The 71,782-nt window shown below is 45.6% G+C and overlaps 1 protein-coding gene and 1 pseudogene across 1 annotated transcript; one reads left to right on the forward strand and one right to left on the reverse strand.

Annotated features, from left to right (window-relative positions):
* Nucleotides 1–18,944: 18,944 nt before the first annotated feature.
* On the forward strand, nucleotides 18,945–31,226 carry Nek2 (NIMA related kinase 2). Its single transcript, XM_020172838.2, has 8 exons — nucleotides 18,945–19,221; nucleotides 20,224–20,441; nucleotides 20,730–20,970; nucleotides 23,129–23,211; nucleotides 23,961–24,087; nucleotides 25,055–25,274; nucleotides 26,754–26,879; nucleotides 30,261–31,226. Exons 1-8 carry the CDS (start codon nucleotides 19,126–19,128, stop codon nucleotides 30,485–30,487), a joined length of 1,338 nt encoding a protein of 445 aa, XP_020028427.2. The 5' UTR covers nucleotides 18,945–19,125; the 3' UTR covers nucleotides 30,488–31,226.
* Nucleotides 31,227–51,503: 20,277 nt separating this feature from the next.
* LOC109692307 (putative ribosomal protein uL10-like) lies at nucleotides 51,504–53,019 on the reverse strand (annotated as a pseudogene).
* Between the last annotated feature and the right edge of the window lie 18,763 nt (nucleotides 53,020–71,782).

The raw sequence follows: 71,782 nt of genomic DNA on the forward strand, positions 1-71,782 counted from the left end.
TTTAAAATGTTACATTGTAGCTGAAGTGTACTAGGCACTTAGGCCTGCAATGGCTGTGTCTGTAAGGGAACTTGTACAGACATTTTTCCCTCTCATTCCCTACAAAACACAGTCTAACAACTGTTTCTATACCACTTACTCCGTAGTAGGTGTCGTAGGTCACTAGGGATGACTTACATACAGGAGACTGTATGTGGGTTTCATGCAAATATTCTGCCACCTTATATAAGGCACTTGAGTGTCCTCAGGCTTTGGTATGGCAGGGGTCCCGGAACCAGCCTCCCAGATGACTGTGCTGCACCTCTGAACAGAAGTTACACAGATGTGGATTCTGAGGCCTCGAGTCCTTCCAGGACATTCCATAGGTGTCCGATGGCAGTAGATCCAGGTTTAGGGGTTCATTGCTGACAGGAATTGGGAGCCTGGGCAGGGCTTTCAGTGGAAGAGAGTGTTGGATCCAATAGGATGTGAGCTGGGGTGTAGCTCAGCCCCTGCCTTGCGTGTAGAAGAACTTGGCTTCTATCCTAGTACTGGGAAGGAAAAAAGGAGGGAGGGACTACTTGTGAAGCGATGGTGGTGGGTCCTGAACCTCCCACCAGCAGGATGTTGGGGAGTTCGGGTCAGATAAAGGAGAAAGACCGGAGAAGAAGCTGCAGCATGCATGGAGAGTTGAGAACCCAGTGGCCTGAGGGCCACCGAGGGGCCTCAGACTGGGATGTGCTGGGAAAGTGAGACGTTCAGAAGCTTATGTGACGTGGTGTGCCAAGGGCCGTGTTTAACGAGGGGGCCACCAGGAGGAGGGCACCCACATTCTTTCCCTCTGTGGGGCTCCCTGAGGAGCAAAATAACTGTCCCCCAAGTGGCACCTGACACTCTTTCTGTGGCAGGGACAAGGAGAAGGGAGAAGAAGAAGAATGAAACCTATTCCTAGAAGCTAAATGACACAATGGTTAACTTACTGCAGACCCCTGACCCCACACCTTCTCATGTGCCTTAGGCATGAATAAACCCCGACTTGAGGGACAATTTCCTTCCCAAAATCATACTTCATCCCCTTCTGAGATAAGGAATAGACTACCATTAAAAAAAAAAAAGCCTTTTTCATAAATCATTTTAGGTGAATCTCAAAAATCCAAATAATAAAAAAGAGATATATAAATAATAAAAACAAAAATTCAAGTTCTACAGGAATATAGGTCTTTCTTCCCCACTTGTTTGGCACATTTTTTGCTGGGGTGTTAGCTCTCGCACTCCATTTTGTGAGCTCCAGTGAGGAAGCGAGGAACGCACTCCAGGGACTGTGTTGGAACCCTTGCTGATTATTTGTGCAACGGTGGGACAGGATGGGGGAAGAGACCAGAGCCCAGTGAAGAGGAAACCTGTGTAGCGCAGACAAGGTAGGTGTCATCTGGTACACACAGGTCCAGGTAAGGCCACCACACCTCAGCCTGTCCAGGTCCTCATCCCAGCAGGCAAGGGCCTCAAATTGGCCCCATCTCTCCCTCTGGGAAAGAATGACTCTGACATGTTCATCCAGTGACTCTACTATCCACAAGAGATTCTTGGAAAGAGGAGAGGAAAACCAGTTCCTCTGATGTGGCTGTACCTGGCCCTCTGTGTAGGAGGAGGTAGCAGCCTGTGTGTCTAGTCTGTTTCCTATGCAGCTGGCCCTGGAGTCTTCATGACATGGGAGGCCCTGCAACTATCACCCTGTCGAAAGTTCCTGGCAGAGGAGTGGGGCAAGATGGGAAATGAGCTCATGTGTGTTAGCAAATCTCAGCTGGGCTGTCTGACCTGCCAAGGGGCAACTGTCCCAAGCAGTGCCTGAGCTGATTGAAACTTACAGCATTATTATGGTTTAGAATAACCTTCTATTTGGATAGACGACTTGGGTGCTTAAAGGGACAGATAGTCAAAGAGGCAACAGGAACCCTAAAATTGCCCTCTAGCTCTTCTGGGTATCCCAGAGCAACTCTGGAAAATTATGGAACCCTTCCTTTCACACACCCTATTCATCATCTCACCCTTCAGTGCCCTCTTCTTCCCCCAAAGCCAACACCCTTGTTTAGATAATGCAGGAGGCACTAATGCCACACTGTCTGGTATCTGATGACATTTGTATATGTAACCTGATCTGTAAGCTGCAGTTCCTGGAGAAGATTAAGCCTGGATTCCTGACAACCTTTGTCCCATAAACACTCAGGTCCAGGAGGCTCTGAGCCAGCCAGCATGGAAGGCCTCCCCAGTTCTGCTCTGTGGCGAGAGAACAGGGCCAGTCAGCCAGCCAGTTCCAGTGAGGTCTCTGATTACAGGAAGGCTCTTTGGCTCCCTCTTAGCACTCCAATGCTTTGAGTAGGTTGGTCTACTCTCCCTAAGAACAGAAGAGAATATGCACTATGATAAAACAATAACTAGCTCACATTTCTGGAACTTGTGCCAGGTCCCTGGCACTTGATATGTTTCCTAATCTAATCTCTGCAACTTTAGAAGTTGATAATGGAAGTTGGTAATAGAAGTTAGGTGCTATTTTTACCACCCTATTAAAGATAGGAGAGCTAAGCCCCAATAATCTGAAGGGCAAAGGCCAATTCTCAGACAAAAGTCTGTTTGTTCCCAAAACGATGCTTGTGGTTGGCACCCATGTTTGTAGGCTTCCAGGGATGGCAGCCTTTAGCGCCAGCACCCTCTAGGGGTGCCGAACCCTGCTCCTGACTGTGTAGGTCTGGATGGGGCTGGAGGCTGCATTTCTCAAAAGCTGCCCTATAGGACTGCCGGTCCTGGACCCCCGCTGTGAGTAGTGCTGCTCTGTACAGCACATGGACCCCACACCTGGGTCTCTCACACTCCCCTAATGTTGTGATCTCTTGGTCTTTATCCTGGAACTCCAGCCACTAGGGTGCCATGCCTCCCTGTCAACTTGGCCAGAGAGCCCCTTGGTCTCCTGCCAAGAACAGGGCTTTAGAGGAGGCAGACAGTGACACCCACAGCTGTACTTAAGGGACACAACTTTCATGAAGGCAAAACATTTAACAGCATGGTAAGGCTGTCCTGTGCATAACTTGAGCCGTCCTGGCCTCACATGGAAGTGCAGGCTTCCAAACAGGCCAAGGTCAGGGTTAACTGGGAGATAAGACTCTCAGTGAATGGTTCTTGGTGCCCAGTTCTGCCATGGCAGCCCTTATGCTGCTGTCAGCTTTGTTTAATAAATGAATGACTTCTCAACCTATGTAAGGAATGCTCCCTGAGGAGGAGGTACTTTCTTGTCTGTCTTGGCCCCCACCTAGAACAACAACAGGATAGGGGCAAGAAAAAGTGTTGAGTGAACAAAAACAAAACAAAAAAACAAATGGACAGGTGAATAGATGGACAAACAGACAAAAGAATGAACAACTGAAGAGACAAGCATGACTTGTTGAGAGGAACTGGAATAACTTGGCTGGATAGAGAAACCAAGAGAAGGACTGGGGGCATAGAGTGCCTGCCTAGCAAGCTCAAGGCCCTGAGTTCAGTCTCCAGAGAAAGAGAGAGAGAGAGAGAGAGAGAGAGGGAGAGTGAGGGAGAGAGAGGGGCGAGGGAGAGAGAGGGGGAAAGAGAGAGAGACACACACACACACTCTTAAGGGAACTTGGCCTCCCATTCTCTCTTTCTGAAAGACACCCCCTCTGCACAGGTACGATAGGTATGACCTGTGTGTCTGCCCACACAGTAATCTGGACAGAGGAGTGTTCACTCTCCAGGGCTGCTCTAATAAAGAACCACAAACTGAGTGGCACAGATACAGAAATTTACGGCCTTACAGTCTGGAGGTTAAAAGTCTGAGGTCAAGGTGTAGGCAGGGTTGATGAGGGCTGTGAGGCAGAATTTGCCCCAGGCGTCTCCCCAGCTTGTGGTGCTTTGCAGGCCATCCTCAGTCTTCCTTGGCTTGTGGATACATTGCTCCATCTCTGCCTCCCTCTTCACAGGGCATTCTCCTTGTGTGGATGACTGACTCCAAATTTCCTCCTTTCATAAGGACACTCGCCATATTGGATTAGGACCCAACAAAGTGATCTTATTCTAATTACATTTGCAAATAAGGTCACATTTTGAGGTTACTAGAATTAGGACCTCAACATATCTCTTTTTTGGGGGTAGGCACAATTCAAGCCATAATGGATAGTGAGCAGTTGGGCTTCCTGGTACAATTTGCAAAAGTAGGTCCTTTCCATGACTTTCCAGAGGTCATCTGTGGACAGGACTTTCAAGTCTATGAGGAAAACTAGTTGGAAGCCATGTGAAGGAAAGATAAGGAGACCAGTTGGGAAGGTGGTTAAATGACCTTCCTTGTTTCCTGTACCATAGGAAAGAGGAAGCAAGGAAGGAAGCAAGGAAGGGGAAGTGACTGTTGTAATCTGCACGCACGGTGGGAAACTCTGCAAAGGGAAATCTGAAGTTGGAACACGAGCCCATTCTCTGGCAACTTTGCTACTTCCAGGGTGCAGAGGGTAGGTAGGACCCACTGAGGTAGCCTCGTGGGAGGATGGCTGGTTCTGAACCTGTGGATCCTGGCCATCGGGCTTCACCCAGCACCTCAGGCCCTCAACTGTTCTCAATCAGACCCACAGAGCAACTCATTTTGGGGCACCAAACCACAGGGGCCAGGCTGGATAGCTGCACTTCTGGTGCTTCCATCCTCCCTCATGCCTCAGGTGCACTCATTTCAAGCCCCTTCGCCACCCTAAGGCCTCAGAAGGAATCCCTGGATGTGGCACAAATTCACTGCCTGGGGCATAGCTGAGCACTGTGGTGCACATCTGTAATCCCAGTTACTTGGGAGATGGAGATAAGAGGATCTAGGTCTGGGGCAAAAAGCTTGAGATGCTATCTTAAAAACAACTTAAATCAGAAAAAGGGCTAGGGTATGGCTCAAGTGGTAGAGCACCTGCCTATCAAGCATAAGGTCCTGAGTTCAAAACCCAGCACCTCCAAAAAAAAAGAGGCAATTACATAAATTGGTTAAGATTAAAACTACTGCCATGGCAGTGGGCTTCATTACGCACTTGCTGTGTGCCCCTGGGCAAGCATCTTAACCTTTCTGAATTTAAGTTGCCTAATGTGTAATGAGAATAAGTGGTGATGGGGAGTTAGAATATATGCTGACAGTGTTCCCATTTCCTATTGACCCTCCCATCTCTGCCTCTCAAGTAGCTGGGATTACAGGCATGCACCATGGTGCCGGGTCCTGATAAGAGAACAAGTTCAGTCCACTCCTCTCTGTCTCTTGCACTAGCTTGTCCTTTTGCCTCTAGATGACATGGCACAAAGCCCCTCTGCAGACATGGCTCCCTTGATCATGGGCTTCCCAGCCTCCAGAACTGTGAGCCAAATGAACATCTGTTGCTTATAATTTATAAAGCCTCCAATGTTCTGTTACAGCAGCAGAAAATGGACTAAGATGCCTGTTTTTAATTAAATACAGAGGAAAAACCCTGAATCACACACTTTGGCAGACCGGTACAGTCGATAGTTTAAGCTGACATTAATTCTTCCAAAACTGATACAAAGCCAAATGGGATGGATGCTACTTCCGTGAGGTGGTGGAAAGATAGAATGAGACCAGTGTGCCAAGAGTTTGCACAGAGCCAGGCGCGTGAGGGACACTGGTCAGTGAGAGTCTCATCCCAGCACCTGGACCATTGCTGGGGCCAGAGACACCGGCACCCCCAGCAGGGAACAAGGCAAAGAGATTTTCCCACCGGCTCCCTCAGAACTAATCTCCTGAGGGGGGTCTTTGCAAGAGTGTGCCCTGCATATGATCTGCTGTGCACTTGGTGGACAGGAGCTCTTGTCACATTACAAGCACTCACAGAATTGTGGCTCTGTAAGTCTGAGTTCATTGCAGAGACGACTGGACCAAGCCACATCACACAGAGGAGAACCGAGGCTAGAGAGGGAAGGGAAGGCTGATGGCTGTAACTCTCAACCTCTGGGCAAATCTGGGTAGAGGGCCAGCCTCCTGTTTCCTGTCAGTGGAAATCACCATCTCCCTGAGCTGCCCAGCCTGCCCCTCAGTTATATGGTAAAGAGCTGCCAAATAATTTGCAACTGGCCTAAAGGGAAGAGGTGTGGGAGTCACCACCGGCCCCTTAGAGCACCTCAGGAAGCCCCAGAGGACACAGTGAAGTAGGCTGTGTTTGCAAAGGCTGCATGAAGGAACTTTCATGGCACGTAAACAGAAAGAGTCCTGCAGCCATGGCCTGTACCTTCACTTCCCTGGGTTCTTCTCCCTGGGGGCAGGAGTGGGAGTGACAGGGAGGTTTGGAAGTGAAGAGAAAGAAGGGCTCATAACAAAGTACTCTCAGGTTGGGTGAACATCCTCAGGCCCCTTCAGGAACATCTCTGACCATGAAAAGCAGCAAAATGCTATTACTGTTGCAGTAATGGGGTCAGCGTTTCTATATTCAGACACCATGCAGTCCTCAAGGCTCCCAAGGGTTTTCAATTCTCTAGAGTCCAGTCGCTCATAGTCCATACCCCCACCTAACACACGCACGTGCACACACACACACACACACACACACACACACACACACACACACAGTGTGCTAGTCCCCAGGGTTGTCCCTGTTCTCTTTTGGTGCCAGGAGAACAAGGGCGCCCCCATCTGGAGACAAGCAGAACGACAGAGAGGGCAGGGCTGATCAGGGTCTTCTACTGATGGTTTTGACCTTGGATACCCATTAGATTTACCTGAGGGGCTTCCCCAATTTACAGAAGCCCAGGCCCTCACCAGAGACCCTGAATGAGGAGGTCCTGGTGAGATCCCAGCATTAAAAACAGAAAACACGAGCTCCATAAGGCTTCTGATCAACATCCAGGTTGAAAGCAACAGGGCATTAGATGGGAGGTGAGGTGTCACGAATAACTTCTTGCTAATAATATCTGAGGCGCTGACGCTTGTGAGTCACGTGCTATTTTTAAGCTACAAATTAGAACAGATTGGAGGTCGTTCCCCTAACTCTCCCTTTCCTTTGTATTCTCAGAGAGCAAAGGCTGGCATGGCGGCTCTGCCAGGTGCCCTGAAAACCTGCACCCTCCTGAGCCTTCCCTGAGATCATCACTGCATTTGTTCACGTGAGCACGGATTCCAACAGCACCGGTGCTTTGCTGGCCTCCCAAAAGCTTTGGGCCAAGTTGAAGTGTGGGACTCCCTTGGAAGTGTGTCTCCAAAGCAGATGGTGTCCACACTGTATTTCAGAGCAGGATGTCACCACTGTAGAGCAGCTGAGACGCAGAGGAATCCCCCAGGGAGGTGACAACAAGCAGGTCTGATTCAGGAGGGCAGGGTGTGGATCTGAGACCCTGCATTTCTGGCAAGTGTCTGGGAATGCTGGTGAGTGAAGGAGTTAAGGACGATCCACCCTAAAACATGCCAAACTGGTGTATTATTTCTAACTGAAAGCACTTGAGAAACTAGAGTTACAGGGAGGGCTAGCTGGCTTGTCCTTTAAAAATCCCTGGGAGAGGCCAGATGCCGGTGGCTCACGCCTGTAATCCCAGCTACTCGGTAGGCAGAAATCAGGAGGATTGAAGTTTGAAGCCAGCTCGGGGAAATAGTTCATGAAACCCTACCTTAAAAATACCTAACACAAAAAAAAGTAGAATGGTTCAAGTTGGTAGAGTGCCTCCTTAGCAAGTGTGAGGCTCTAAGTTCAAGCCCTAATACTGCCAACCCCCCAAAAAAAAAAATCTCTGGGAGAAAGCTCGTTACTAGGGACTGGGAATTGATACTGCAATAGGTATGTGCAAATAAACTTACTAAAATCACCCTCACCTTCCACCGCTTTATACTCCTCCATTGATTTTCTAGTGACTCCTCTGGAATTTACTGAACCTGTCCCAGACCCTTCGGTCTTGTCATTTCTTCTCAAAATGTATCATTCTTTCCTAAAAATGCATAAAGGTTTCCTGTTTGGGCCATTTATTTGGAACTTCGCTTACTTGTGAGGATCCCCATGTGTATGTATTTCTCTTGTTAATCTTTCTTGTGTCAGTTTGGTTCCTAGACTCAGCTGAAGATCCCAATTAAGAACTGTATTGCCAGGCTCACTGGTGCATCCCTGTAATTCCAGCTACTTGGGTGTCTGAGGCATGAGGATTGCAGTTTGAGGTCAGCTTGGACAAAATAACAAGACTGTGTCAAACAAAACAAAGATGTATTGATCTGTTTTCTGTGGCTGGTAAAAATGCCACAGACTGGATGAGTTTTAAAGCAAAGAGGTTTATTTTGGCTCACAGTTCTGGTCCAAGATCAAGTAGATGCATTTGGTGATGGTCTTCTTACTGGCAGAATCCCAAAGCAGTGCAGGGGAGAGTCCCTTCTGGTCTCTCTCCCTCTTCTTTCGAAGCCACCAGGATTCAATCATAGGGGGCTTCACCTGATGACCTTACCAAATGTGAGTCACCTCCCAAAGGTCCCAACTCTAAACACCATAGTCAGATTAAGTCCCATGCTCTTAATACTTTGCAGCAGGATTACTGTACACTCAACATGAGTTTTGGAGAGGAAGAACCATACTGAAACCATAGTAAGGACAGAGATGGGTAGAGGTGGTGTTTAGCCTTCCCCACCCTGCTCTCCAAGGACCATAAGTAAGGGCCTGCCCACACCAGTCACTAACAACTAACTCTGCTCAATTTCTGACCAGGTTCAGGTGCTTCAAAGAGAAGGCTCCATGGCTAAGATGACCAGCTGTCCTAGTGTGTGTGGGTCCAGGGGTTTTCAAGTATGCAAACTTTCAGTATAAAATGTGGGATAGTCCAGGAAAACCATATGCTTGGTCACTCTGTGCACAGCCACGAGACAGTAGAATTGGTTGAAGTCTTGAGAAAGGCTCAAGGATGCTTACAAAAGAACAAACATGGTGTTACAAGTTTTCCTAGTGTGGGAAAAGTGCTTTCAAAACACTGAAAGCAGGTGGATTATACTCCTGGCTCCAGCTTGCTGAACTTGAGTAAGATAGGAAGGAAAAGGGATCAGAGAATGATCTAAAGCCAGGATGAGAGGAAGAGCTCCCATTTCTACGCAAATCAGCTTTGGTTAGCATTGATTCCATGCAAAGCAATTCATTCTGAGTTGTCAGAACTCACCACACCATTAAAATCATGTTCAAGTGTGTGCTGGTATATTTATGTTACATAATCTTCTTTTAGACAACTTTCTTCTACTTTTTTTTTGCGGTGCTGAGGATCAAACCCAAACTAGGCAGTTGCTGTACCACTGAGCCACACCCCCAGCCCTGTAGGCCACTTCATTTCCTCTCACGCCCACGGCAATTGACCTGGGCCTGCACATAGGTTTCCCTGGCCTCCCTGGCCAGGTGGCTTTTAGAGAATGTCACACAATGCAGTGGTGTAATGGCCTCACCTGATGACCACAGCCCTGATCTGAATTTGGTTCTGTCTCCACTGTGTCATGTGCTATGTGATCTGGGAATGGGAGTTGTGCCTATCCATCCACGTTTGTCTTTGGTCCCTTACCAGGATGACTGGGGTTCGAAGCTCTACTGGGGACACTCAGGAAGTCCCCAATATTTAACAGTTTTGGAGAATGTTCCGGCTGCTTCACAAATGGCACACAGTATTTTTTGGAACACAGCCATACTCTGGTGTCCTCTGGTTTGATTCTGAGAACTTGGGTTTCCTCTATACGTAAGATCTTGAGAAGTGGTAACAGACCATACTCTCTGGGTTGGGGCACAGGAGTCTTCCTGATTATAAAATGTATTACAATAAGTGTAGCATTATTTTTCCTAGTGATGGCGAGGATTTGAGCTTTGGAGTCAGGCAGAGCCCAGTGCTACCATTTTCTAGTGATCTTTGCAACTTTCCTCATCTGTGAAGTAGAGACAGCAATGACACCTTGTCATTGCATCGTTGCGCCGTGGCTGGCCTGCAGTTCATGCCCCAGTCCAGTGGCCATGTTGGCATCACTGTCCCATCTCTCAGATTTCAGGGGAAGGTGCCCTAGCAGGAGCCCTGGCTTTAAGGAACCACTCGTCATGAACACATGGCTAGCAATTGGAAGCTCCAGGATGTCAAACTACATCAAAGATGGGTTTCATATCCACATTTGGTAAAGAACAAAATTCTCAGTTCACAAAGCTCAGAAGACAGTTGATCCTTCCCCTATCTCTTTGGGGTTTTAATGAATTATTTACTTATTTAAATAAGTTTGATCCCTGGGGATCAAACCCAGGGTTTCACACATGCTAAGCATGTGCTCTACCACTGAGTTACCGCCTCCCCCCAGTACCAAATGTTTTATTTTTAAAAGGTTTTGTAGACTTACTTAAAACTTGTGAAGAGAGCACAGAGAGTTTCTGTTTCTTCTGGGGCAACCCACACTGGCTTCAGGCTGGGGCAGAGCTTGCTGTGGTCCATTTGATCAGTTTTGTCTGATTTCTCTTTTTAGTATGTTCATGTGTGTGTGTGTGTGTGTTGAGCATCTAACTCACAAGCCAGGCTATGAGGAGACTGAAACTTTTTTGTTAATCAAAATGAACCACGTTCCCACTGTACCCTTTCCTCTGTGTACACAAACACATGTGTACACACAGGCCCATCCACAGCGTAAGGAGTACATCATGAGCCAGTCTCAGGACCCCTAGCTTGTTCCCCTCTCAGGTTCTCTGACTGGCCTGGCTGTGGGGATGGGGAATGGTTGGGAGGGAGCTTTCTCAAACATTATGGAGCCAGACCTGTGACACATTTGTGTCTGTTTCACATAAGAAGGAATATGGGGGCCTGAGGCTGAAGCTTAACCACTATGAGCCTTGATTTTCTTTCCTGGAAAATGGGATAAACCAATGCTCCAATCATGGGATGTGGTGAAGAGTGAAGAAGAGCGAGCAGCACAGGGCTTGGTAGGATGAGCAGGTACTGTTATCATCTCTGTAGGCCACACCAGCCACACCAGGCTTATCTGTGGGCTCAGCTCACTGGATCCTACAGTCCTACAGGGATGCCCAGGGTAAAGGCTAGTTCTGCACAATGCCACAAGCCAGCAGGAACAGGAACAGTTGTGTTTGACAGCCACCAAGACCTCCTCAAATTAGGTCTTCTCTACCACAAATTCCTCCAGAGGGGGAAAAAAGTGCAAAGAATATCTTTCTATTTGAAACATGTTTTAAAGGCAGTCTGAAAGACTGGTATTTAATTAATAGCAAATACTTTCACAAAATGATGAGTGGTTTGTGTCACAAATAATCCTCTTCTCCAAATTACTCTGTGTAGTGAATTCTTATTTCTTTGTGCTTTGGGTTCAAGCTATATCTTTGCAAGATACACACATCTTTCTCATAATGTCCAACAAACAAGGAATTTGGGGAGAATGGGCAGGGATCTAAAGTTCACTGAAGGCCAAACTTTCCCAAGGAGTTTCTAGATATTTCCAGATGTTTCCTGAAAAGGAAGAGAGGAAGACAGAGCTCTCTGTATGGTGTCAGACCTGAGTGAGTCCAGTTCTGAAACTTGAGGCCAGCAGGGAGAGCGAATTAGGTCTGCAGGCCCACAGGGCTGAGTTTCCTCTCTCCCCAGCTGCCCTTCAACTGCCTGTCTGACCTGCACGAGTGGCTGGGGGGTGGAGGGGGTGTTGGTGACAGGAGGGTGGTGGGCATGTGGGGGCAGTTTGTACCTGTTCCTCAGTGGGGAACTAGATTTCAACCCCCTGAGAACACCCATGCCTCGGCCTCACTCCCCTTGTTTTGTTGAGCTCACGGGAGATCTGCACACTTCAATGCCCTTGAATGCAGAGATGCCATGGGGACAGGCAAAGCAGAAGCTGGTGATGAGCCAGGCCAGCTGGGAGAGTGTTTGTCCTAAGAAATGCTGGGCAGTGCGGGTTGGCTGAAGGTGTTTCAAGTGTCCCTCATGAAGCCTTGCAAAACTCTGAAGGTCTGGGGCATTGTATTTTCCCCTGTAAGAGAATTACAGTAAAAACTGTTGTGCCCAGGACATCTAAGCAGGTCAGACCTTATTTCACTCAGACCTCCATGGAACATTAGTGAAACAGACATAATTTCCCTAAGTCCACAGAAGAGCATCCGGGACTTGGGGGCAGCTGCCTGTGGTCTCACCTGGCTTGTGTGAGCCGGGCTGAGTGGCAACCTCAGGTCTGTCCAGAGCAGAAGCTCAAATTCCTGTGCCCCCCACTGAGCTTTCATGGTGCCACACTATTGCAGCTGGCCCAGACAAGATGATGACAACTGGTCAGAAGGCACAAACCTGGCCTCATTGCACAGCTGGTTACAGGAGACCCACACTGGAAACTGGGTTCTTGCTAGTGTTTTTTGTTGTTGTTGGTTTATTTGTTTTTTTTAATCCCTCCCACTATAAAGTGAACTACACAAGCCACGTAAACCAGCTTTCAAGATCTCAGATCTCACATATCTTGCACTCTCTGCCCTGTGCCAATTACTGATGTCTTCTGGGCCTCCAGGTGCTCACTAGTGATTCCCAGGCTGCTGAAACATTGAATGACTTGATGTCTACCCAGTCCCTGACCTCTGAGAACTGGAGGGACGGGCTGTAGCTTCAGGCTTTCCTTTCTGCCTTTGCCCTGGAATGTTCTCCCTGTCCAAAGGCAACAGCACTGAGGTTGCAGTCCTGCTGGTCTGTATCAAAGGATCAGGGCTGGCTGAGCAGCAACAGAAAGGGGCGCGGGAACTCTTCCTTCTGGCCTGAATCTACATGCAGTGCTGCTGCTGGGAGGCAGTGGGGAGCTCACAGCATGCTCTGCCATGGATCAGGCCCATGCTGGTGCCAAAGCCTTTTGGTTCTGTCCCCTTAAAGTCAAGACAAAAGTTTCTGCTCTGACTTCCTTCTGAGCCTTTCGCACAGTGTGCAAGTATTCATCACACCTCCTATACCCTTTCCCCACAAGCCTTGACTGGGCTGGGCTGCATTAGATCCATGGTGGTCACTGCCTTAAGCATGGCACAGTTCAATGGGGACCTGTTGACAGCTGATAGCATGGAGGTGTATGCAGCCCCATGGGGTGACACATATAAGTGTGTAACATGACATCAGCAGCAGGTTGATGCTGAGTGGTGCCAATGAAGGCAGGAAGCCTGGGCTGGCAGGGGGAGGGAGGCACAAGAACAAAGTGCCAACAGGCAGGAAGGCAGGGACTGTGGCTGCCCTGGAAGGTTGCCTGGGGCTTGTCTGCACACACACACTCCATTAACCCTCCCACACCATCTGATCCCGCCACAACCCCTGTGGGCTGGCTGCTGCCCCACTCGACTTGAAAATGCTCTTACAGAGCACTATACTCTCTGGATGACAAATCCAGTGTTCATCTCCTTGCTTTTACCTTATTTGCTCTTGCTGCAATGCTGGTATATAGGTCACTCCCACAATCCTTGATACCCTCTCCCGGGCTACACTTTACTTCCATGTGCTCTCTGACCCTCTGGTCACCTTTCCTGGTCTCCTTCACTGACTTTTCTTCCTTTTCCTATCCAGAACAACCTCCAACCTCCCTTCCCAGTCCCCTGCTCACTCTACCATTAGTGGGTCTATTCATCTGCACACCTGGCTCCTAGTGCCCAAGGACATGCCCCCAAATGAGCTACTTCCTCTCTCGAGGCCTCACCTCTTTAAGTTTCTAGAACTTCCCAAAATAGCACCACTGGCTGGAGACCAGGACTTCAACAATTATCCTGTGGGGGACATTTCAGATTCAAATCATAATAGCATCACCCACCTATCCCTACTCCTCCCAGATCCCTCCCACACTGAAGGACACCACTGACTGGTCACTTACGCTAGGACTTGTCCTCCCTACGTACCCTGCATACAGTTGGTCACCATGTCTCATCTAATCTGCCTCCCAAACATGTCTGGACTTCTCCCTTCTTCATTCTGCCAGCCGTTCTTTAGTCTGTTTCACTTCCTCTGAGCTACTGCCACGCTGCATTCTTACACTCACATTCTTCTTTTTTTTTTTTTCAGTACTAGGGTTTGAACTCAAGGCTTTCACCTTGCACCACCAGCCCTATTTTTGTGAATGGTTTTTCTAGATAGGGTCTCTCGGAACTATTTGCCTGGGACTGGCTTCAAACTGTGATCCTCCTGATCTCTGCCTCCTGAGTAGCTAGGACTACAGACATGAGCCACTAGCCCCCGGCCCCACATTCATTCTTAATCAGAGTGATCTTTCTAGAACACACATCCGGTGATGCTCAAAGCTTTTCCTGAGAATCCATCACCTTCAGAAGATTATCTCAGTTCTTGGGTCTTCCTACTCGCTATGCAACACATGTCTCACAAGTAACAATGCACCTTTTGGTCAATCCACCCAATCGGCAGACCCCTGCAGACCCCTGCAGATCTCCATGCTTCTACCCACAGTTCTCCTAATTCCAGACCCTCCTTCAGGTGTAGATCAAGTGTCTCCTTCGTAGGAACATTTGCCCTGACCTACATACCTGCCGTCCTTATTAGCGTCTGGTTCCTTCCTGCTGGGTCTCCTGAACATTTTAAGCAAAGGTCTGTCAGGCCAACTATCACACTGTACAGATACATAGAGAGACAAAGCTCACTTACACCTGTCTCACCTTCCCCGTGAGATCCCTGGGAAGTAAACATTGATGATATCAGTAAAGAATGAAGAGAACAAGATATGGAAATGCAGATCAAGGGCTAAACCAGTGTTCTAGCTCTGATGGCAATTTTGGTGAATTAAAGCTGGAGGGGTCACTTAAGGTCATCTAACCTAATGCCTTTACTTCATGAAGCCCAGAGAAGTGAAAAGGATTCTCCAGGTCACATAGCTCATTAAGATAGAAGACACAGGATTCCCAGGCCTTGTACGCACTGTTCCTACAATTTTATGATGCTGTCCTCTTTCTCTCTCTCTCTCTCTCTCTCTCTTTTTTGGTGGTAGTGAGGTTTGAACTCAGGGTTTCACAATTGCTATGCAGGAGCTCTGAAGGGTGGTCTCTAAAAGCTCCTAACGTCCCCTATTCATACATGAAGGCTGCCGTCTCATGTTATTGAGGCTGCTATAACAAAATACCTCAGACTAGGAAAACTATAAATAATAGAAATTTATTGATCACAGTTATGGAGGCTGGAAAGTCAGAGATCTGGACAGGCAGATCTGGAGTCTGGTGAGGGCTGTCTCTCATGGATGGCACCTTCTATGTAAGCTCACATGGGTGGAAGGGGTGAATAAGCCCCCTCAGAACTGTTTAATTAGGGCACTAGTCCCATTCATGAGGGTAGAGCCCTTATGGCCTACCAGACTCCCAAAGACCCCACTTCTTAATACCTTTACCATGAGGGTAAGGTTTCAACATATGATTCAGTGTGGTGGGAGAACACAGATATTTGTACCATAGCAGGCCTCACCATCCAGGATTAGTTGTAACATTATTCTTATCTAATTTATATGATTGATATTCTTAGAGATAACAAATATTCTGAGTTCACAAGTCAAGTGAAAAGTAATATATGATTTATGAATAGATCTCTTCGTCTATCGTGGCTGAGTATGGTGGTACACATCTGTAATCCCAGATACTTGGGAGTCACATGAGGATCACAGTCTGAGACCAGCTCTGGGCAAAACCATGAGACCCTATCTGAAAAATTGCTAGAGCAAAACATAGTGGGGGCATGGTTCAAGTGATAAAACTCCTGCCTAGCAAGCGTAAGGCCCTGAGTTCAAACCCCAGTACTGCTCCTCCCCCCAAAAAAGTTTATATTGAACCAAAATCTAGTTTTCCCTAATTTGGACCCTTAGATGCAAGTTTGAAATGATGCCTGTTTAAAATGTGGTGGACCTCTGTGTTAAACACTGTCTGGTTTCCAAGATAAATTTTTCCTCATCATGTTCTTCTATGAACTGTCTGTTATTAATCCATAGCTGTGTCTTAGTCTACATCTTGTCTATCTATTTATATCAGTAGTGTGTCACTGTCAGGCCTCTCCTCATTCTACTTCGTTCTTTCTTCTAGAACATGGTTACATTTATTGAGTACCTGCTATGTCATGAACATTTAAAAAAAACACCTTTTAGTTTCTGATCATTATAAACAAAGAATCTCTCCATTTTGTCTTCTCACTAGAAATCTTTGTTCTTCTTTTTGTTTCTTTCTTTCCTTTTTCTTTTTAAATTTTTTTTTGCCATGTAGTCCAGGCTGTAATCCTCTTGCCTCAGCCTCTTGAGTGTGCTAGGATTACAGGTGAGTGCCATCACACCTAGCCGCTGCAGTTTTTCTGAAGCACTTTAAAGAATTTCCATAATCCCAGACTTCAAATTGCTGCAAGTAATAGTGTTGTTAAGATAAGATTTGTATATGCAATGTCTGATTTTGAATCTTCAAATATGTAAATCTTGGGGTTTCCTATAAGGACAGGCCTCTATAGGTAGTTGAGTGCTGACACTGGCTCCTCACTTATCACTCAGTGATGTGCAGCCCTCTAGTGGGCCTTTAATGTAACATGAAAAGGGAAGTTGAGAGCCATGAAGCATGACTTCCTTCATCCCTCAATGTACAATAGTGAATACACAGTGCAGTCAGCAACTCTTGGGAGTCATTAGGAGATCACAGTGAGTTGTAGTCAATCAGAGAAAATTTCAAGGAAAAAAACTGCATGAGCTGAATCTTAAAGAATGGATGGATAAGGCTGGGGGTGTGGCTCAAGAAGCAGAGCACTGGCTTAGCAGGTGGGAGTCCCTGAGTTCAATCCCAAGTACTAAAAAAAAAAAGAAAGAAAAAAATGGGCATGCCTGTAATCAATCCTAGCATTCAGGAGGCTGAGAGACAGGACAATCAGGAGTTCAAGGCCAGTCCAGGTCACACAGACAGACCCTGTCTCAAACAAACAAATGGACGGAAAATGAAGAAAGGAAGGAGAAAGCAGTGGAGGAGGAAGGGTTTTTTTTGTAACATGTCCCTGATTGACTCCCACATACTCCTTAGCTACCAATGTCTACTCTGGCATCTAGTGGCCCGCTGGCCATCCCCACAATGATGTGAACTAACCTTGGCCAATAATTAGGGTTTTTCATGCATGCCTATACTATTCTTTTCATTATCATTGTCATGGAGGCTCCACTGTCTCGTTCTAATGAACACCCGTTGTATCAATGCCTGTTATTATACCTGGCTCATCATACATGCTCAGTAAATATTTGTTGAATAGACACACATGACTAAAAGCCACTCTTCATACTCCAGGAATGGCTCTTTCCCAGATAGTTAAGTCTCTGACACTGAGCTGGGGGTATTTGAAAACTGAACATTTCAGGGCTCACTCCAAAATTCTTGCATAAATATTAGTAAGTGACTTTCTCAGATTTTCATTTAACAAAGCTTTTTTTTTTGCATTTCTTCTCTATTCCAGGACCTAGGCTGGCTATTAGGAGCTTGGAGTTCAACAAATAATGATAAATAATAAGTTAGTGTTGATTTATGTACACAGATTTGTGAACTCTTTCCTAGCATGCTAGAGAAGCTTCTCTGAGCAGTAGAGGCGACAAATTTGGAATTGAATCTTGCAAGACAAGTTGTGTTCTGTGGACAGACACGACTGGGGTGGAGGAGTAGATAAAGGAGTGGGGACAAATGGAATTCTGGGTAAATGGAATACTGATGCAAAGATGGCAGGGGTGGTGAGGAGCTGAGAAAGTGTGCTGGGTTTGGGGAAAAGAGAGCAGAAGAGTGGAGAGAGAAGATGCAGAGCTGGATTTGGGACAGGATAGCCAATCTCTAAGAAGCACTAAAATAATTTTAAAAATATGATGCCAATAACCTCAGCCACTTATAGCTCCTTACATAACTTCTGAATCCTAAATTGGCCCTATTCCTTTGAGGTAAGACATTGCCCTTTAATGTTAATTTAAAAGTTCTCTTGGCTGGAAATTCCAATTATCCTATGTTACATTCAGTGCATGTAATAAATTTACTTTTAACATAAAGATATTTGTAAGTCTTATTAATAGAACACCAGGTTCCTTTCAATCCCATGCTGAATAAATATTTAAAGAAAAATGACCTATTTATGCATTACCAAATTACTAAGGAGTCCTGGATGGAATCCTCTAGGACCCCTCTCCCAAGGAAAAAAAAATGGGTCTGTTCCATTTGACTGGGTTAACTGAAAGTATTGGTTTCTGTGAAGGCTACAATCAATGAAGTATTGTCAATTAATTAGGTGCTGGGCACACAGATATTTGATTGTCTTTTCTTATAATTTTTTTTTTTGGAGAAGGTAAAACTTGACTATCTCGACCTTAAGGTCACCAGAATGTTCCAAAACGTCAGGGACTTTCCATCTCCTACCATGAGACTTTATACACCTCTTCGTACATTGGTCAGGCATCTGACTATACCTGCATTCGCGGGTAAATTTTAAATCATTACTATGCATGTCCACTATTTTTGCATCAATTCTTTTCTTGGCTCTTGGTCCCAAAGCAGATGACTTAACCTATCTGGGAAATATTAATGGCACTAATCCCTGATTTACAGGTTTGTGTTGATTAATAGAAAAGTGCTTAGTGCGGCCCTGGCACCACAGTAAGCACTGACTGGCACTTCCTCCAGCGAGGGCCTGTATTTTTCATCTGTTCTCCTCTCACCAAGTCTTCAGCATGGCCCGGCCCAGGTTCGGGATATCAGAACCGAGAGAGGATGAAGAGTCAAAGTCAGGGGCAGTTGCTTGGTAGCGGTGTGCAAAAGAGTCTGAGGAGAGGTCCTTGGACCTCAATTACCTTGGCGACGTCCGCGGATAGACTAGCCCAGACCCGCCAGCCACACCTTTCTTTTCCCCGCCCTCCCTTTGGTTTGGCTCCGCCCTCTTCACCCTAGAGGCTGAACGCCGAAGTCGACGCCGACGCGGTTGCCTAGCGACGCACTTTTCCCAGGATGCCTAGGGTGTTGTGTTTTCCTTAGCCAATTAGAGAAGCGAGATCGCCTCGCCGTCTGCCAATAGATTGCGAGGCTGGGGCCCGCGACGGTTAAACGGGGCCGCGGGGCCTGGGCTCGGGTCAGTGCTGTTTGGGGGGTCGGCGGACGGCGGCTGTGGCTTTGTGACTGCCGGAGGCAGCGGGAGCCCGGCGGCGGGGCGGCCATGCCGTCCCGGGTGGAGGACTATGAGGTGCTCCACACCATCGGCACGGGCTCCTACGGCCGCTGCCAGAAGATCCGGAGGAAGAGCGACGGCAAGGTGGGCGCGGGCGGTTCCTTGTCCCCGCCCTGCGGAGGTTTCGCCAGCCAGGGGCGCCGCCTGGAGGGCCCGGCAGGCTGCGCTTAGGGCTGGCCGGAAGTCTCGGCCTTCCCCTTAGATCTGCGAATGACAGCCTGTGGGTCTTTTGATATAGACACGTGTTTCCACTTTCCCCCTTTCTCTCGCCCTTCTTTCTCCCACTTTGACTAGTTTAGTTAGGGTCTCCCGTTGGTGGCAGCTAGCTCACTCCTGAGCTATTCTTGGAGGAGTGAGTCTCTCAAGACGCAGGAAAGGGGCAGACCCCGAAACTTTATATCTGCAGTCAGCACTCTGCATAAAAGTCCCGATTATTCGGATAATCGGATCCTATTTCCCGTCGAGTGTAGGTAGACTTTGCTGCCCGGCTGCTGATGGAGGGATTTTTTTCTTTCAAGAAAACATTTTTATTAGTATATGATAGTTATACAGGGTTTCATTGTGACATGTCCATATATGCATATGTTATAACCGATTGGTTCATCCTCTCGGTTATTCTCCCTTCTACCTTATTCCCCTTATTAAAATAACTTCATGATGGAGGGATCTTTACTAAGGTCTCTAAATCCTGGGGAAACACAATCAGTTCCAACAGTCAAGGACTTTGACCACCTCCGCCCCACCTCTGACCAAAGTACCTTTTTGCCAGTTTCCCCTTAAGTAACTGAAAGTAGGGGTTGGAGAGACCTAATGGGCCATAGCATCATTTACTGCTTAAAAATGAAAGGCCCTCGGAGTAGCTCAAGTGGTAGAATGCCTACCTAGCAAGTCTGAAGTCATGGTTTCAAACCCCACTATCACCAAAAAAAAAGTAAAAATTAGGGGAAGATTATGCCAGTCAACTGAGTTTTTCTTGAAGCTTATTGGACTAAGTTACATAAGCATGACCTTGGAGTGGAGGATATATTTAAAACGGGAGGTATGTTTGTTTCTGAGCATAATAAGTTGGAAATTTTCTTATTTCAGATACTAGTTTGGAAAGAACTTGACTATGGCTCCATGACAGAAGTTGAGAAACAGATGCTTGTTTCTGAAGTGAATTTGCTTCGTGAACTGAAACATCCAAACATTGTCCGTTACTATGATCGGATTATTGACCGAACCAACACGACGTTGTACATTGTGATGGAATATTGTGAAGGGGGGGACCTGGCTAGCGTAATTACAAAGGGAACCAAAGAAAGGTAAATGTCTTTTAAATGTGAGCTGAAGACGGGTCTGCTTTTGTAACCGTCAATCATCTTGTGCTGGGATCAGGGACAATGTACTTAGTAGTATGGGAGAGTGTTCCTTTACTTGTTTAGTGGAACCACAGACCTTTAGAAAATCACTGGTGAATAAACAGCCATATTTCATAGGAAGATAACTTATTTTCCTGCTTTTACACTTTAAAAACCAAATAGCTGGTCTCATCTCATATCTGTAATGATTTTATTCAGAAGTTAAATGCCATGCAACAACTTTGGTTTCAGGCAATACTTAGAAGAAGAATTTGTTCTTCGAGTGATGACTCAGTTAACAATGGCCCTGAAGGAATGTCACAGACGAAGTGATGGCGGTCACACTGTGCTGCATCGGGATCTGAAACCAGCCAATGTCTTTCTGGATGGCAAACAGAATGTCAAGCTTGGAGACTTTGGGCTAGCTAGAATATTAAATCATGATACGAGTTTTGCAAAAACATTTGTTGGCACTCCTTATTACATGTCTCCTGTAAGTATTTCAGAACTTAGATACTTTTTAATATTGTAATGCTAAGCATTTAGCTTCAAGAAAATTGGGATTTTGGTTGGTTAGTCAATCTAATAATGGCCCAGAATTAATGTTTCATTTTAAGTTTATATTTTTTTTCAAATGGGCAGCCTAACCATTCAATTCTTCCATCAGCGATTCAACTCAAGCTTTTTGGCAATACTGGAGATTGAACTCAGGACCTTGCTCTTGGTAGGCAAGTGTTCTTCCACTCTAGCCACACTCCCAGCTCAATTCAAGCTTTTATTGCATGAGGGCCATGTGGTAAGTTCTGAGATTACAGAGGTGAAGTGGGTTTTGTCTCTGCCCTCAAGAGCAGCGCCATTTCCCAAGTGTAGTTCCTGAGCACACACAAATCAGATTCCTGTGGAGTGTGTGTTTAAAATGCAGATTCCTCCACCCAAGTTCAGGTACAGTAACTTTGGATCTCTGCGAACATCCTTGGACTCTTCCCCCTCCTTTTGTTTTGAATTCTCCTTTTTAATAAACTCTCAGTACATTATTCTGCTTGGATATGTGGGCTCAGGAACCTCACTTCAGATAACATGTTTTTACAGTATTAATTTTTTGTGCATATTTTTTTTGTTGCCTTTTCCTGAGTGCATTTAAAGAGAGTCCACTCACCCTTACTTGTCCAGTGCCTCTAATGCTGGATATTTTGTTTCCAAAATTTCTCACCACTCTAAGGAGCACTGCTGTGCATACCTTTGTAGGAGAACCTTGTTTGACTATTTCCTTGGAGTATAGATCACAAAATGAAATTGCTGGGGCAAAGGCTGTGACAGTTTTGGGCTATTATTAGGTATTGTCTGATGGTTTTTAAAAACCTTAAGTCTCAATTATGAATATTACAAGGGGAGGGTTAAGACTTTCCCATCCTGTTACTAAGGCTAACATAAATGCTCTTTAAAACAAACGACAAAAACAACCAACAAAACAAAAAGCTTAAGTCTCTAAGGGGGGCATCAATGTGTTAGTATGTGAAACCTGAGCAGATATAGACAGACAGGTACTTATTAGTTTCTTTAGTAGTTCACAGACATTTCTAGTAATTTCCAAATCTTCATAAATTACGCTGAGAGATCTGACTGCAGTGCAAACTTTATACATTTATGATTTTGTTTTTGATAAAATCAGACATGGCCACAACAGTGCCATTTTCTCTCTATTGTATTACAAATACAAAACCTTTAACGTACAGGAAAATTATCCAGAAGTGGTTCTTAGACAATTTGAAACCTGTGCAATTCTTTTGTTCCTTTTCCCTCCTGCTCTTGTAATTAGATCAGTTCTGTTTCCCGAAGGCATTGACTGTCGACAAGTGGTATCAGACACCTGCTAAACTTACGCTAACCAGTCTCCTGGAGAGTCTGGTACTTGCCTCTGGTTCCCCTGTTGTGAATAACAACTATGGTAGGGTGGGCATGAAAGAAAGGCAAACAATTAAAGTAGGTAATATAAACATTAGTTCCTGCTATGGTTTATACAATAGACTAATATATAAGTGAATCACTCAATTAGCGATTCATGTCTATCTCCATTTAAATGTGGGCTAGATGTACAATTTGGTTATTCTGGAATTTTCTCTTATTCTTTTAAAATGGAGTTTCTAGTTGGAAGAGGTGCATGAGCCTGTTGTCATTCCCAGCTATTTCAGAGGTTGAAGCAGGAGGATCATTTGAGCCCAGGAAGTTGAGGCCAGTTTGAGCAGTGAGTCTTCATGTTTAAATGCTTTTTAAAAAATGGTGCTCGAGATTATGACTGCCTTGAGGGTAGAGGACAGAGGTCTCTCATCTTTGAATTGTCAGTGTCTAGCTCATGAATGTTTTCACTTGTGAATGAAAAATAAGTGAATGAAGTGTATATGGCCAAAGTATATTGGGAAAAGATTATTGGCTTTTCTCTTTACAGAACGGAGAATAAAGTAGAAGCTACCATCTGTTGTAACATAAGCTAAATTAGCCTTCTGTAGTTGAAATTTTTATTACAGTTATATAACAATTTCCTTGAAATTATCAAACTTTTTGAGATTCCATTTTTGTCTCAGGTATAATTTTTAAGTTTTAAAACAAAATAAACTTTTATTTCCTTCCACTTTCTTACCCTATTTCTCCTCTAGGAACAAATGAATCGCATGTCCTATAACGAGAAGTCAGATATCTGGTCCCTGGGTTGTTTGCTGTATGAACTTTGTGCTTTAATGTAAGTATGACAATGTGATTCCTAATGTAAGGTTTACATTACTTGTCTCTTTTCACTGGATTCATCTTTGTGAGCCTCTATGCTAATAAAGTATGTTCAAGTCTAAAAGATTATAAAATTCTTAAATTTTAAAGAATTTAAATTCTTAAGGTAGGTGGACAGGCTTTATAAACTTAAAATGTAACCATAAAGCTAGGTCCTGACTTGCTCAAGGGTCTTGACTGGTGCGATGCTTCCTGTTAGACTGACGCTGAGCTTAAGGGGAGAGTTCATAGGTCAGGTAAAGTTACTATAAGGACAGGGAAGAAATGAAACAAAGATCAAGGCGAAAGGTTTGGGGATATGGAGAACAGGAAAGAACTCCACTTCTTTTCTCTTTTATTCTTTTAAATTCCCCCCCAAACCAATTTTGCTCCTGTGGGACATTTGACATTGTCTAGAAACATTTTTGGTTGTCACAAATCTAGGCATCTTGTAAGCGTAAGGCCAGGATCCCACAAATATCATATGACACAGGCCAGCCCTCCAAACAGGAGACATATTCAACCACAGGGTGGATAATACCAAGAAACTACTAAACTTAGTTATAAAATTTACTGGTTATGTTTTCCAGAAGTGGAAACATACATACAGATTGGAGTTTAAGCAGTACTTTTGATTTGGTTCCTATGATATATTTTCATTGTAATAGTTTTAAATTTTCTCTTTTTTCTTTTCTTCCCCCCTCTCTCTCTCTTTTTTAATCTCAGGCCTCCATTTACAGCTTTTAACCAAAAAGAACTAGCTGGGAAGATCAGAGAAGGCAAATTCAGGAGAATTCCATACCGCTACTCTGATGAATTGAATGACATTATTACAAGGATGTTAAATTTAAAGGTAATCATTATAAGACTTTATATTGTCTGTTTTTATCAATGTAATGTTATTGATTAAATTTTGGAGTATATATTCTCTTTTGCAGAGTGATAGAGTCTGAAGAAATAAACAATTTCCTCAGCTAAATATACTGTTAACACAAGTGAATACATATGTAAATCTGGCAAATTGTACATCCTTGCCAGTCTACCTTCTGTACTTTCTTTTTCCTCCCACTCTGCCATATTAACAGATGATTGGTAGCAAGAAAAGATTGCAAAAAATGTTCCAAATCCTCAGTTCCCCTGTCCTGCCTGCAGTGACAGGTGGTAAGAGAAGGAACAAGAAATCTGATTTTATTATTTTTCTCCAGATCTAATTGAGAGATTAGAGATTAGAGGGAGAGAAGAAGGAGGAGGAGGAGACAGGTAGAATAAAGGGAAAATAACTTAAATAAGATTTTTATGGGCAAACTCTAGTCATGGGATAGGGAAGAAGGTGTTCTGGGAACAGGCTAATGTAGGGGTGGAAGGGAAATGCTAGAGGGTCACAGAGAAGGAAATGGGAAGTAATAGGATTGAAGGCTGGTTTAGTGAGATGGTTTAGAAATCCCAAAGTGGCACTTCTCTAAAGCAGATCCTAGGAACACCATAAGCACAAGGCGTGCAGGGTTCTTCAGGGACTGAACCTTCTTAGAAAAGTGTAGGGGAGGGCAAGGGGAAAAGTTAAGCTAGGGCTGGAGGTGTGGCTCAAGTGGTAGAGCGCCTGCCTAGCAAGCAAGAGGCCCTGAGTTCAAATCTAATGCCACCAAAAAAATAAAAGTTAAAATCTGCTTTACCTTAAAGATCCAGAAACCCTTCTGACCAGTGAACTTACTTGCCATTCCTTTCTTTTTCCTTAGACATACTTGCCCTTCTAATATAACTGCTTTCTTCTGATGAATGTTTTGTTATGTAATCTGACTGTCACACTGAGAATTTTCCCCTAGGATTACCATCGACCTTCAGTTGAAGAAATTCTTGAGAATCCTTTGATAGCAGACTTGGTAGCAGAAGAGCAAAAAAGAAATTTTGAGAGGAGAGGGCGACGACTAGCAGAGCCTGAAAAGTTACAGGATTCCAGCCCTGTATTGAGTGAGCTGAAACTGAAGGAAACACAGTTGCAGGAACGAGAGCGAGCCCTCAAAGCCCGAGAGGAAAGACTGGAGCGTAAGTCTGCCTCCAGACTCCTTTTCCTCCTGGGGGAGGAAAGCCAAGGAGCTCTGTGAGAGGGCTGTTCTGACGTACATGTATTTGAGTAGAATACTGTATGTATGTGGGTCCCATTAGAATGTTCTCATAAATCCTTGAGGGATTAAAGCACGTGTTGTAGACTTGCTAGCACTTTCACTGGAATCAGTTGCCAGTTCTTAGATGTTGCTGGATATTCTCTGTTGACCCTAACATAATAGCCATTACACTTTGTTTCTTTCTTATCCTTAATATATACACCGTCATTTTTTTCCATTGTAAAGAAAGGTCTTAAAATGTGCTGCCTTCCATCATAAAAACCATGACTTCTATTTTCTGAAGAGACTCCAGGTCTGCAGGATTGAATATGGTTAGGCCATTCCATGGAGAACATAGGTGTAAGATATTCTAGGTTTATAGATAATACTCTGATTGGTTTTAACATTGACTTGATGAATATTAATTGATTTGATGCAAATGAGTTTTTGATGTTAAAAGTCTGTCTACTGCACTAAGATGGGAGCTGCTACTAAGGGTTTAGGATTACACAAGGTAATGACAGCAGTGTGGGTCTTCATTTCAGTTTAACATTCAGAGACAGAGGTGTGCGTCTCCCACCTTTCTCCCACCTTCAGGACACGTGATTTCACTTCTGCAACCTTATACTCAATGCTTAAATGTTCTACTTAAATGTACTGATCAAGCACCAATGTGTTCATTAATGTTACACTTCCTAATGATAAATGAAACATTGTATAGTGCTGAGATATACTTACTGTATGTGCACAACCTGTGCTTATCTGGAAACCTTTTTTGACTATTCTGTCAAAAGAATTCTTTTAAAACACACACACACACACACACACACACACACACACACACACATTTTCTTAACACTTTTGCCATGTCTGGGGAAATTTCATTCAACTGAAATCTGACCACTCCAAATTCTAGGCTGTGCATAATTAGTGGCCTTTGTTACTAATCTAAAGAACTGCTCTTTAACTGAGCTGTGGTTTTTTTTCCCCCTTCTATTTGGGTGGCATCATTGAACCAGAAGGAGATTTTATACTATGAGGCTAGGAGATGCCCTGAAAATTAGTTGTTGCCTGTTTTCTTGTGGAGAGCAGAGATGGCTGTAGTTTTTGTGTTCCAAATGAGTTACTTCCACATAACATGACCAACTAAAAGCTAACTTTGTACTTGTATTTAAACAAGTCCTTACAAGAAAATGACATAAGGCATGCTAAACCACTAAATTAAAAACTAACGCAATCAGCTTGCCGAGGATACTCAAAAGAAACCTTTCACAAATCATTACTCACCAGTGGTCGGTCAGGCATGCTAGTCTGAGTGATAAGAAACACACACACAATGATAAGATTACCAAATGTAAATTGTTTTATGACCGAAGCGCCTTGTTAATTTCTGCTTTCTTTTTCCATTCCCTTTTTAAAGAGAAGGAACGTGAACTTTGTTTTCGAGAGAGATTAGCAGAAGACAAACTGGCCAGAGCAGAAAGCCTGGTAAAGAACTACAGCTTGCTAAAGGAGCAGAGGTTCCTGTCTCTGGCAGGTGGTCCAGGTATGAGAGTCAACTCTGTTCACAGAAGTTGGTGCTGCAAAAGTAGAAAGGCACATTAGCGTTGCCCTCAGGGTGGCTTTGGTAGCTCTTGTCCTTTACAGAGTCTCAAATTTTAAGGTAGATTTCACTGAATGTATGCACTTGAATGGAAATAAAATTCTATTATACTACTGATTTATTTACTGGATTTATGAGTCATAGGATTTCATTTTTAGTTTTATTTACCTTATCAAATTACATGTTTGGTATTTGATACTTATTTTTTAAAATGAGAGAATTTTCAACACTCCACCCATTTCAATTTTTTCTATGGTATATTGTCAAAACCATATTTCTTTACATTTTCAAGCAGAAATCCTCGCATTTTGACACTGCCACATCTTACCCTCCATAGAAAGTATGGCTTAAAGATACAGTAGGCAACTGCAGAACAGACTGTCACCTTTGGGTCTCGGCTAAGACTTTTCAAGGTGAAATGTTTTTGTTAATATTTGATTATTTAACGTCTACACATCTTGTGTGTCTCCTTTCTCCAGAGTTTATGTGGAGATAGTCAGCTTGCTCGGGGTGCAGCCCATGTGTCCCAGTGGCCCTTCACTGCCCACTCGTGACTGCCCTCTGTGCCCGGGCATCCTCGAACTAGCTTTCTCCACTTCATAAACCCAAGATCTAATTTAATCTTTAGGATTTTGGAAAATGCAAACATCTTTCTCTCAGTTTCTTCATGACACAAATGATTTGTTCAATGTTTTTGGTTGATTTTAAAACCTGAAATTCTGAATTTTCAATGAAATTTAGAGTTCTTGTGACTCCCTTATTCCATGTAGAATAGCACGTGTGAAGGAGGCCATTTCCACCTTTGATAAACAGAATCTGATGAGTTCAGTGAGTAAATGGGACAAAAAAAACTTAAGTTAGTGTAATGATTGCAGTGGCTATACTGAATAAGTGATGGAAATCAGCAAAACTAGTGGTGGAAGTTAATGAAACGAAGATTATATGAAGCATGGGCTTCATCTCTGTTAAAACATCACTATCTACCATGTCAGTACTTTTACAATATTCATTTCAATCTTTTTTTTTTTTTTGCAGTACTGGGGATTTGAACTCAGGGCCTCAAGCTTGTAAGCACTCTACCATTTGAGCCACACCTCCAGTCTTTTGCTTTTAGTTTGTTTTTTAGATAGGGTCTCATACTAACTTTTGCCAGGCTGGCCTCAAACCATGATCCTCCTGTCTCTGCCTCCTGAGTAGCTGGAATTAGAGGTGTGTACCACCACTCTGTCCCTCATCAGCTTTTTAACGGTTCTGTTAGCCGTAGAAACAAAATAGACTTAAATCATGAATAGGGTGATGAATCAAGGAGAAGAACTATGTGTGTTTTATGCATCCAGCTCCAGAGAATTATTGATTATTATTGATGGCTCTTCCAGTTAAGCATTTATTTGCATCCACCCTGATAGTCTTGGAGCAAAGGATGAAAATAGCTAGGTACAGGTGATGTGTTTCGCTTTATAGGACGCTTCGATGGGTGTGGGAGTCCACTTGTGTGAGAATCGTGGCAAGTATTTGAGCTGTAGGAATCCAGTCTCCCCGGGGCCTCAGAGACGTTGTAGAGTACTGAGTACTACAAGTACTGGGCTCCTTAGTGCCACAGGTTGAGCAACAAAGTGATGGGGAGTGAGTGCCATATGAACTCAGGGGGGTGGAAATGTCCCCTCTCCAACCTTAGGCTGCAAAGTTCAGAGCTGGGGAAAGCCATCACAGTAGGTTGAGAGTATCACAGCAGTAAGTAGTCACATCTTTTCTGATGCTGTCTTTTGTCTTTTTACTGTTTAAGCCACTCTTCCAGCCCTTTTGTCTTTTGTCTTTTTAAAGAAATATTCTTTTCTTACATTGGGTGAAAGACCATTCTTTTTTCTTTTTCTTCTTCTTTTTTTTTTTTTTTGACAGTACTTGGGTTTTGAACTCAGCCTTGTGCTTGTGAGGCAGGTGCTCAACCACTTGAGCCAGGCCTCCAGCCCTTTCTGCATTAGTTTGCTTCTCAGGTAGTGTTTTGTGCTTTTTCCTGACCAGAATCCTCCCATCTCCAACTCCTACATAGCTGAGATTACTTTGGGCCCAGGCCCTTTAGCCTTTTTTCTAAACACTTTTTTTTCTTATAAAACCATCCCATTAGTAAGATTATATTACTTTACACGTGTATAGGTATTTGTAGAAATAAAAGGTAGATACATTGAGACAATGGAGTTTAAACTAACAAAATCCCTTTTGCTTTGAAGCAGAGATAGTGCTTGTAGGAGGAAGTCAGGGGTCTGTGTGCTAGCCTCTTCATCCTCACAGCCCTCTGGCTTCTTCCCTCCTCTTCTTCTTTGGGTCTTTGCTCCAGATTCACCTGTGAGGCTTTCTAGGCCTCATTGCAACCACCACCCAGCAGGCCTGTCCCCTGCCTGGTTGTTATCTTCCCCCATGCACACCTCCCAATCAGATACCCCCATCTGCACGTGTTTATTTGATAATGGTGTATCTTCTCTTACTAGAATAGGGCCTTCAGTTCACAATGGCCCATATTACGAGCTCAGTAAATCTTTAAACATATTTCCTTTAAATCAGCATAAAGGAAAAATAAGGTTCTAGAGTTAAAACCTGTAAGCTTCCAACCCCCAAATTGTTCTGTCAGTAGTTAACAGTGTAACCACTCTAAATAAATATGGTGTTGTTCCATGTGAGAAGCACAGCTCACATTTGCTTTGCCCTGTTACTTGATTTACCTTGGCTCACATTGTGTTTAGGTGCTGGTGAATTGGGCTTTTTTGAACTAAGTTTTACTGAGTGCTTGATGATAACTGTAGGTTTTCTCCTCAAGAAAGACCTCTGCTTCTGTGGTCTTCTCGAAGTAATATGTCCTACAGAGAATGACAGCTGGTTTCCAAGGATAGATAACACTAATTTCCAAAATATTGCATTGTGATCCATAACCCCAGTGCTGTTAACCTTAAGGGAAAAGTTGATTGTTAAGCAAACAAAATATTTGTTCTTGATATTTGGCACAGTTCAGGATTATTGTTTTCAGTGGTATGGATTAAAAGGCAGATTGAGGCACGGTGTGATGATATAAGCCTGTTGCCTGTACTCCCACTTCTCATGAGGAGAAGAGATCATGAGTTCAAGGCCAGCCTGGGCAACACAAGACCCCCATCCCAAATAAAGAAAAAAAAAAGAGAGAGAGAGAGACAGAGACAGAAGACAAGAAAAGAAAGAAAGGCTGATTGGTTTTTACCAGCTGCATGCCCTTAACCAAGAGTAAATAATTTTTGTAAGTATGCAGGAGTTGAACTCTTATTCAAGTAATTAAAACCCTTTTTCTTTTTCTTTCTAAAGAACTTCTTGGTCTTCCATCCTCAATAATTAAGAAGAAAGTTCATTTCAGTGGGGACAGTAAAGAGAACATCATGAGGAGTGAGAATTCGGAGAGTCAGCATGCCTCCAAGTCCAAGTGCAAGGACCTGAAGAAGAGGCTTCATGCCGCCCAGCTGCGGGCTCAGGCCCTGTCAGACATTGAGAAAACGTATCAACTCAAAAGCAAGCAGATCCTCGGCATGCGCTAGCTGAGCAGAGACACAGAGCCGTGCCAGCCCTCTCAAGATTGGTACTCAACTGCTGTGGCTTTGTATTTTTGGTTCCATGAGCCACCCCTTATTGTATAGTATATCTTGAAATTGCTGTTGCAGACTTTCAGCAACAGTTGTTCGAGATGTCCACATCTTTTAATTTCTCTTTCTTCCAAGAACATTTTTCTTTAACATCTTTCGTAAAGAAAAAAATGATACTTTTTTGGTTGCTTGAGCTTTTAATTCTGTGTGTGATTACTATTGGGAATATGAGATGTGACATTTTAGATCTTGGCGAAAAAATAATGTTAGGCATAAATACTTGTCCAGGAGTAGCACTGGGTGAGAAGCTTTAAATGACTGAGTGGTGTGCTTGCAACTGTCATGTCTGGTTTTAAATGTTCTTGAACTTCGAAAACCTAATTGGATAAACCTAATTGGTCACTAATACCAAGACATCTTGTTTATAAATATTCCATTGTAGTACAAATCTATTACCTTTGTGGAATTTTATCACTGTGGTGTCTATATTCTTTTATTTCTTTTATTTCTATTTAATAGTATATGAACTAGCTGTCATTTACCCACCTCCTTCCCTAAATAAAATAATTCTTTAGTTTTCCTATATTTCTGTCTCTTGCATTTGTTGATCTTGAGTTGTTGATTGGAGGAATGTGTGTTTATGATTAAAGGGATTATAGGTGGGGGAAGACATGGACTGATGCTCAGGAGCTACATTGTGCCATTATGACGACACCTTAACACCCCTGGAAGCCAGTGGTCCTGAACTGAGTGACTCTGCTCCCCAGGGGACATTGGGCAGTGTCATCACGAGGGGGAGGGTACTACTTGGTATCCAGTGGGTCAAGTCCAGTAATGCTGCTAAATATTCTGTGACGCACAGTACAACTGACAACAAATGTCAACAGTGCCACTCTTGAGAAACCTGACCTGTGCCAAAACCTCCCACCTGTGAAATTAAATTTGAATGTTTATGGATTTTTTTTAAATACTTCCGACTTTTTTAAATGATTTATCAGACTTTGCTATAACCATCACATTTTTCATGTAACATTTTCTTGGCATTTCTAATTCATTTAGCAAAATGAAAGAAGACCAAGTTATCAGGCTTAACTAACAAGTGAGGGAAATAACTCTGTCAAATTTGCAGGTTTATCACACAGTTGGCAGTGTAGTTCTGTCAACAACAAATGATAAAATTAGCCAAACACCATCAGAAACTGACTTCTGTGACTTTATGGCACATCCAGAGATGAATCCTAATAGGACCATTTTGACATAAATGTTGAATATAACTCCTGGCCAGCTATAGGATTTGCAAGCCCCAGTCCAAAATGAACATGTGGCCCTTGTTCAAAAAGTGGGAAATAAGTCCCATTAAAAGGTCCTTATAAAGTTATTCTTCTGAGGTCTCTCTCCACTTGATGTGTTATTTGCTACTTGATATTCTAAATAAAGAAAAAATTTAGAAATCAGTAAGATGAATTTAACCAGTTTTAGTCTGTGCCATGCCAGAGCATTTATTTAGCTCACAGGTGGAATCACTGCAATGATATAATTCATACTTTGTGGCTGTCCCTGGAGGGTGCCTCAAGTCAGCCAGAAGAGACAGACATTCTCCACCCTCACTGGGACCCGGGGTCCTGTGACCCTCTCTCACTTCCCTCTCTACCTTCACCAACCCTATACAATGCAGTGTCAGGTCTGGAGAAGTCTAGCTAGCCATCTTCCTTTCCCACAGGCCACACTGCCCAACTTATTGCAGATAAGCCACTCCCAAGGATTTGTAAACCCCTCCTCCCCTACCCCCAAGCTGGGACTTTCTTTGTACCTGGATCAGGGGACCTGGATGACCCTTGCCAAGACATGGCCTCCAATGGGCCACTTACCAGATATACCATGGGGCTGCCAGTGGGTGAGGGCTGGGGCGGGGGGTGGGGAGCAGTGCTACTGCCCCAGCCTGTCCTGAGATGCTTTGGGGCCCAGGTGCCCAACCCTGAGCTTTCCCTTGTGGTACCCAGTGGCAGTGATCATAAGATGTGGGCCAAAAGGGGGAAGGTGGGTGGGATCCAGTGCACCAGAAAGCAGGGAGCTGGGCAAACCATCCTGGAGAGTCTATGGACGTGGTAGGCAATGGGACTCTGTGTGAGCTAAACCTCTAAGCCCCCCACATGCTCCATAGTCCACCACGTTTTCTTACAGAGCACAAATTCAAAAACACAACTTCTCAGGCTGTAACCACAGATGTTAGACCCCAGGAGTGGGGCTCTTCTGAATGTCAGGACACAACTGTGGCTGCACCAGCCAATCACCCACGAAGCCAATCTTTTCTTTAGAAGTGACTTTCCTATTAAAAATAACAAGTTTTCATTTCATTGTGAAATCTATGGCATGTGGAATAACCTCTCTTCTCCCCCCTTCATTCATTCCTCATTTAGCCAACAGCTATTGAGCACTCACTATGAGCGGTGTCATTTAAGGTACTGGCAGTATAACAATGAAGAAAGACAGACATCCCCCTTAATCTTGCCCATTCAAATGGAGCAAGACCACAACCAACCAAGCAACAAATTGGCACGTAGTGGTAAGTTCTGAGGAGCAGAATAAAGCCCGGAATGATAATAGGGAATGAAAGTGCAATTTCAGAAGAGGGGGCCATAAGGGGTGCAGCAGGAAGAAGAGGAGGCGAACAGTAGGAGGTCAGGGTGGAGGGGAAGTGGAAATGGGTTTTGAGTGGGGTGTGGGAGTGCTGTGGGGAAGCAGGAGAGGGAAGGGAAGGCAGCACACGTGTGTGTGTGTGTGTGTGTGTGTCTGTGTGTGTGTGTGTGTGTGTGTGTTATGGGATTAGGGGTTAGGAGAAGCAATAGGGCAGGACTTGAAAGTGGGCAGAGGTTTGGAAGTGGAAGAGAGACATTTTAAATCATTATGCAACCTCTCTCCTTACTGGAAAGCCAACAAAACTGTCTCCTGTTCACAGCTAAAGCTGGACGGTGATGCTGGACTAGAAGGAGATCTCTTTGATGGGGATGTGTTCCTTCCAAATGGTTTTTCTCTAGCATCTGTTTCTCAGGTTTTTCTACGATGTTCTGTTAGACACCAACACCACACTTACCACTACAGAGCTGACATGCTAAAAGAATAATGAGTTTATGGACACCCCACCTTCACCTCCACCCCATAGAAGTCATGGGAGTTGAGTGGTTAAGCGCATGTTCTGACAGAAAAAAACCACAAGGTGGCGCCATGAATCTGTAAGACCAGAAGTTCCACACTTTGGCTGGAGCAGTTGGGAGTCAGGCCAAAATTAATGCCAGGCATTGCTTGAATGCCATCTACCTATTATATCATTCAATTTCACAACACCCCTGCGAGACAGGTATCATTAGTGTCAGCATTCTGCACTGACACACTGGGGCTCAGGGATCCCAGATGGGAATAGGCAGAGCTGGTTTCTGAACTGATTTCTTCAACTTCAAATTCATGCTTTTGACAGTAGCCCTCCAACTATAGCAGAAGGTGAGCTTTGCCTCCAAACCATCTACTTTCCACAACGACTGCTAAGATGATAGTCCATGCTTCACCCACGACATCTGAAAGACTAAAAAGGAGTTGCAGAGCAGGATGGTAGAGCCCAGTGGCCTTCCAGACTTGGTGCTAGGAGCAGTGGTTAGTGTATGTGGTATGGGGAGTGGTTGTGGCCAGGGGGTGATTTTCTAGTGATATCAATAGGATCCCAGACTGATGGAGTCCTCCTTCATTAGCACTGCCTACTATTTGGCTTTCCATTCCCTCAAAAACCCAGACCAGATATGCAGTGCCCTCAGGCTGTCCAGCATCCTTTTCAGGACCGCCTCACTCAGGCCCCATCCCCTGAAGTATTCTACATTTCCAGCAAACCTTCTCTGCAGGACAAACCTTCTTTCAGGGAAGCTGATTCCCTCACAGATTCAAGGCAAGGCTTTCTTAGGACAAATACAAAAGATGATACACAGCAGCTGTTTAAAAAAGAATAAAGAGAATTTATGGTAGCAACAAGACAATTGTCTGTTGTGACTTGATGGCTGGGAAAATCAGGATCCACGTTGGAGGGGTGGATTTCCTAGAGAGGAGAAGGAGCTGGAAACCAGGTGTCCCAGAGGGATGTGCATGCAGGTGTGGCTAAATGATGGGGGGAGAGGCTCACTTCCCTAGTCCCTCACCCCGTGTGACCCTCCCTTCCCCTCTCCTGGAGGGACAGAGGTCCGCTTCCTAGGAGCCTCCTGTACCAGAAAGGTTAGTCAACACTGCACTCAGAGGCCAGCAAGGACACCTTTGCTGGACTCCTTATCTGTTTTCCTTCCTTCCCTCCTTCTTTCCTTCCTCCCTTCCTTCCTTCCTTCCTCCCTCCCTTCCTTCCTGTCCTCCCCCCTTCCTCCCTTCCTTTCTTCCTCCCTTCCTCCCTTCCTTTCTTTCTTTCTTTCTTATTTTTTTGCATTCCTAGGGATCCAACCCAGGGCCTTGTATGTGCCCAGCAATTGTCTACTACTGAGATACACCCCCAGCCCTTTGCCTGCATTTCTGACGCCACAACCAGTTTTGTTCAAAGTACTGAAATCCCAGACAAGCAAGGCTGACCCCCACTTGACACCCTTCTGACCATGCAGCCAGGAAATAAATTCCCCCTCCTTCTGCCAGCCCCAACTTTCTCTGAGACCAACACACTGGCTGTCTCATTGCAACTGGGTGTTCTGGAATCTTGCTTGCACATTCTCAAGAAGTGTTCATGGTGGCAGATTTATTCACTACATTTAAAAATTCAGGCTTTCTTTAAATTATGAAGTGATGATGTCATTGTAAAACATCTCATGTGTCTAGTATATATCATGAAAATTAACAAAATAAGTGTTCCATACCCATAATCCCACCTTCTGCCTCTTTTTCAGAAGTTGCTGTTAATAAATTGGTGTTTGTTATTTCTTTCCAGAGCATGTGTGTGCACACAGGTATGGCATGGGAACAGGAGTGTCTGTGTATGAAGGTTTCTGTGTATGTCTGTGTATGTGTATTTAAAACACACTCACAAATAGGATCCACACATGTGTCCCATTCTTTTACTTGCTTCAATTCAAAATAACCCCTTCTTGTTAGTACATATAAATTCTCTTCATTCTCTTTTTAGACAGTGGCCTTGTGTCATCCTTATGTTCATCTCAAGTTCCTTCCAGAAGGCAGCCTCCCCTTGAGTCCCTGAGAGAACTACCTTGCTTGGAGTAGCCAGCAAGGAGGGAATACAGCCCCTGCCTCAAGCATGTGGCCTGGTGGGCGAGGTGAGTTTGTTGGTTAGGTGAACCCTGATATGGCACAGGGCAGTTCACCTGCCCGATCATTCTCATCCTGGCTCTACGTTTAAAAACCTTGTGTTCAATTAGCTGAGGAAGTGGTCATAGCAAAGAAGTTTCCCAGCCAGGGTTTGGCTGTCTCGCAGAGCATGCTGGGCAGATCCCTGAGGTGTCTGGTAGAGCCTTGGGACTACTACAAATCCCATGCAAATCTCTCAGCAGGGTTGGCCTGACTGCCAAGAGGACAGTGTCCAAGTGGCTCCTGCTGGTTCTAGGCTCTTAGCACAGAGTGTGGAGAGAGCCTGACTGGGATGCCCAGCAGCTGCCTTGTATTTGGCTCATTCCTTTAACCTCTCTGAGCTTTTGTTTCCTCATCTGTAAAACCTGTACAGAAATACTGCAAAAGATCAAGGGGAATGAACTCTATCCAAGGACCTAGAACAGTACCTCTCCATAAATTTACTCTACCTGTCTGAAAGGTAGAGTTTTTTTCAGTACTGGGTATTGAACTAAGTGCTCTACTTGAGCTACACCCCAGTCCTTTCACTTTTAGTTTGTTTATTTAAATAGCATCTCATGCTAACTTTACCTGGGCTGACCTTGGACCTTGATCCTCCTACCTCTGCCTCCTGAGTAGTTACAATTACAGGTGTGTACCACCACACCTGGCCTAGGAAGGATTTAAAGTGGTTTGGGTTATAATAAAATGCAAATATTTAAAGTAAGGAGGAAGAAGATAACATAAGGTGAAACCAGGAATGAGTTCTACATGAGGATTTTGCATAATTACATCAAGATCCAAGCCTCAAGGAGGAGATCGTTTCACCTGAGATAAGACAAAAGGTGAAAGCGTCCAGGAGTGACCTAAGCCAGTGCTGCCTCTCCAACTTTAATGTGCCCAGAATCACCCAGGCATTTTGTTAAAATGTAAATTAAATCCAGCAGATCATGGGTGGGGCCTGAGAAGCTACCTTTCTTGCAAACTCCCAGGTAGAACCAATGCTGCTGGTGGGCAGACTACTGTCTGGTAGACAGAGTAGAGGTAAATCAGGCTAAGAGAAAAAGAGTGAAGATCCCACCCCTCCAGGCCCAGTGAATTGTGGGAAGAAGATGGGTCCAGTCTGGGGACTCTGATTGCACTCATGAGTGCTGTTTTTCCCGCTCTTGGCTAAAGTCCCAGAGCTGGAGATGGGGAAGGCAAGTTGAATAAATTGAGGAAAAAGACAAAAGCAGACGTCCATTGTGCTCTGACCCCTCTTACAACTGTAGCATGTGGGAGGCAATGGGGAAGGTGGGGAAGGTGGGCTCTGTGATAGGGGCAGGGGCAGGAGAGAGAGCCTCGTCCCATGCAGGATGGGAAGAACTAGAACAGGCCCAGCTTCCTGCCTGTCTCATGGGGGCTTCCAAATTCAAATATTGCTGGGAACATAGAGCCGCAATGGGTTACGGGCTGAATAGGAGTCCAAACCCATGCTTCAGGGGTTAGCAGAGTTTCCAGGAACAGAGGAAGTGGCCAATCCGTCGTCTACACTAAGAGAATAAGCCAGATTACACCCTCCATGTAAGAATGGCTAGGATCAGAGTAGACTAGTCTAGTTCATGGACAAGATGGGCAGGTAGAGCATAGGTCTGTTCAAAAATTGGCTGGGGACCGTTCTACCACTCCTGAGTGATGACATGAGGGCATCTAGACTTCCTGAGGCCATGTTACCCAGGGGACCTGGGAGGGGTGAAATAGCTCATTAGAGTTGAACTTTGGAGCTCACCTAATATTTACCCCAGACCAGTCAGTTAATCAGCCTATTGAATTGCAACAATATTAGATTTGTTACAGAGAACTGAAAGCCACAGCTTTGCTCATCTGGGCAGAGTATGTACATTTTTTTTAGCAGGTGTAACAAAAACAAACTGTAATACTGCTCAGTAAATAGTCCTTACTGCCACTGAAAAGAACTCATTCCCAGGCCCCTTTTTTCTTTTTTGAGATAGAGTCTCACGCACTAGCCAAGGCTGGCCTCAAACTCTCCATCCCCCTGTCTCAGTCTCCTTAGTGCTGGGATTACAGGGGCGCGCCACCATACGCAGCTTCCCAGGCTGCTTCTTTTTTTTTTTTTTTTTTCTGGCACTGGGGACTGAACTCAGAGCCTCATGCATGCAAGGCAAACACTAAACCACTGAGCTATATCCCCAGCCCCCAGGCTGCTTCTTAATGGGATCCACAAAGATAGGACCACCAACCTGGGCAGAGCTGAGAGAGTCAATTGGACAGATGTCCTGGGAAGGTGCAATCTGAGCAGTAGTCAGGAGGAGAGGAATCATTCAAATTGGCAGAAAGGGAGCAAAGGATGGATCTGAGATGGTTTAAACAGAGCAAGGAGCATAGATCAGTGGTAGAGTGCCTGCCTAGCATGTATAGGGCCCTGGGTTCCATCCCCAGCACCAAACAAACAAATAAAACAAAACTTTAAGCAAAGCATGAGAAGTCTCATTTATTAGGTCTAAGAGTCTTTTACTAAGCTCCTATTGTATGCCTGCCACCAAGCTAGGACCTGGGTAGTCAGAAGGCCCCCTTGTCACATGGCCACTCTCCAAGCAGAGGGTGAAAGGACAGCACGTCTCTCCTGCCCTTCATACAGGAGCACTTGTGGGAGGTGGCTGTTAGCTGACTTTCCATCACCATAGAAAATACCTGAAGTTAACAACTTTTAAGGAGAAAAAGTTGATCTTGGCTCACAGTTTCAAAGGTTTCAGTCCATGGTTATTGGCCCCATTGCTTTGGGCCTGTGGTGCCGTGGTACATCAAAGGAGGGAGCACATGGAGGAGGCCTGTTCACCTCACGTTAGCCCAAAAGCAGAGAGGGGTAGGGGAAGGGGTGGAAGAGGCCAACCCTTTAAGGGCTCACCTTCAGTAACCTAACTTCTTCCCACTAGATATTCCACCCCTTAAAAGTTCCACCACGTTCCAATAGTGACCAGACTGGGGACGTGAGCTTTGGGGGATAATTCAGATCTAAACTTTAGCAGTGGTTCTAAGAGTGGGTGTTTAAAATTTTCCTGCTAATTCCCCTGAGGCTTGCCTTGCCCTCCACTCGGAAGAATCTGAAGATGAGAATTCTTGTGGATGGTAAAACCAATGTAGCATAAATCTGACTCCATCAGCTATATCTCAGGGAGAGAGGAGCAGTCATTTGTATTTGGAAAGAGGTTCCCAGTGATGTGCTCATTTGCCCTCTTTCCCTACCCCAGCCCTAACACACACATGTACATGTACACTCACTCATGCATGGTGACATATCTAGAGCCCTTGAGTCATGCCGGGGCACGAGAAGTTGGGGGCAGCAGGAGGACAAATCGGAAGCCCTTCAATGCGTCTGGTAAAGGATCTGACCTTGTGATTACAACTTGCAGAATTGTCAAGTTGTAAATTCACTTTCATAGAGTATAGCTCTCGTTTTACTGTGGGGGCCCTGTGTAGAGAAGGAAGGACAGTGTGTGGTCACACAAAGCCAGGACTTCCTCGGCACCTGACAGGCAGTCCGTGCTCCAGTCACTCTGAGGTTCCTGGCTGCAACCCTCCAGCGTGCAGGACAGGATTAATTATTAATTTTTACAACTCCCCAGACGGGTATCTGTGAACCACAAGCTCCTACACATCTTTTCCAAAATCCAACCACTTAATCATGGTTTCAGCTGGGTCAGCCAGTCCTGGGGGCGAAGGCCAAGTTCACTGGGTGTAGCTGGAGGCTCTGGAACTGATAATGCTCTCTAAGAAATTCATATGTCTTTATGAATGTCAGACTGAGTCTCATCACATACTTTTCCTGGTAGGAGTCCTCTCTTACCTTGTGCTACTTAGCTGTAGTTTTCAGAGCAATTTTACAAGTGTGATCTCAGTTGATCACCAAACAACGCTGTGACTGGCCTAGGTGGATATTGTTCTCATGGAGAAAATAAAGATTCAGAGAGGGAAGGGACTGGCCCAAGATCACACAGACCCAAGGACCACCTGGAGGGTCCCTGGCTGGTCCACCATTGTAATGCAGGGCTATTAGTTTACAGATTTTGATGTGTCGGGAGTAAATCCTGACTCCTCCACAGGCTTCTGAGTCTGTAGAGTTTATTAGACTCTCTTGGACTCCAAACAGGAAGAACAGCTTTCAAATCAGTGGCCAAAGTTCTGCTGTGTCCACCGAATGGTGCCTCCTCTTGCTGATCTCTGCAGTTGACTGGACACAGTCATGGCCAGGAGCTAGGTGAGACCAGGGACCTTGCTGCCTTTGAATGTGTGGCTGCCTTTGAACCTGGAAGTGTCAAGCCAGGAGACCTGAGTCTGAACAGACATTGCCTTTGGGGAGCACAGGCAGCTTTCTTCTGAGGAGACGAATGTGACTCTGGGCAAGTTGTAGCACAGCTGTGTCTCTGGACATTGGCAAACTCAAGAGGAGCCTCTGATGGAACTGTGCTGTTAATTTCTGGCTCTTTATCTGTCAATGGAAAATGGTAATGCTTATTTCATAGCTTTTCTGTTGCTAGTTAGAAAACATAATGCAACAAGTCCTGCTGTCCACAGCAACACCAAGGAAATGTACAGCACTCATAACGAAAATCTACTGAATGACACTGAGAAATACACACACACACACACACACACACACACACAGAGTTTGTTGTTTATTCATTTACTTATTTATTTTGGGACTGAGTCTCACTTGGTAGCCCAGGCTGGCCTTAAGTTCAAGATCCTCCTGTAAGGTTTATTTTTTATTTATTTATTTATTTATTTATTTATTTTTTTTTTTGGTGCTGGGGACCGAACTCAGGGCCTTATACTTGCCAGGCAAGCGCTCTTCCACTAAGCTAAATCCCCAACCCCCTGTAAGGTTTATTTTTAATCTGACAAAGTGGCTTCATGTAAAACAATTCTCTTGGGAAAAAAAATAAATGCATGAATGGAGTCATACAATTTCTGTGGACAAAAAAAAAAAAAAGAACAGGATGGCTATGCAGTCTGTGTTATTACAACACATTGGTGAAATTTCAGTGCTAAAAACAGCAGGCATTGGGAGAAAGATGGGCAGGTCCATAGAAAGAAGAGGATGCTCAGGAGAGATTGTGCGTGGAAAGGAAATGGGTAAGCTATGTATCCGAGTTGGGAGGCAGGAGGAAGGACTGCCTGTATACTAATGCCATTGGAATAACGGGGGAAAGTGAAGCTTGAGTCCTATCTAATCACCGAGCTCAATTCAAAATCTCAGATCTTCATACACAAGGTAGAGGTAAAGACAGTTTCTTCCCCATAGTGTAATTGTAGGGGTGAAGTGAGCACAGCTCTCAGCCCTGTGTCAAGTTCATAGCACCCCTAAGAGATGTTAGCTAGCATTGTTTTGAGTGTCATAGTAGTCCAGACAATTTATAATAGAAACTTATGATGACAAAAGTATGACAGAAAATTTAAGCAAATGCTTTCCTGAAAATGGGTGAGTGGCAGAGATTATTTCCCTAACACACTACATCATTTATGTGATAGTACTTTAACTTTTTTTAAAAATTACATTTTATAATATGACATATGTGTTTATTTTAAATTTAGAATGTGATGCGTACAGAGAGTATGCAGCTGAACCAATCAGATGAAACCATTTTACCTGGAGTTTGGTGCAGGTTTTTACTTCTCTGGTTCTGTATAACAAAAAATAAATACAATTGAATTTAAAAAAAAAAAGTTTTCCTGACTTCAAGGTGCTTTAAAGAAGAACAGGAAGAAACCAGCCAAGGCAGGGTGGGTGAAGAGCTCAACCTGCAAAGATGTCTGTGCAAAGAAGGGTACTAAATATTTTATGTAAGAGCAAATGTAGGAACATTTAAATTTCAAAAAGGAAATGGTTACAAAAACCTCTGTTTAATTGAAGGACGGGTTGTTGTACAGCCATTAAAAGTTAAAAATCATCTGACTGACAAGTAATTGGTTGGGGAAATACTTCAGGTAGAGTGCCAATCAGGACACAAACTAATAGCTACGGTGTATCTGAACACACCAAAACGTTTATCTCCACATGCTGGGCGTAATTTGAGGGTTTTTTCTTTCTTCTTTTCAAACTTACTACAATAAACCTGCTTATTTTACAATTCCATGGGATTCAATAGAGGCTTTTAAAGTCTATTTTTACACTTTTAAAGGACGGGAGTCTTGCCGGATAATTTGTGCTTTGCAAAGTTATTTACTGAGCAAAGATTTATAAAAGATCCTTCTCCATCTTTTCCTCTCAGGCTGGGCTAAGTTTGGGGTGTCTGCCAATGGACTATCACAAGAACATGGCCACAATTTCCTTGAATAATCTTCCCCTAGATGTTACTTTTCTATTCAAACAAATTGTGGAGAAATGTAAAATGCTTATAACTTCTTTTTTCAATTACAGAGCAGGGGACCTGGGCAGCTGTTGACTTATAGAAGTGGCTGCTTCTAAATAGGTCCCATCCCCAAGCTCTACCTGGGCTGCTCCATGGGAAGCCATGGTACTAAGATGACATTTGTCCCTACACCCAACTCCAAGGCAGCAAGCTGTGTCTTGGGCTTTCTTGAAAGTTCAAAGTCTCAAGTGTCATAAGTCCTCAGAGCCAAAGATTCCCTCAGGTGGAGTCTGGCTTCTCAGAAGCCTCCCAAACACACAGTGATAAGTAAATGAGCCCCAAGAAGCCGGCAGGCAGCCAGCATGGGGTTGGATGCCAGGCCACTGTGATGCTTGCCCAGAGAGACTGCGCCCATCAACACACGTCGGCCTGTTGGGGCAGCTTCCTCTCAAGCTTGTTATGTTGCCCTCGGCACCCAGCCGTCCCCACTGGCAGGAGGAGCTGTGGAAGGTGGGAACACAGTCTGCCCAGGTGAAACTTGGCTGGGACCTCAGGCAGGCTGGGCTAGAAGGAATGCTGTTGGGTTGAGCTGTACCAGCTGCCTGCACAATGCCAAGGCCTGGGGTGATGACTATGGGGACTGGTCACCAGGGCAACCTGCCCCTCAGGCTGCTGAGGGGGTCAGGGAGTGGACACCCAGGTGCCAAGCCTTGGCATGCCAGGGCTGTCTGGGCCACAGAGTCCACAGGTGTGAGCCCACACCAATGGAGCAGGCACGTGGATGTGGAAATATGTGAGGCGGTGAACTTCCCACAGGAAGAAGCTGGCCCTGCTCTCACCATTGGCTGCAGCCTTGGCTTGGTTTATGAGGGAGAGCAGAGAACAAGGACAGACCCCCGGTTGGGGAAAGTGGATAGAAGAGACCCCAGGACAACTGGTATTTGTTGAGCTTTTACTCTGTGTTAGCTGCAGACATTCAGCTTCTCACTTTTCTCATCATGGTTGCCAGATTAGCTCCATTTCATAGTTGGGGAAACTGAGGATCAGAACCCATCCACAGAGAGAGGAAGGTGAATTGACAGGTGGAGGTAGAAGGGAATCACACCCACATCCACGAGACTCCTGAGCCAGGCTGTTCCCCACTGTCCCCAGTTCTGTGTCATTATGCAGCACACCCCAGCCCTGACAAAGACCTGCCACAGCACCTCCAGGCTCCTTCTCAGGCCCAATGGCCCCTTGTGACCCCCTCATCATGGGGTCTCTGCCAAGTCCTCTTTGGGAAAGCTGACACTCCTCTCTCTAGCCAGGGACATGGCGAGGGGTGAAACACTTGTTTTCCTTCTTTCTGGTTCCAACATAGGATCCTGGATCCTCCTCTTTCCTCCTTCCCTGGACTGGTGTTCCTCTGGGAAATTGGGTGAGTAGTCATCAAAATAGCAAACATGAGGTTATGAAGGTTCTAGATCCCAACTGAACTCTCAACTCCTCTCCCTAGCCACTGGCCCCTGGCTCCCTCTTGGGAGGTACTTAGATACCCAGGTGGAGTCTGAAGTTTGCTTTTATGTCTAAGAGTTAAGTTTATTAAGCCTCCCTCATCCCAATCTCGTCCTGTCCCCCAGTCCTATTCTTTGGTCTCCACCAGTGGCCAGAGATGGCAAAAATAGAGGGCTCACCCTTTCTCAGGGGGACTCTTTGCTTTTCTATGATTTTCTGTGTCATCCTGCCCCAGCCACCCCCATCAAGGAAGCAAAAGGGGCCATTTTTATTTGAGGCTTTCTGGTATGCAGAAAATGGAGCTCAATGTCAGGGTTTTCAATATTCTTTCCATAGACTGTCACAGAGAAATGCCTGCACAGGGGCTTGGTCACAGGCCCTGGGCCTCTGGGAAGGGCTCTGCATAAGCTGCAAATACTTGTAGGCCTAAACTCACTCTGCTGTAGCAGAAGGGAGAGGAGCGAAGCCTCACAGGCCCAACTTGTAGGGTCCCACAGTGGGGCAGCTGTTATCTGGAGGAGGCTTCCTTGGGCTCCATGTCCTTCCCATGGGGACTTACGGCATGAATCAGGCCTTCCTAGGAAGGAGACTCATCCCTGATTATCTCTGTGTCACAGAGAGAGCAATGTCTGTCCCTCCTCAACCCCAGAAATGGAGACTGGCTCAGGAGCTACCTGAAAGACCAGACCTTGGAAACACAGATGTCATCCAGACCTGCTGTTTTCATAAATCAAAGATTTGAAGCAATATATTTTTCTCTACTCACAAGAACAGTATGTGTGGCAGTTGACCCATGGATGCCGAGCCACACCCATCCCATCCACAGCTGTGTGGCTTGTGGCAAGAGGGCAGCTTAGAGCTGTCAAAGCGGGTGGGAATCTCCATCTCACAGAAGGGCTGAGTGAGGTAAACAGACAACGCGTCCCGTTCCTGGGACGTGGAAAGCAATGAATGGCACTGAATGACATGGGTTTGAGTGAACTTCAGAATCATGACCCTTTGAGGGCCTTGTCAGTCATGAATGGTACAGCAATAGTCACTGGGTGGAGCAGGCCTGGTGCAGGGCACAGGGGAGCTGGACTGCTGAGACCCTGTCCTGACTTCGAGGGCCAGTGGGAAGACACACACTAAACAAGGACCTATATGTAGCAGGTGCTTGCATGTGTTTATTGTATAGATTGCAAAAGTAGATATGTGAGGTGTTTATGACAGGAACATTTGAGGGGTTGTGGAGTGAACTCAGGGATCTAATCCAGCCCACGCCTCTCTGGAAGGTGAAGTTGAGGCAGAGGCTCAGGGTAAGAAGAATTTAGCCAGGTCCTTCTTGGCACCTTTGAATGAGCATTTTCTAAACTGCAGTGTTACTATGGTTAGGAGAGTTAACCATTTAAATGTCTGGGGTCCAAGGAAGGAATGGATTAAAAAATGTGATTATGGTATACAATGGACTATTATTCAGCCCTGAAAAAGAAAGGAAATCCTGCCATTTGTGACAACCTGGGTGGACCAGGAGGACATTACGCTAGGTAAAATGAGCCAAGCACAGATCTCACTTACACACACATATATATATATACACATATAATCTCACTTACACACACATATATATATACACATATAATCTCACTTACACACACATATGTATATATACATATAATCTCACACACACACACACACACACACACACATATATATATATATATATATATATACACATATAACCTAAGAGTTGAACTGCTATTAGAAGGAGAAAATAGAATAGTGTTTACAAGGCCAGGGGGAAGGGAAAATGGGAAATGCTGATCAGAGGGCACAAAGTTTCAGTTATGTAAGAAAAGTAAATTTTGGAGAGCTAATGCACACACACAAACTCACGCACACGCACGCACATACACAGAAGAAAAGCGTAATTGTCAGATGAAGAGAGTGTTAATTAGCACGGTGCTAATCATTTCAAATTTATACATCTATCAGAACAGCATGTTTATGCCCTAAATAATAACATTTTTATGTGCCAATCACACCTCACTAAAACTGTTTTAAAACTTTAAAAAATACAGATGGGGCCCAGAAATTACTTTCCCAGGACTGGTTAACTCCCGTTCTTAAGGAGACACAGAACGGTTTCCTCCCTCCCTTCCTCTCCGTCCCTTCCCCATTATAGCCATGTCCAGGCTCTGCTCTAGAGTCAGCCATTATCTTTTGGCACTCTCGCCTTTCAAAAGGCCTCCTTGGCACTTACATGCTCAAATTATTTTATCTGGCCTTCAAAATTTGCTGGTGGAGTGCCTCAACCAGTAACAGTGCCTGCCTACCAAGGGTGAGGCTCTGAGTTCAAATCCCACTGCCACAAAAAATGCATTCAAACATCTTCCAATACAAAGGGTACAGTGATCAGAGGTCTACAAGTCTGGAGCAAGAGCTCATGCAATGTCGTGACAGCCCCACCAGACAGGCACCTCCATGCCAAGCACAGAAGAGTCAAGTGACCTGTCTAATATCATAGTTAGCAAGTGGTGAAGCTGAGATTCAAATCCATGTACCTGAGCTGTCTCAAAAGGCCTAGTGATCAGTCCACTAAGGTTGACCTGAGAAATTTCCCTCCTTCGCCTGCAAGCTTCTATCCAACCCCAACCTTTTAAGTTTCCACCACTCCTCCTGGAGCATTTTCTTTCAGAGTCTCATAGACCCATGAGGTCAAAAACTCACATCTAACTGATGAGTCAGAATTGTACCCAAAGGACATTTTCTTTTGCAAGGTCTGTCTTGCAAAAGAAAAAAATAAATCTCCAAGAATAAGTGGGTCTCTGTTCCTGTGCTCTGGGATCCTTTGTTAACCATAGCCAGGGAAGGAGAAGGCAGAAATCACTCTGAGAGAGGCATTAAAGACAGTGCCCAAGACCTGGGCAAGGTAGGGCATGCCTGTAATTCCAGCTTCTAGAGAGGTAGCCGTAGGAGGATCATGGTTCCAGGCTAGCCCAGGCATGGTTAGTTCAAGACCCTACCTCAAAAACAAACTAAAATCAAAAGGACTGGGGTGTGGCTTATTGGTAGAGCACCTGCCTTCAAGCATGAAGCATGGGTTTGCTTGTTTGACTCCAGTATTATCAAAACAAATCCAAAAAACTCACTCAATGTGACTGGCAGTGTGCAGTGCTGGTTGTGTACTGCTTTAGTTAAGGGAAAATTGGGCTGTTCAGAGACCAGGGATCATCCAAGTCTCCCTGTAAAGGACCAGGGGGTAAAAAGTTTGAGTTTTGCAGGACTTACAGTCTCTGTTGCAACTGCTAGACTCAGTAGCTGTGTAGTGAAAACAGTTGTGTTAGGCGGCTTTCTGTTTCTGTGACAAATACCTGGGCTAAATTACTTAAGAAGAAGCAAGGTTAATTTTGGCTCATGGTTTCAGGGGCTTCAGTCCGTGGTTGGTTGGCCCTGTTGCTTTGGGCCTGGTCACAGTCCATCATGGAGGGAGCACATTGTGGAGCAAAGCTGCTCACTTCATGACAACCAAGAAACAAAGACAGAGACAGGATGAGGCTGGGCTCCCAACATCCTCTCGAGGGCAAACCACAAATGATCTAACTTCCTTCCACTAGGTCCCATCTCTTAAAGGTTTCACCACCTCCCAGTAGCACCACAAGCTGGGGATCAAGCTTCTAACACATGTGCCCTTTGGTGACATCCAAGATGGGAACCATACCAGCAATCACAGAAGAAACGAACGAACAGTCTGGATGTGTTCCAACGAAACCTTCCTTCCTTACTGACATAGGCAGCTGGCTCTAACTGTCACCCTCGCTGCAGCTGAAAGATGATGGTAGATTTCACCTGTGTGCATCGATGGTGAAGTGAGTGATTCTAGTTGTGGGAGAAATTGTTTAGGGACCCAAGTTCCTTCTGTTGTGTTGCTCTGCCATCCCTGAGGGCCATAGGGTCCTCTGTGTAGGAGATGGTATGGAATAGAAAGAGCAAGAAGGGCACAGGGATTGGGGATGTGGCTCGGTTGGTTGGCACTTGCTGCTCATGTGTGAGGTCCTGGGTTCCATCCCCAATGCTCCCCTCCCCAGCTCCATTAGCGCTTAGTCTAGAGATGAAGCAGGAGACTAGTAAGTGTGGTCTGGTCCTGTGTCCATACACCCCATCATTCCCCACTTCCTCTCACCATCTCATTTTTTATTTATTTGTTTTTGCAGTGCTCAGGGCCTACACCTTGAGCCACTCCACCAACTCTATTTTGTGTTGGGTATTTTCAAGATAGGGTCTCGTGAACTATTTGCCCAGGCTGGCTTTGAACTGTGATCCTCCTGATCTCTGCCTCCTGAGTAGCTAGGATTACAGGTGTGAGCCACCGGCACTATCTCCATTTTTGCTGTTGTTCAGATGATCACTTCTTCCCTTCCCTCTCCCACCCCCACTCCCACACAGCACAGGGGTTGACATTGTTCTAAAGGTAATCTAAGCCTTTTGTTACAGTGGTTGGGTCAGGATTCTAGGCCTAAAATAATCAGTGAAGAACAATTTTCCTGGCCACAGGGATGAGTCATGAAGGAGAGAATGGGATCCTAATAAGAGGGTTGATTTATCACAGGCATCTGGAAAAGACGTATTCTTTTGTTTTGGTTTTGATTTTTGAGATAGGGTCTTGCTCTGTAGCCCACGCTGACTCCCTGATCATGTGTTGACGTGATCTTCCTGCCTCAGACTCCCAAGTGCTGGAATTACAGATGTGCTCCACCATGCCTGATGGAAAAACAGAATTTTCCTCAAATGAGAGTCCTCTTTAGTAGGATATGGTAGGAATACAGGGGCTTCCCTGTAGCCATTAAGGAATTGTGGTAGCATATATATAACATAAAATTGACCATTTTAACCATTTTTAAGTTTATAGTTTGATGATATTAAATACATTTGCATTGTTGTGTGACTGTCACCAGTGTCCATCTTTACATCTTCATTTAATTTTCCCAGACTGAAACTGTACAAATTAAATGCTTCCTTCCCATTCTCCTCTTCCCCCAGCTCCTTATGGTCACCACCCTTCCTGCTTTCTCTATGACTATTCTAGGTACTTCATGCTAGCAGGGTCATATGGTATTTGTCTTTCTGTGACTTCTCTTTTCACTTAGCATGTCCTCAAGATTCAACCTTATTGTAGCATGTGTCAGAATCTCCTTCTTTTTAAGGATGTATATTATTCTATCATATGTACTGTGAAAGTTATCAGAATCATAATGAAGTCACTTGTGTCACGCCCCGACAAAGACTATGGATATAAAATAAATAAAGCCTGCAGGTTATGAGGGAGTGGACCTCATGCATGCATGCCTGATAACAAGAATTACCACTAAAGACTGTCAGAAACACAACCTTACACAAAGGCTGCTGAAACCAGACACAAAGAACACTTCTTTAAGGATGTCTGTCCAACTGCTGTTCAACCTTGGACCAGTGCCACCTTTGTTATTGATCCGTGAACACTCTGTTGTTATCCTTGAGGCCAACGATTCATATAATACGATTATTGTCTCAAAATAACTTATGCAATCTCTTCATTTTGCGTTTACACCTTTCCCTGTCCTCCCCTTTTGAATATACCCCTGGTTTCTATAGCATGTCAGTTCCAAGTCACAATGTTCTTTGTTCACCAATAAATATCATTATTATTTAGAGTCTCTCTAAACCAAAGGGGGGGAGGATGTAAACAAAGCTAGGAGGTCGTGAAAGAAGAGGTCTTATACCTGATTGCTTAATAGTAACTATCACAAAAGACTCTGCCAGATGACAATCTTGCACAAAGGCCACTGCAATCTTACACACAAAGTACTCCTACAAGGACATCTGTCCCGCAACTCTCTGTTCAACCCTGGTCTGACACCATTCTTATTAATCATTGCAACCAGGGATTATTGCTGTAGATTGATGCAATCTTCCTCGCTTTTTGCTCTTGCCTCTTGGAAAAACCCACAGTTTTCCATGGCATGTGCCTTCCTATTGCTACGCTGAGCCATTCCCTGTTCCACTGCCATGTGAACAAATACACATCTATCTGTGGAGACTCTTTCTGTCTGATTTCATGGTAGACTGATGGCACCTGCCATATCCACTCCACAGGACTGGTGGTGACAGAGGAAGGACTTTGAAGCTCGAAAGGGTTGGGGGGGGAGCAGTGTTAACTATCTTCTACGCAATGGTCAGCACCGAAGGCAATGAGCAAGGCCTGTGGACTACAGTATGGAAGGCCAGGCAGCCTGGAAGCCCTGGCACCAGGCTCCTGAAAGCCATGGCTGAGCTGGGTGCATCTCCAGGGAGGAGATAGAATCTCTGCTCTGGTAGGTTGACACTGGGGCTTCTGCAGCCATGGTTGCCTCTGTATCAGCGGGTCCAACAGATTCGGCCAAACTACCTTGATAACATAAACTGTGTCTGCACTCAACATCAGACTGTTTTGTCATTAGTCCCTAAACAATACAGAATGACAACTATTTTCATGTCATTCACTCTGGATGGGGTGTTGCAACTTAGAGATGACGTAAGGAGGATGTGTGCAGGCTCTGTGCAAATACTATGTTATTTTTTTGAAGGGATTTGAGTGCCTGCAGATTTTGGTATCTGCAGGGGGTCTTGGAACCAATCCACCACTGATACCAAGGGATACCTATCCCTTGGGAGACAGTATTCTCACCTGAGAGCAAAGTAATGGAGGCTCAGAAAGTTTGCACACTCAGTGTCACACAGCCTGCATGTGACAGAGCCCAAATGTGAAAGGAGAACCCATCTTGTCTCTGAAGTACTCCCTCTGACTTGCATACTGCCTTTGTATAGAAAGTCCCCAACCTTGGACTTTCCTCAGTCTTGTCCGCAGGTCTCTGAGAGTTGCCTCTCTCTGCTGTCTAGTCTGTGGTCCTGGGCACTTTGGGGTGGGAGGGGGCAGATTCTCATGGGTAGAGACAGGGGTTTCCAGGGACAAGGGTTGGTGGCCAGGTGACCTCTGCTCTGTGCCCTGAGCTCATGCCCCTCAGTCTTGCTCTGCCTGTAGAATAAGCATCAACAGAGAAGAGGTTGGCACCATGGTAGTTTTTAGTGAAATTATTTTCTACTTGTTGGTCCCAAGAAGCAGACTCCTCTAGTGATAAGAACATGAGTGTTAGAGGGGGAAGGGCCCAGAGTGGGAGCTGCCTGCTTTCTAGGGGTCCCCTGGCTTATGGTACCCTTATGGCTGTAAGGGCAGGGACACTACCTTCTTCACCTTGGTGTCCAGGACCTCTCAGATGGCCAGCACAGAGCTGACACATTTGTCAAATGAGTGAATGAAAGATTATTGCTGTGATGGCCGTCAGCCTTACTTCCTGTGCTCTTTACATTTCTCAGCAACCCCTCCACACTATGGGGTCCCTCCTACACCTCCTTCTAGTTCTAATCTCCCTCCCACTGACCTCCTGGTCTATCTGAGCTCATTACCCTCCTCCTGCTCCCACATTCCCTTCCTCCCCAAAGTGGCATGCCCTATGATAAAGCTGTTCCAACTGCCAGTGCCCAGATAACATCAGCGCCTTTCTGGCCCTGCCTCTGCTGAGTTCCCTACCCTGTGATGTCACCATGTTGGCCAATTTGATTCAACCTTGCCAAAAAGATGACCTTTTCCCTTCCCTTCCCTTCCCTTCCCTTCCCTTCCCTTCCATTCCCTTCCTCCCTGTTTCTCTCCCTTGCCCCTCCTTCCCTCCCTTCCTTCCTCTCTTTTTGACAAAGTCTTGAACTCATAATTTTCCTGCTTCAGACTCTCAAGTGTTGGGAATGAAAGAAAATGAAATGCAGCTACTTTATAGTTTGTAAGCATTTTATTGTTAACACTGGGGTTTGAACTTAGGGCCTCATGCTTACTGGGCAAGTTTTCTACCTCTTGAGCTACAGCTCCAGTCCTTTTTGCTTTAGCTGGTTTTTGGAGAGGGTCTCATGCTTTTTGCCTGGGGCAAGCCTTGAACCATGACCTTCCCACCTGTGCCTCCTGAGTAGGTGGAATTGTGAATATATGCATGTATGCCACCACACTCACTTTATTTGTTGAGACAGAGTCTCATTAACTTATTGCCCTGTCTGGCCTCAAACTGAGTTCCTCTCAATCTCTGCCTCACAAGTAGCTGAGATTATAGGGATGAGCCACTATACCCAGTGTAAATTTGCCTTTTCATGTGGTAGTAGGTACATTCTTGACTCAAGTGAATTAATTTACAGCCTGGCCTCAGTTGTGAGATTCTTTCAAGACTTTTAAAAAAAGAGAAGTAAACCTTTCTTTTCTTGTTTTTCAGGTAAAACTGAGTTGGTTGCTTTTTGGTAATTAGTTGAAGAGCCCAAATTCCTTAACCCTGTCTGAATCTTCTGATTCCTCCTTGACTTCAGCCTGGGCTAGGCCTGCAGCAGCCCCCAAGCAGCAGTAGTGGTGGCAGCCATGGGGACAGCAGCCACAAATGAAGATGGGGTAGCAAGTGAGAAAGTGTACTCCTCTCCACAGAAAAAGCAAGGACCTGCTTGTAACCACTGGGGATGGAAAGAGGCTGAGACAACAGTAGGGCAATCTGCAGGCAAATGCTGGCAATGGTGCAGACACCCTCCAGGAAGTAGAAGGGCAGTTTCCTCTCTTCCGGGTTGTAGATGCTGCCATTGTCCAATGCCTGCTGGAAAGTCAGCCCAGGAGCAAAGGGGAGGTGAGCAGCACATTCAGCGGTGTGGCTTCCCTGGCTCCCACTTTGTCTCCAGTCATTATCAGCCTCAGGTCACTCCTCAGGTCACTCAGGACATCAGTGGTGCCTCTGGAGAGTTTAGTGGTGATGCCTAAATCCTGGAAGAAGGAAGTCTTCTTGGGCCCCAGACCAGTGTTCTGAGCTGGCACTGTAACTTCACTTGGGGTAATGGCACCAACATGGACGGCAGCATGTCCCTGATCCCAGTGAGGTCCTCCTTGGTGAATGCGAAGCCCATGTTCCCCCAGATAGGCAACAGTCTCCCCAGAGCTGGGGTGTTTTCTAGGTGCCCGCGGATGGCCTGGCATGATGGAGTGCTTGCCCGTCAACACCACAGCCTTCCCCTGGAGAAACAAGCAGATCTGATATATACCTGCTCAGAGCTCACATGTTCTGTTCTTACAATGAAGCAATTTGCATAATCACCCAAAAGCTGAATGATCTTAAGGAAGTGGTTGAACTTCTAGGTCACCCCCACTTCCCTGGACATCAAGGCAGTGCTCTGGGCGTTGCCTTACTAGGTTTTAACACAGTGTCACTCTTACAAGGATGCCTGGTCTCTTTCAAGACTTTGAAGTAAGAGCCTGCTAGACAGAACAATCGTCCTTCAAAGATGTCCATATTCTACCTAGCAATTCCATTGTGGGCAGATGCACAACAGGAAGAAAAATAGATGTTCACACAAAAACTTGTACACACATTTTCATTGCAACATCACAACAGCCTAAAGCTGGAAGCAAGCCAAATGCTCATTAGCAGATCAACGGATAAGCAAAATGTTTTACCCATAGAGTGGAATATCATCAGACTATAAAGAGGAACGAAGTATTGACACTTCACAACATGAACAACCACTGAAAACATGCTGACTGGAAGTCAATCACACAGACCATGTGTCACGTGTTTCCATCCAGATGAAAGTCTAGAATAGAGAATTGCTCTGTGGCTGCTTAGGGCAGGGGGTAAGAGTTGGGCAAGAGATAAAGGGTACAAATTTTTTCTTAAGGGTGATGAGAATGTTCGAAAGTCGACTGTGCAGATGGTTGACATTAAATGTGTACTTTAACAGGGTGAATTGAATGGTCTGTGAATTGTATTTCAATAAAGCTGCTAAAAAGCAAAGACGTCCATGTCCCAGTCTCCAGAACCTGTGAATATGTGACTTTACGTGGCAAAGGGGACTTTGCAAGTGTGAGTAAATTAAGGATTTTAACACAGGAGTTTGATGTGGATGGGCCCAATGTAGCCATAAGAGTATATATTTTTTAATTTCGTTTTTATTTTTGGAAGAGCTGGGGTTTGAACTCAGGAGTTTGTTCTTGCTAGGCCACTTGAGCCACAATCCCATCCCTTTTTTGGCTTTATTTTTTAAGTGGGGTTTCACTTTTGCCTAAGACAGTCCTTGAACATGGATCTTCCTACCTATGCCTCTGTGTAGCTGGGTTTAAAAGTGTGTATCACTATGCCTGGCTATCATGTGGATTTTATAAGAGGGAGGCAGGAGCTTGAAGACAGAAAGGACTCAAAGGTGGGGTGGGGAGAAATTCAAGATGCTCCTTAGTTCTGAAGATGGAGGAAGGAAAGGGCCAAGAACCAAAACAATGCAGACAGTCTTCGGAAGCTGGAAAAGAAATATTCTCCCTTAGAGTCTCCAGAAGGAGCTCAGAACCATTCACACCCAAAATTTAGCCAAGTGGAAGCCATTTCAGACATCTGACTTCCAGAACTATAAGATAACAGATGTATTCTTTTAAGGCACTAAGTTTGTGGCAATGTGTTACAACAGCAAAGGAAATATACAGAAAGTTTCAGAGACAAGGTCAAGAGGTGGTAGGTTTTGGAACTATGAGATTAAACTGAGCTAGCAAATGCAACACTGTCTCTTTCCGGAGGCCTTCTCTGACCCCCTTCTCCACCTTCTACTTCAGAGGCTCCTTATAACCTTTAAATTCCAACTCTGGCATTGAGATCCAAAGCACATCCTTGACAGGGTGTCCATTTCCCTCTTTCAGGGAGAGATTACGACAGAAGGAAAGGGCCTGAACACCCGTTTTTGTATCCCGTGGGCCTAGAACAGTACCTGTCATGTAAGTATTCAGCTAGTTGGTGACAGAATAGCTAAGGCCAGTGAAATGTAGAGAATGTGAAGAATAGTGATAGTGGCTGGTCTTGATTGAGTTCTTATGTGATAAGTGCCTTTATTTCTCTACATGCTTAATCCTCAAGTCAGTTCTGTGAGGCAGGCACCATTCTGATCTTCATTACACAGATGGGAAGAGAGAAGTCAGGAAAGGTTATATATACCCTGCCTGACTCTCAGCTACCCAGCCCAGAACCCGTATTCAGGTTCTGACTGTTCAGTACCACAGCCACAGATCACATGTGACTTATGTTGGTTAAAATTAAAAATTCAATTTCTTGGCCAGTGGCACATCTCAAGTGCTCAATGATAGGGGTGGCTAGTGGTTTCCCTGGTGCCAGTACCCCCTTCAGACATTTTCATCATCACAGCAAGTTCCTTTGCACAGTGTTACTCTGAACCTCTGAGCCATCGTTTGTCACTGTATTAAATAAAATATATGACATTGAATCCTTGATTGTCTTAAAACAAACAAAAGCACACCTAGTTCTTCATCTTTCCAAAGCACACATATGCTTCTCTTGGTCTCTTGAGAAGTGGGTGCTCTCATTGGAGGAGCAAGGTGCTACAGGCCAATGGTCTCTCTCACCTGGAGAGGTCTGGTCAGTGTGGTGACCCCCACAGGGAGGGTTTTGTGGCTGGGTTATGAACCTCTGTGAGGCCTCTTCTAGGTGATGGCACACCCCTTTGGGGCCTTGAGAGGGTGCTATTGGGGCCTCATCCTTTCCCCCTCTGATAAAACAAGTTTGAACATACCCTGGGTTTGCATGGGTCCCGTATGGTGCATTGTGATCAGCACACTAGAAAATTCCTGAATTCCAGGGGGATGAGACAGTAATAACAATAATACTAAAATAACATTTAATGACTGCCTACTGTATACAAGGCACTAAGAAGAGGGGCTTTATAGGCATTGTCTTAGACTGGGGGTGTAGCTCAAGTGCAGAATGCCTACTTTGCAAGCATGAAGCCCTGAGTTCAAATCCCAGTCCCATCAAAACAAAAATAAAAACAACAACAAAAAAGGCATTGTCTTAAGTTTATACTTGGAAATCAATATTGTTGGCTCTAATTCACAGATAACGAAGCTGAGACCTGGTGAGGCCAGTTCATTTGTCTATGTCACACAGAGGAGGCGGCAGAGCTAAGAGAGACATGAGCTCTAACTGGCTAAGTTCTATGACTCTCTACCCCAGCTGCATGCTCCAGGAGCCTTTTCCCCCAGATATGCTTTCTTCTGGAACTTTCCCAAGATGGAGGCGAAGAGAACAGTATGAGCTTAGCTGAATGTTCTGTGGCCTTGGCTGCTTTCCCCAGTGGGGAGAGATGAGCCGCTGGGGCTAAGGAAGCAGCCAGCAGAGATCTTCCTGTTTTCCTGGCCACGGAGACAGGCCTGTTCCTCAGAGCCCCGTCCCATGAGGGCTACCACCCTTCTACTGTCTTCCTCAGGTGCCCCCTGGGCAGGAGGTGGGAGAGAGGACTTTCGGGGGACCTCCTAGCCTAGGACTATGCAACAGGAGGGGAAAAAATCCCTAGCCAGTACCACAGCCTGTGGTTTCTTACAGAAAACTCACAAGTTGGGATGGCAAAACCCACAACACAGGGTGTGGCCCAGGGCACCTCACTGCTGATATCCACCCTGGCACCACACTCCACCAGCAGCATCTTCTTGCAGCCATTGGCTCTTTTGTACATCAGTAGTTCCTGCGGGGGGACCCTTGGGGTGCTGAGGAAGAGGGTGCTGCCAGCTCTGCCTCAGGAAGCTCCCAGCCTCATCCTGACCGACTGAGCCACTGAGGTCATCCATCCCCTTCCCCTAACTTCTAGGCTGTCTTGTTGTCAACCTGCTCCCATTTAGGGTTGTGGCAAGGGTTGGAGCCTGAGTGATAAGACACTTTGTGGGGGCATCTGGCTCGGTGTTTGCTGAGAACACCAAGGAGATGTTGTTTGCAGCCTGCAGTGGCCAGGTGGGGGAAGGGAGATTCTGGCAGCTTCTGACTTTGCTGCAGCCTGGAGTTGCTCCACCAACCTCAGTTCCCAACTTACTCCACACTCAGCACTCCCAGCCTGGCGGACCATGCCCTTGCCCCACCCCAGGGCTGGTTGCCGGTGGTGGAGCTGCCATAAATTTCTAAGCTGTATCCGGGGCTTGATGCATTACTTGTCAGGAACCCACTGAAATGAGCAAGAGGACCATGTGGAGCTTGGGAGATGGTGTGGTCTCAGAGCTGCACCTTGGGCACCACTGCTTGTATCTGAGGTAAGCCCTCACAGAAACCTCCATAATGCTTTTCCCCTAAAGCCAAAAATTCTCCTGGGATCCATTCCCCAGTGATTAGGTCCAGACGCTGGACCCAAGGCTGCTTCTTCCCATAAAACAAAGCTCTAAACTGTTACTCCTGCTCTCCTGTGTCTGCAGGCCCCAATTCTGCCAGCAGACCTATCTCCCAAGGCCCATGGCAAAATCGTCAGTGAGCTAAATACAGGAACCTCAATGGGCTGCACTCCTGTTACCTCCCAGTATCCCCATGAAGGACGAGGGTAAGATCAAAGCAATGAAGGGCATTGGAAGTTATTCTGGTTTTCAAATGGGGAAATGACTTGCTAAAGCCTCAAAGCAGGTGTGCATTATATATATACTAACTAGCACCTGGCTTTTTACCTACATCTTTAGGGACCATATATCATCATGCTAGTTTTATAAGGAAAGAAACTGAGGCTCAGATGGTCAGGTGCTTTCCTAGAGCCACACTGCAAAAGGGGTAAAATAATTACACCTCTCGCCAGTAGCATCCCGCTTCCTTCATCCTCTCTCTCTGGTCTTTCCTGTCCCACCACCCCCTCCCGCTCACCCCAGGAAGGAGGGTGGACAGAATCTATGTGCTTTGAAAATGAACTTGAACCTGATCATGGAGACCCATGGTGGAGCCCTGCTATCCTCATAAGAGGTGGACACAGAGCCATTCAGCTCCAAGTTCACATCCAGCTGTGGTACCTTAGACAAACTATCTACCTCCCTAAGCCTCGCTCTCCTCATTGTTAAAGCAGGTTTAATAAACACACTTACATTACAGGATTGTTGTAAAGGCTGAAGAGATCACGAAGGGAAAGGTTCAGTGCCTGGAATCCATTGACTGCTTTCAATATGGGAGCTGCTATTGTTATTATCACCTCAGGACCCAAGTCTCAAGCATCCTTTCTGTCCTATTAATCAGCCATCTCCTGCTTCTGGTGGTGACATTTTGATTTGATGCTGATTCCGTTTCATTAGTGTGTGTCTCATGAGTGGCATGAACCACATTCTTACTGCCCCTCTCAGGGTTTTGTGGCTGAGACTTCCTGCCTCTACCTCAGCTGCCTGCCTAGGAGTAAGGACAGTCACTCATGTGTCTGGACAGGGTCTGACTGCTTTCTCCCTTCCTATCCCTTGCTGCTTAGCCTCCTCTGCTTCTCTTCTTGGTGTCTGCTGTCTGTCGTGGTCAGGGAACAAGGCTGTGGAGGGTCCAGGTTTATGGGCAAGAATCCCTTGTCCTCTGATTTAGAGCTGCAGAGAGTATCAGGAGCCCAGCCTCCCTGGATCCCAAGGAAGACCAGGAAAAGAGCATGGAGGGCCCCTAATGGGGCCAGAAAACCACCTTCCCCCTCAAGACTCAACGGTGAGTGCTTAGACACAGTGGAAACCGACCCACAGTTGAACTCATCTCTTGTGACCCCCTGCATCCCAAAGTCTCCTCGGTCAAGATGAGGGAAGCAGAATAAAAAAAGTTGGGTCTAACTGGGCCTTGGAATAAACACTTGGGAGTGTGACATGTTGGTCTGGAAGATAGGGCGCTTCATTCTCCCTTCCCACCCTTTCAGGAGCTCCGCTCGAGTGGCAACACGTATTCAAGAGTTATTATTATCATTATTTCCATTTGGGATATAATTATAACAGCTCCAGAAGCTACACCTCACAACCTTGGCACTGTTGGGAAAATTAGGCATGTAATTACATCATGGAGTCATCCTATCCCACCTCCCTCCATTTTCTCTCCTCCTCCTCCCTTCTAGCGCAGCCAGCCTAGCCATGTTCCACCCCCACAGACATTCATGAGAGTTGTCTGGCTCTGGGCCAGCAAGATAATTGCTCCCTAGGGGCTCTGGAAGACCCTCCTTTTAGCTGCATCGTTCCCTGTGTCCAAACCCAGCAACCCTTGCGGCTGTAGCCCCAGAGTCAAGGTCTCTGGTGTACAAGGGCCTTGCTCTGGATTTTTAACCCAGCAGCAAGGGTCAAGGGTCCGTGGCTGGGCTGGGTAGAGGAGGTAAAGGAAGCTAGGTGAGCTGTGGGCTTTGTGGTCAGTTCTCTGACTGAACCCTGCTTCTAGAGACTTTGTCCAGCTCCACAGTCTTCCTGGGAGCTGAGGAGGGCAACCTTAGTGAAGTTGACCAGTTCCTGAGAGAGAGGGTCCTGGGGCTGTCTCTGGCTGGGAAGTTTCACTACAGGAGTTGCCTAGTGGGGAGGGAAAGTGTTTTGGTTACACATTGGCTTCTTGGCCGTTTGTCGTGGATGCATAAGTTGCACCAGGGCTGCTGAGATAAGGTAGCAGCCTCCCCACCCAGAGGCCCCACAGTTGAGATATTGGTAACCTTGTTCTCCTTCTGGAGGCTGTGACTCATGAGCGTGGCAGGGTGGAGGGGGGTGTGTGTGCAGACCTCTCTTTCTGTAGGAATGCATCCCTAGAATGTCTGCAGCCTATGAAAAGCCTGCAAGGCCCAGTAAGAAGGTCTATAGCCAGAGACCCACATACTTCCTACCAAGACTGTGAAAGCTATAGATGGGGAAAGTCCATTGTCCCACCTTTTAACTGTTCCACTATTTTCCTGGGTTTTCTCATGACAAATTAATTTCAAATTAATTTTTTTTCCAGTTGAGTGTACTTGACAATTGTCTTTCTAGGTTCTGAGCACATCAGGGCTATTAGACGACAGGTTTACTCAGGAGCCAGGGCCACAGTTGGGGACACAGGAAAGAGATGGTCAACCATACATGATGATCCAGTATGACAAGGACCATAGGCTAAAACAGTGAATTCTGTGTGGGGTGGAGTATTAGAGAAAGCTCCTGAAAAGTGACCTTCTCAGTCCTTTTTATGCTGCTATAACAGAATGGCACAGACTGATAAGGTATTGAAAACAGACATTTATTTGGTTCACAGATCTGGAAGCTGGGAAATCCATCTGGTGAAGGCCCTCTTGCTATGTTATAACATGGTAGAAGGAATCACAGGGTGAGAGAATGCTTGAGAGAGCAAGAAGGGGTCCATCTCAATTTTATAACAAACTCACTCCCTTCATAACAAACCCATCTGATGATAGCAGCATCAATCCATTCACAAAAGCAGAGCCCTCATGATCTACTCACCTCTTAAAGATCCCACCTCTTAGCACTGTTGTATTGGGGTTGGGTTTCCAATGTCCAATCACTAGGGGACACAGTCAAATGATAGCAGTGACCTTTGGACTGGGTCTTGAAGAATGAGAAGATCCTCCCCAGTGGGTGTGCTGAACAGGGCACTGTAGGCCCAGATAGAACTTACCAGGAAAAAAAAAAAAAAAGCAAACCAGAACACCTCGTTAAATTTAAACTTCTGGTAAACAGTAAAAGAATTTTAGTATATGTCTTCAGTATTATGTGAGAGCTGCTCATACTAAAAAAGTGTTCATTATCTGAAATTTAAATTTAACTGGACATCTAGTATTTTGATATGCTAAGTATGGCAATTGTAGGAAGAGCAGGAGCAAAGACAGAAATGCAATAGTTGTAGGAAGGAGGAGGGATGAGGCTGGTGAACAGCTCAGAGTCTTGGGCCTATCAGCAGCCATACTTGCTTTCACTGGTGGCTTCTGACTTGGCCCAGGATCACAGACCACTTGTCAGCACTCGAGCGTTGCTCTTAACTACAGCTATAGCTCTTTCTTCCAGGACTACTTTGTCACCAGCCGGAGAAATGTAGTTTCAAGTGTTCACAATTTCTTCTTTCCTTTCCCAAGCTTCTGCAGCCAGCCCCTTTCTTTGGGCCAGTATTCATTCAAACCATCCAGTATGCCTTTATTGAATACCGGTCACGTGCTAGGTGCCGGTGACCAGTGGCTCACAGAATAGGCACAGCACATGTGACTTGAGCACATGTAACTTACCTTGGCCACATTTTTAAAACTCTTTTGACAGAATAAGTGAAGGGTGAGAGTTGTTAGTAAAAAGTGCAATACAAAGACATATACCAGCTAACTTTCTCCCATCCTGTTTCTTTTTTGTTGTTTTAATAGCTATTTGGAAAAAGGAAGTTTCTGGAATTCCTAACTCCTGAATTTCCAGAATGGAGATAAACAACTGAGTTCTTGAAGTTCTCTCTCAATCTGTCTGGGTACTGGGCTGAGAAGTCCCTGGGAACAAAGCTATGTTAGTGGATTCAAAGGAGGAAGGTGACAGCCTCGGGCCTCAAATGCTAATCTGGTGAGGCACACAGAAGACACACTAGCGACAACACTTCTTCCACAATCCAGAACCACCTCTAATACAAATAGTTAGAAACACAAATTGGTAGCAATAGTACCGTTATTTGCATGAGGGTTGAAAACGGCCTCCAGACGCTGGGCAGGTACTTTGTACTGAGCACCTTATTTGCATTCTCCTGTTTAGTGTGTGCCCACGAACAATCCTGTGATAGATTATTATATCCACTTGACAGCTGCAGAAGTGACAGCTCATTGGGTATGGGTAATTTGCCCAGAGTCTGACAGCCAGCCAGTAGCAGGACCAGGACTGAAGTCAAGGCCACAGACTACAGACCTCACACACCCACAGTGCTGAGTGTCTGTGTCACCAGAGCCCGGAATGGCCACAAGTGTGTGTACAGTCCACACCTGGGAACTGGTCTCAGCCACCTCTTTCACAAGCTAAGGGCCATGATTGAGCCAGGAGACTTTAAGTAAGCAACTTTAGCTCAAGAAGGGAATGTAATCTCTCCTTATTGTTCTCATCTGAGCTGGAGAGTCATAGCCTGGTTTGGAACATCCCAAGCAGTAATTCTCAGTGCTGGACCCGGACCCAGCAGTACCAGTAGCATCTGGGGAACTTAGTAGAAAGGTGCATTTCCTGCCCCACCTGAATCAGAACCTCCAGGGGTGGGACCCAGCCATGCAGGTAATAAACCCACCGGGCAATTCTGAGTTCTCTGAGCAAGCAGCCATGCTTTCCAGACTGCTGCTAAGTTCCTATCAATGAGGCAAACCCAGGAGGTTTGTGGTTGGGACCAGGATTCACTTGGTCTAGTTCCTAGCATGTGACAGATATTTAATGCATGTATTTTGGATAAATGGATAAATGACACCCCGGGTCCTTCTCAAATTTCTGTTATCATATCAGGAAGAGAATGTCCCTGGGATGACACCTTGGCTCAGCTGTAATGCCAGAATCCTCAGGGCCTCAGGCAGACCAGAAGTTCCCGAAAAGCAGAAGAGTGAAACTGTATTTCTTCTGAAGTCTCAGGGTGAACACAGACCTCGAGAGTTTTCACCACTGTGGCTGTGGCCTTTGTTGATTCCTGTGGTATAAATACTTCCACTGTGGACCATGGATATGGACGACACCATTGCATACCAGCCCTAGCTAGCACCTATTTAAAACTGAAAAACTAGTTTGTTTTTTAAATATGTGAGACAGAGAGAGAGAGAGAGAGAGAGAGAGAGAAGCAACAAATAGTTTGGGAAGACTAGGAACCTAGCTCACTTCTAGTGCTGCCCATTCCTTGCCATATTCCCTACCCATCTGATCATTTGTTTCGCAATACTGGGGCTTGAACTCAGGGCCTCACAGTTGCTAAGCAGGCATTCTACCACTTGAGCCACTCAGCTAGCCCTTTTCTTGTGTTGGATATTTTTGAGATAGGGTCTCATGAACTATTTGCCTAGGCTGGCCTAGAACTGCAATCCTCCTGATCTCTATCTCCTGAGTAGCTAGTATTACAGGTGTGAGCCACCTGGCCCCATCTGGTTATTTTGATGATACCTTGCAATTTTTCTACTGTTGACTCTTCTGCCTTTAAATAATGATAGCAAATGAAAGCAGTCACACATCTAGTGTTTATTCTTAGAACAAACCACCTTGGACTTTATTAAAGATTAAATCCTTCCAGTGGTTCTTTGAGATAGGTACTATTTACATTGCCATTTTATAGGTGAGAAAGCTGAGGAACAGAGAGGTTAAATAACTTACCCAAGCTAGTAAAAGGCAGAGACAGGATTCAAACCCAGACAGTGTGGCTCCAAAAACCATGTTTTCTCCTTTCAGGGAAAGGTATATAAAGTTATGTTCTCAATGTGGAGGACAGGTGTAGGGGGCTTGACATAGGAATATAAGTTGGCCAGTAAACTGTAGCCTATTTGCTTTTATTGTCCCTAGAAAACCAAGTCAGGGGAAGGATAATGCCTGTACATTATCATTCTAACCCTACCATAGACAGAGATGCCCACCAAGGTTTTCGAGGCTGAAATGGCTCCAGGCTGGTTCACCATTAGCAATATGGCAGATAGCAGTTGCTAGTGGCCTGTGATCAAAATATCACCTGTATTTGAGTGTGAAGGTAATTAAATGAAGATGTGTCTATGATATGGGCTTTTATTCCCACCTGTTCATCCTGCATGGTACATGGTGGGTCCTCTTAAACTAGAAGGTTTGAGTCTTTTTTCAGATCTGGGAAACTTTCTTTTGTTATTTCATTAATAACTTCTCTCTTTACTTTCTCTGTTGGGTGTTGGGTTTCTTAGACTGATGCTCTGTCTCCATTTCTGTCTTTTTGGCTTTATTCTGGGAGATTGATTTACCTTTTTCTTCTAGTCTTTATGTTAAGTATTTCATTTGAGTAATGGTAGTTTTCATTTCTAAGAACGTTTTTCTTTAATTGGTCCTTTCTCACATCAACCTGTTTGGAGCTCGTAGTTGTAATCCATATCTTCTTGGCTCTCCCTGGAGTCACAAATTAAAATTATCTTACACTTACCTGACTTAGCTCCATGTCCTTTGGGCCAGTTGTTCTGGTTTCTTATCTTGATTTGTCTACTCCTGATTTTTTGGGTTCTTTGAAGTCAGTTCTCATTCAGCACTCATTTGTGGGAGTTACTTTCATTGAGCCCCTTCTCTGTGTCTCTGCGTGTGGCACTGGGTCTGGGCTAGGGATACAATGATGACAAGTCCTTGATTCTTACGGAGCTTTCTGTTTCCCAATAGACTCTTTCATGAAAGATCAGACTTGAATCCACCAGGATTCTCATTTGTCAGATCCACTAGACTGTATCCCAAGAATGCTCTTGGTAAAAGTTTGATTAACTCTTGGTTGAGTGGAATTAAACCAAGTTTTACACACACACACACACACCACATGCACACACACAGAGAGAGAGAGAGAGGTTGTAGAGGTATATCAGGTTCACTGGAAAGATGAGAGAGACCAGAACCAAATGCCATTCTTCTGGCAAGTTTTGTTTTGTTTGTTGTGGGACTGGGGTTTGAACTCAGGGCTTTGTTCTTGCAAAGCAGGTGCTCTAACACTTGAGCCACACTTTTAATCCCTTCTGGGAAGTTTGGCAGAAGCATGAGAATTCGAGTAACCCCAAGCCCATTGCCATCCCCATTCACCCTCTCTAAATAAACACCAACACCACCAATGCCTCTTCTCTATTCAACAGCTACAAACTGTCACTTTTGCCTGTAGTTTCTGAGCACCCAACCTTCTGCCTCATTCACCCCAAAAAACAGTTCTAAAATCATAATCATTGTTTAAAAACGGAGAGTAGGAGTGCACTTTCCAGGTACCTCCAAGGCCTCCCTTCTTCCTCTCTCCCAGGTGGGAGGCCCTTTTCCAGAGAATAAGGGCAATGGGTGCAGAACCTCCGTTCATTCATTTGCTCATGCAATCATTTGTTCAGCCAGCAGTCTTTCATTATGGAAACCTTATCTGTTAGAGTTGGATGAGATTTGGGAAATGTTAAAAACAACAACAACAACAAAAACCAAAAACTAGAGGTGGTGCCCACCTTCCAGACATTATCAGTGAGGGGAATTGTAATTAAAAATTTGATATCTTTCCAGGAGCAAGCAGTATGACCCCACCTTCCTTGCCTGCCCAGTCCTTCAACTGAATTTAATGTCTGTTTGTTGGCCTGCTTTTGCACTATGCTAGGAACTCAATAGCATGTGTTGGGTGTTGGGTGAATGGGTAAGTGAAGGAACAACTGAGCAGCACTGCAAGGTAGAGATACACCAGCTTCTGCACCCTGAGGCACTCAGAGGAGACCCATCTGTGTGGTCCAAAGAACAGTAGTCTCCCCCTATCCGCCATTTCCCTTCCTATTTCAGTTACCCACAGTCATGTGCAGTCCAAAACTATTAAATGGAAGTTTCCAGAAATAAACAATTCATAAATTTTAAGTAACTTTTATTATGTTTATAATTGTTCTATTTTATTGTTAGTTATTGTTGCTAATGTTTTATTGTGCCTAATTTAGAAATTAAACTTTACCATAGGTATGCATGTATAGGAAAAGCCCTATATATAGGAGTTCACACTATCCACAGTTTCAGGCATTCACTGGGGATCTTAGAATCTGTATCATAGAATTCCCATGAGAGTTTGAGGTCTGTAATAAGCTAAGAGCAACCAAAATTCTCTGTAGCCTTCCTATTTCCTGGGTAGTCTGCCCTGGGGTGGAGCTGACTCCTGGCCAGGAGTCCTGTTGGAGAGGGATGGGCTCATTAACATCTGGATCAAAGACAGCATGAGAAATGTGGTGTCATTAGCAAAGGGCCCAGACAGTCAGGCTAGGGGACCAGAGAGGCTCTAGGGTGCAAGGAGTTGCTGCTAATACATTTCAGGGCTAAAGAAAGGAAAACATGCATGTTGACTCTAGGGCAAGGGCCTGGGCTCTGTGGTACTGGTTCTGAAGCTGGGGTTGTGGTAAGCACAGAACCAGCAGGTGGTCATGGATCCAAACAGCTGCAAAGCCACTGTCAGTGAAGGGTGACTTGGAAGGCCCATTTTCCTGGTCTCCCTGGTCAGATGCTAGGTTCTTCTTGTTAGACTGAAGAGAGACATGGAAGGATAGGTGGGAGACAGAGATGTTAGACTGAAAGAGGTAGGGAGAGATAGGCAAGGAGATGGGTCAGTGTCATCACAGGCTTTATTCTGGAGAAGGAGCCTGTGGAGGGAGTGTCCAGCAGACACTGGAGCCTACTATGGCTTACAGACTGGAAGTAGATACAGGGGGTTGGTGGAGAAGCCCCAGGAAGGTCGCTGGGTGGGAAAACCATCAACCGGCCGACTGACCATCCCTTAAGGGTGGGTATTTGTCATTTTTGGAGGCCAGATGAGGAGTTTCTAGTAAATGGTTGAAAGTGGATGTTTGTTATTCTTTAGGACAGCTTCTGAGATCTTTCTGGCCCAGAAAGATCCTGGCCAGCATGCCAACACCAGCCACCTCCCTGCCCCCTGGACAGAGAAGCTCTGGTGGCCATTGCTCTACCTCCTCTGTCTCTGGCAGGAAGGCCCAGAGCCCTGCTTCTCCCATGCTCTTAGAAATAACAAAGGATCAAGGTCTTGTCTTGGCTCAGACCCCATGCCAACTCAGTGTGTGTGAGTACTGTGAGTATATGCCTCTGTTGTGTGTGAGTGTGTGTGTGTGTGTGTGAATATGTATGTGTGCTCATGTATGAGTGTAACATGTGTGAGCATGGTGTGTGTGTGTGAATGTCAGTGTATGTTGTATGCATGTGACCGTAGTGGATGGGTAAGGGGGAAGTGGGAATGGGTGTATACATGGAGAATGTGAGTATGTAAGAGGATACCCAGCCTGCTGTCCTGTGCTCCCCATTAGAGGTCTTTTCCATCAATCCTGATGTTCTCCTGGAGCAACAGATGGTGAGATAATAGTGGTTGTTTCTAGGGCTGGTGGAGTGGCTCAAGTAGTAAGAGCTCCTGCCTAGCAAGTGTGAGGCCTTAAGTTCAAACCCCAGTGCTGCCGAGAGAGAGAGAGAGAGAGAGAGAGAGAGAGAGAGAGAGAGAGAGAGAGAGATCACATTTCAAGAGGGCTCACCATTGAGATTCTGGACCTCTCTTCTCAATTCCCTAAAGCAAATGCTTTCTGGTTAAAAGAACTGGTGGTTTGCATCCCATGAGTGCACACATGCCTGCAGGCACACACAAGGCACAGTGTGGTCATCACCTGTGGGCCTCTGTCATACTCCAGGGAGTCCAAGGCCCCACGCTTTCAACCCGGGCAAGGCACATACCTCAGTGTTATGGGCAGAGGCTTTTCTGCCTCTGGGGATGAAAGAGACATTTTTACCCTCCACATGGCCTTTGAGTTATGTCAGGACTTAAGCCCCTGTCAGGTTCCAAGAGGGACACTGGACAGGGCTTGCTTTGAAGCAGAGGGCACTGTGGCATGGCCACCTCAGGAAGCAAGCCCATTGCCCTGGTGCCTGAGATCTCTGTTTCTCTCAGCCCCATGTGAGGTATTTTTGGGCCCAGGCATGAGGAGGGCTGCCCACAGCACCCTTCCAGCCATCTTTCTTTCTTCTCTTTGGCTTTCCAGCCCAAGACTACTGCACACTGCATTTTCCATGGGCCCAGGTAGCCCAGAAGCTGGGCCTTTGGCTGGAGAATGGAATGAATCCCTTTGGGGTTCATGCAGGTAGAAGGATCCTGCTGGGAGTACATGTGCCTTGGTACCCAAACATGTTCAGCCAAATGGGTGCTTGGGGCTTCAGCTCAACCCCACAGACCACATGTGGTCTCAGAGACATAGATCTGAGTTCAATTCCTGGCTCCTCCACTCATTATGCAGTGAGGCTTTGAACAAGTTACATCACTGATACTAACCTTGGTTTTTTTCATCTGTACAATGGGTATAATACCACTTACATTGAAAGGAATAGGAGGTCTCAGCGGGCCCCAACCCCCTTGTTGGAGAAACCAGTACCAAACATCCCATGTAGATAAGATAAGCAATGCGGCAGGGCTCAGTTAGGGCATATAGAATGTGGGGAATGTGAGCGGGGGGGTACATGCAAGATGTGAAGTACGTGCAAGATGTGAGGTACGCGCAAGATGTGCTCTGCCTGCTTGCCCAATGTTGATAACGAAAATATGCATGCCACCGCGGTCTATATAAGATTTCCCCTAAAGAGGCTCAGGGTCGTGTTTTCCTAAACAGTCCTGCGTGTCCGTGTGGGAGCTCGACCCTGGCTAGCCAGCCCAATAAACTCTGCTTTGTTGATTGCATTCACGCCTGGCTCTCTGTCTCTCGGGGGAATAGGATTCCGGGTCCTAACATTTGGAGGTTCCACCGAGATTTCATTTTCTCGAGAGACAGAACCTGCCTGCGAGAAAGCAGGGGCGATCCCAAGTCCTAGGCGTTGGGAGGGGATCCCAGACCCTCATTTGGAGGAACTTGAGTGTTCCATTTGGGCCGCGGCGGGGATTCGGCCAATCCCCAGGGAGATTCATTCTGGGAATCTCGCAAGGAGGACCACAGGGTCCTATTGGGAGAGGCTTTCCTCTCATTTGGGCTCGAGCATTTTAGGAACCCTGGCGCCAGGTGAAGAACTAATTGAGCTAGTCGACCGACCACCCGTCAAGTGGACGCCTTTCGGCCTGATATCCCAGTTGGACGGTGAGGAGGTTGAATGGGGTGCGCACCAGTGTGAGAGAAGGACCGGTCCGAGCGAGTGCTGGAGAGTGTTGTGTGTGTGTGGAATTATTGTTGCCTTTACCCTTTTTGTTCTATCTCTCTTGGTGTTTGAGTCTCCTTCCACAATGGGACAGGGACAAACAACCCCAAAGTCTCTGATCCTTTCTCACTTTCCAGAAGTTAAAGAAAGGGCCTTAAATGCGGGTCTGGTCATCAAGAAAGGTAAGTTCGACACCTTTTGTTCTGCAGAGTGGCCCACCTTTGGAGTCGGGTGGCCCATTCAAGGTTCCCTCTCCCTAGACCTATAAATAAGGGATGCCCAACTCCCCCCAATTGTAATCCCATTATGATAAATTTCACTGATTTAGGAAAAAAGGCAACGAATTGGGAATTGGGTAAATCCTGGGGAGTCAGACTCTACAAAACAAATCATCCAGGAGCCCTTTTTACTTTGCGGCGTGTGCGACAACCAGTCTCTACTCTAACAATAGGCCCTAATAAGGTACTTAGGCCACCCTATGTAAAGCCACCTCCCCGACCTTCCACAGCTCATCACCTTCCCTCAACCATAGCCCAGGCTAATGTTACAACTCCAAGACCATCAGAAACCAGCCCTCCCCTGGTGAGGCCCAGTCTCATGACCGGATCTAAAGACCCCCTCTGGGAGCTAGTGGGTGCTGCCTTCCTGACGTTAAACCACACCAACCCTAACATGACTAACTCCTGTTGGTTATGTTATGATGTGAGGCCCCCATTCTATGAGGCAATAGGGCTAAACACCACTCACGATACCTCATCTGAGGAAAACCCTACTCAATGTTCCTGGGGAGACCGTAAGAGAGGTCTGACCATACAGCAGGTAAGCGGCCAAGGAACCTGCTTAGGAAAAGTGCCAAAGAACAGACGGGACTTATGTACTGTTATTAACGCCAGTTCTATCTGGGAAAATGCTATTAAATGGGTAATTCCAAAGGACAATGGGTGGTGGCTATGCTCGCGGTCTGGACTCACCCCGTGCCTATCAACTAAGGTGTTTAACAGCTCTAAAGAATTCTGTGTTATAGTGACTGTGCTGCCCCGCATCCTCTATCATTCGGAAGAGAGTCTATATTCATACTGGAATACAAAAATGGTTGAAAAAAGGAAAAAGAGAGAACCTATTTCCGCAGTAACTATTGCTACCCTACTCAGCCTAGGGTTAGCGGGAGCAGGAACCGGCATAGCTTCTTTGGCCACCCAGCAGAAAGGGATGTCTTCGCTGCGTGCAGCCATAGACGAAGATATAGAGAGAATAGAAACCTCCATTAGCCACCTAGAAAAATCCCTCACTTCCCTGTCTGAGGTAGTACTTCAAAACCGACGAGGTCTGGACTTGTTGTTCCTCCAAAAGGGGGGACTATGTGTTGCTCTAGGGGAAGAATGTTGTTTTTACGCTGACCATACCGGAGTTGTTCGTGACTCCATGTCTAAACTTCGAAAGAGCCTGGAACAAAGAAAACGAGAAAGAGAGGCCGGGGAAAGCTGGTTCGAGTCTTGGTTTAACCAGTCCCCATGGTTGGCTACCCTTTTATCTGCATTGGCAGGGCCAATAATAATCATCCTATTACTTGTTACCATAGGACCCTGGATTCTAAACCGACTTATGACTTTTGTCAAAAGTCGAATTAATACTATCCAACTTCTGGTCCTCCGCCAACAATATCAGGCTCTTCATCCCCTTGAGAATGATTCCTCAATTTAGGCCATAAGAAAAGGGGGGAATGAAAGGAATAGGAGGTCTCAGCGGGCCCCAACCCCCTTGTTGGAGAAACCAGTACCAAACACCCCATGTAGATAAGCAATGCGGCAGGGCTCAGTTAGGGCATATAGAATGTGGGGAATGTGAGCGGGGGGTACATGCAAGATGTGAAGTACGTGCAAGATGTGAGGTACGCGCAAGATGTGCTCTGCCTGCTTGCCCAATGTTGATAACGAAAATATGCATGCCACCGCGGTCTATATAAGATTTCCCCTAAAGAGGCTCAGGGTCGTGTTTTCCTAACCGGTCCTGCGTGTCCGTGTGGGAGCTCGACCCTGGCTAGCCAGCCCAATAAACTCTGCTTTGTTGATTGCATTCACGCCTGGCTCTCTGTCTCTCGAGGGAATAGGATTCCGGGTCCTAACAACATCATGGAAAAATCTAATAGTTGGGGCTTGGAGGAAACCAGTGACCTATGAGAACCACAGCAGGAGGAGGCTAGGTGGGCAGACACTGATGCTTTTGCCTTTGACAGAGAGGCTCGGACACTAGGCGAATCATTTCCCCTCATCTTCCTCCTGCCCACTCCAAACACAGCAGCCTAGGATATCAGCCTTGTAGGCCCCCACTGCTGGGAGAGGTGCCAGTCAGCTTCTCTGAGACTGAAGTCCCACTGCCTCCCAACTTGGTGGAACTCATTCTGGAAGGGTTAAGAGCACGGCTTCTGGAGTCCCTCAGATCAAGAGTCAACTCCCAGCTCTATGTCAGTCACTGCACCTCCCTAATCCTGCTCCCGCATCCCTAAAATGAGAATAATGCTAGGCTTCTCCTTGAAGGTGAGCTAGTCAGTATGGTATCAACTAGCCATGTGTGGCTATTTAAATCTCAAATTATATTAAAAATTCATCTTCTCAATTGTACCAGACACATTTCTAATTCTCAGTGGCTGCATGTGGCTACAGCCTACTACATTGAGCAGTGCCGACTAGAATATTCCCATCGTTTCATAAAGTTCTATGGGTGAATGCTGCCCTAGAGGGTTGCTGGAAAGGCAAAATTAAGCAATGCAAACCAAGTGCTTTGTTCAACCTGACTGAGTAAACGGTGATAGAAGTCACTGTTATTATCCTTCTAAGGGGTCCTCCTCCCAGCTGAGGCTGGCCTGAGGGCCAGGTGTTCCTTAAATCCATGGCCATGGCTGCTGCCTGAAAGAGTCACAGCGATGGATCTCCCTGAGCCACACTTTGAGGATGAGAACAACCTGTTCAAACCCTACACTCAATACCAACAAGGAAACTGGGACCCAAAGAAGTAAAGTGATTCCCCCACAGTTCTGACAGAACCAGATTCTCGTTCTGACAGATTCCTGTTTCCTTACTTTTCCCTCATTGCTGTATTCCACTGCACCTAGTTATGGGCACTCAGAGAGATGGGATTAGGACCGTCTGGGGGCTTCTTTGAAACTTCAGGGTATTGAGCCAGAATGCCCAGGGTGACACCTAAGTTCTGCTTTTCTATCAAGAACTCTAGGTGCTTTTGATTTTTTAACCAATTGGGAACCACCAGGCCAGGAATTCAGGATCTGACTGGCTCAGTCTCCTGGTAGAGCAACCATGGGCCAGCTCAGGCATGGTGGCCTTCCCTATTCCTTGTGCTCCTTAAGGCTGATTTTCCCAGTGTACCTTTCTTCCACTTGCTAACACACATCAGGAATTCTCAGGGTGCCTTGGGAGAGCAGTGGACAAGCAAGCCTCTTCCATTGCCTGTGTCAAG

This window comes from Castor canadensis, chromosome 11 (assembly GCF_047511655.1).
Source record: "Castor canadensis chromosome 11, mCasCan1.hap1v2, whole genome shotgun sequence".
In the NCBI taxonomy this organism is placed as follows: Eukaryota; Metazoa; Chordata; class Mammalia; order Rodentia; family Castoridae; genus Castor; species Castor canadensis.

What these genes read in the sequence shown, in the direction of transcription:
- Nek2 (XM_020172838.2), top strand. Translation starts at nt 19,126, where the DNA reads ATGCCGTCCCGGGTGGAGGACTATGAGGTGCTCCACACCATCGGCACG. An exon ending in GGAGGAAGAGCGACGGCAAG is followed by an intron (nt 19,222 to 20,223) that starts GTGGGCGCGGGC and finishes TTCTTATTTCAG; the next exon opens with ATACTAGTTTGGAAAGAACT. An exon ending in TATGAACTTTGTGCTTTAAT is followed by an intron (nt 23,212 to 23,960) that starts GTAAGTATGACA and finishes TTTTAATCTCAG; the next exon opens with GCCTCCATTTACAGCTTTTA.